The 66,434-nt window shown below is 34.7% G+C and overlaps 6 protein-coding genes across 10 annotated transcripts; 2 read left to right on the top strand and 4 right to left on the bottom strand.

Moving 5' to 3' along the window:
• Positions 1-8,172: 8,172 nt before the first annotated feature.
• LOC105159903 (nudix hydrolase 16, mitochondrial) lies at positions 8,173-12,989 on the bottom strand. Of its 2 annotated transcripts, XM_011077118.3 has the most exons (5): positions 12,600-12,989; positions 11,151-11,265; positions 10,046-10,129; positions 8,743-8,977; positions 8,173-8,371 (listed from the first exon to the last, which is right to left on the bottom strand). In XM_011077118.3, the coding sequence occupies exons 1-5, from the start codon at positions 12,668-12,670 to the stop codon at positions 8,361-8,363; spliced, it is 516 nt and encodes a 171-aa protein (XP_011075420.1). In that variant the 5' UTR covers positions 12,671-12,989; the 3' UTR covers positions 8,173-8,360. The 2 variants fall into 2 exon arrangements, with proteins under 2 accessions (XP_011075420.1, XP_011075417.1); XM_011077115.3 differs by lacking the exon at positions 8,173-8,371 and having other exon boundaries at positions 8,425-8,977.
• Positions 12,990-16,358: 3,369 nt separating this feature from the next.
• LOC105160055 (amino acid transporter AVT1A) lies at positions 16,359-19,606 on the bottom strand. Its single transcript, XM_088879627.1, is given in 11 exon segments — positions 16,359-16,644; positions 17,173-17,216; positions 17,876-18,006; positions 18,009-18,095; positions 18,177-18,357; positions 18,449-18,472; positions 18,667-18,881; positions 18,979-19,176; positions 19,179-19,217; positions 19,220-19,248; positions 19,470-19,606. Coding segments are annotated over 10 exon segments (1,050 nt in total). The 3' UTR covers positions 16,359-16,644; positions 17,173-17,207.
• Positions 19,607-20,023: 417 nt separating this feature from the next.
• LOC105160054 (Pentatricopeptide repeat (PPR) superfamily protein) lies at positions 20,024-25,403 on the bottom strand. 4 transcript variants are annotated; one of them, XM_088879953.1, is made up of 5 exons: positions 25,190-25,403; positions 23,135-25,097; positions 22,859-23,018; positions 20,747-20,912; positions 20,024-20,606 (listed from the first exon to the last, which is right to left on the bottom strand). In XM_088879953.1, exon 2 carries the CDS (start codon positions 24,954-24,956, stop codon positions 23,247-23,249), a length of 1,710 nt encoding a protein of 569 aa, XP_088736079.1. In that variant the 5' UTR covers positions 24,957-25,097; positions 25,190-25,403; the 3' UTR covers positions 20,024-20,606; positions 20,747-20,912; positions 22,859-23,018; positions 23,135-23,246. The 4 variants fall into 4 exon arrangements, with proteins under 4 accessions (XP_088736079.1, XP_011075621.1, XP_020548816.1 ...); XM_011077319.3 differs by having other exon boundaries at positions 23,135-25,403; XM_020693157.2 differs by having other exon boundaries at positions 22,859-23,015; positions 23,135-25,403.
• Positions 25,404-26,041: 638 nt separating this feature from the next.
• On the top strand, positions 26,042-30,315 carry LOC105159902 (phosphatidylinositol 4-phosphate 5-kinase 4). Its single transcript, XM_011077114.3, has 8 exons — positions 26,042-27,894; positions 28,239-28,406; positions 28,490-28,655; positions 28,750-28,857; positions 28,930-29,123; positions 29,285-29,412; positions 29,537-29,615; positions 29,721-30,315. The coding sequence occupies exons 1-8, from the start codon at positions 26,735-26,737 to the stop codon at positions 30,007-30,009; spliced, it is 2,292 nt and encodes a 763-aa protein (XP_011075416.2). The 5' UTR covers positions 26,042-26,734; the 3' UTR covers positions 30,010-30,315.
• A 612-nt stretch (positions 30,316-30,927) lies between these two features.
• LOC105159901 (nonsense-mediated mRNA decay factor SMG7) lies at positions 30,928-37,813 on the bottom strand. The gene is made up of 8 exons (XM_088879514.1): positions 37,485-37,813; positions 36,366-36,513; positions 35,539-36,150; positions 35,296-35,418; positions 34,739-34,971; positions 32,736-34,660; positions 32,434-32,502; positions 30,928-31,465 (listed from the first exon to the last, which is right to left on the bottom strand). Exons 2-6 carry the CDS (start codon positions 36,432-36,434, stop codon positions 32,764-32,766), a joined length of 2,934 nt encoding a protein of 977 aa, XP_088735640.1. The 5' UTR covers positions 36,435-36,513; positions 37,485-37,813; the 3' UTR covers positions 30,928-31,465; positions 32,434-32,502; positions 32,736-32,763.
• Positions 37,814-45,051: 7,238 nt separating this feature from the next.
• Positions 45,052-64,679, top strand: LOC105159899 (ferredoxin-dependent glutamate synthase, chloroplastic). Its single transcript, XM_011077112.3, has 33 exons — positions 45,052-45,676; positions 48,446-48,758; positions 50,091-50,533; positions 50,610-50,741; positions 51,111-51,209; positions 51,462-51,532; positions 51,947-52,043; positions 52,992-53,084; positions 53,652-53,797; positions 54,699-54,858; positions 55,172-55,282; positions 55,401-55,616; positions 56,086-56,243; positions 56,870-56,999; positions 57,489-57,547; positions 57,690-57,795; positions 58,644-58,740; positions 58,891-59,006; positions 59,249-59,446; positions 59,818-59,928; positions 60,039-60,278; positions 60,365-60,463; positions 60,828-60,923; positions 61,060-61,257; positions 61,342-61,416; positions 62,159-62,287; positions 62,372-62,470; positions 62,677-62,819; positions 62,928-63,021; positions 63,376-63,614; positions 63,706-63,784; positions 63,936-64,019; positions 64,088-64,679. The coding sequence occupies exons 1-33, from the start codon at positions 45,368-45,370 to the stop codon at positions 64,247-64,249; spliced, it is 4,902 nt and encodes a 1,633-aa protein (XP_011075414.1). The 5' UTR covers positions 45,052-45,367; the 3' UTR covers positions 64,250-64,679.
• The last annotated feature ends 1,755 nt before the right edge of the window (positions 64,680-66,434 follow it).

Genomic DNA, 66,434 nt, shown 5'->3' with positions numbered 1-66,434 from the left:
TCTTGTCAAGCTAGAAGCGACGCGAGGCGGATGACGTAACTGCTCCCACCCCTCATGACGTCAGCTCGATTCTTCCATTGACGCTAGCGCCACGTCGCTAGATACATATTGTGAAACCACTCTTGTAATGCCTACGCTAAACTTCAGCGCGTGGGCAGCACACTGCACACTCGTGCCAATTTTTTAAATTTTGTGGTTAAAATAAATCATTAACAAAATATATAAATTTAGTTGTATATATATATTATATTTACTCCCATACAAATATAAAAATATTACAAAAACACATCGAATGAGGGGTGAAACTAAAAATTTATGCATTTTTCTAACGACGCTAATATTTTTCCTCCAAATCCTAATAGAAGAGAATTGGCGCAACTGATGAGTTTTTGAAGATAAAATTTTATAAATACACTTTATGAAATAAATTACATCGACACCCTTTATTTAGGGGTAAAAAATTCAGTACGTGTAAATATAATTTTACTCTATTCTCAATATTTTCTCAATCATACAAGAAGGCTTCACGAAAAACTCATTGAAAATTTAAGATCACGGACTAAAGATATAATTAAATTAATTAATTTCAAATTTTAGAGAGAATAATAAAAATGAATTGCATAAGTTATACTATATAAAAAGAAAATATATTTTTCTCTCACAAACGACGATTATGACACCACAATACCAATTTTATTATTGTATCGATAATACTCCTAAGTTGATTTTCTTTTTTTATTTGTTCTTTTCTTTCTTTCTTTTTAGAAATATAATATGTTGGTTTATATATATTTTTTTCCTATTCATAATATATTTTAAAACTTAAAATATTATTTATTATATGCACGTAGGAACGACGTGCCACGACGGCTAACGTCCAAATTAATTTATCTGTATTCGTATTATATAAAAAAGAAAACTCTTTTTTTCACTCACAAGTAGCGTTTACTTACACCGCGACACTAATTTAAATTACCAAAAATATCCTTATGTATTTTTAATCACCCTACTCAGATTCTTTTCCTCATCTATATGATTTATACTATCTATTTATACTAATATAAAAATTTAACTCGCACCCTTTTTTTTTTGTGTGTGTAGATAATAACCCTAAATTAGTTTTATTTTATTTATTAAATGTGATGTGTCGGTTAATAATCTTATTTTTATTTATAATATATTTTAAAGTGTCAATAATTATTTATTATATACACCCAAAAATGACTTGCCATAAGGGGTAAATTGTTGTTTCAATTATTTTAGTACCCCAATTTTAATATTTAATAAATTATTTTTTAATTTTTCCACTCACCATAATCTTACACAATCACCTTTTGGTAGTTTGTTCTTTTCTCACTCCAAAAAAAATAATAATATAATCTTAAAAAAATATATTTTATAATATTTTTTAAAATTATGCACATATATAAAATTTTACCGAATTTCTTAGTATATAATTAATATTGGACAGGAGAGATAAGAGGGAATATGCAGATATTTTACGAAACCAACTTGACGTGGTGCCCTCCATTCTGCACAAACATTTAGATATTTTTCAAAAAAAGAGAAATAAAATAACCACCAAAAATATATATGTCTAAATATAAAGTTAAAAAGTCTGCATAATAAATTATTATATTTTTAATTTTCTTTTTTTTTTTTGGGTGGGGGTGGGGGGTGGGGATGATGATGACAAGAGGAGAAAAGGTTTTATGTGTATTTATTATACTATTCATAGTTCAGTTTGAAACAAGAACTTTTATAGAAAATTTGAATGTTAGATGCATTCATGTATATATATAGATATTATACACTGCAGCTGTCGCTTTTTAGATCGGATTTTTTTTTTGTATTTTTTATTTTATTTTAATTTATATATATATAATGTGTGTATAAAGATTATGTCATTAATTTTATATTTAATTATTTTTTTTATATATGTATGTCGTGTACAGGACAAAATACTTTTTTAGTTTCATAAAATAAGTATAAAATATTTTTTGATACTACAATTATAACAAATGTTATTTTTAGTCTCATAAAACTTACAATCATGTATTTTTAGTCCCATAAAATCATATGTATTGTGGTTTTGAGAATAAAAATACGTGATTTTGTTATGCAGCTAAAAACGTCATTTGTCATAATTGTGGTACTAAAAGAAATTTTATTTTTATTTTATAAAACTAAAAATATATTTATGGATAGTGTACGTGACAAATGAAATATGAATTATAATAGAAAATCGAATGGGTCACTTTCTGCTTCCATTGATTGGTTCATTAAGTCTCTAATCTCTTACCCATTATCAACAATCAAATCTCACTTCTCTATATTTTAGATCCATCCATTTTCCATTTCCTCTCACACTCTCTCTCTTTCTTTCTCTCTCTTGAGGTTGGGCAGAAAGGATGGACAGATCTCTCCAGAAAAGGGGAAGCAAACAGGCCAAGAGCAGGAAAAAGCAGCAGCAGCAGCAGCCGCTCAAAGTCGTCTACATAACAAACCCTATCAAGTTCAAGACCAGCGCATCGGAGTTTAGGGCACTGGTGCAGGAACTCACCGGACAGGACGCCGATATCCCGGTGGCGAAAGCGGCGGCGGCGGTGGTGGAGGAGGAAATTATTAATAATAGTAATAATGTTGATGCAGCTGTAGAGGAAGTGATGACAAAAGTAGTAGGGCAGACGACGACGACGACGACCACTTGTGATGGTGATCAATATCATCAAGTGGTGGGGAACGGGTCGGATCCATCGACGACATTCGGGTCGTACTTCCATGATGATGATGATGGTGATGATTATGGGTTTTATAATCCACAGATGTGGCATGAAGATGAAGCTGCAAATTCTCATCATTTTCATGATGCACTCATGTAAATTAATTAGGTATGCTTATCAATAATTATTATTAGTGTTTTAATTTTCAACTGAATTATTTGGTTTTTTTTTTTTTTTAATTTTGGAAATTATATTAACTTGTAGTAATATTGCCTCAATTTCTAATTAATACATAGTAAAAAAGGGGGGGAAAATAGAAAGAAAAAATAATTGATTCTTGGAAAAACAGCTAATTAGTCTGTGCTCATTAATTTAATTAACTGTTGAAGAACTATTTCAAATAGTAAGCTATTCATTTTCCACATTAATTTTATGAGTAAAGATCGATGAAGATATTTAAAATTAATATGTTAATGGTAAGGATTTTTTAGTTAATTTAATGCTTAATTTTTTTAGTTAAGTTTATAAGCTTTTGAAATTCGTCTGGCAAAAAATTTCTTAAAGACCTTATAAAATAATGTTTTGGATCTTATAATTAAGTTCTTTAAACTTCATCCATCTTTTTCTAAAACATTTTGTAAGTTCTTTAATCTAAATATTCAATCAATCAAAACATATTCATAATTTTGTTAGTATTTTACTTCAACATTCGTATATAATTAATGTATTTTCCCCTAAAATGAAATTATCTTTTTATATATATTACTTAAAAATTTAATTGTTTGATGGCTTTTTTGGTGATTTATTAGTACTATATGAAGAGTTTATTATGCAAAATATTTTAACATTTTGTATATAATCAGCTTTGATATTTTATTTATCAAAATATTTTTAACACGCTTTCAAAATATCTTATAAAATGTGAGAATTTATAAAATATTTTAAATAAACTTAGCCAAATACCCCCTAAATTGACAAGATATGTAAAATATTTGGGACATCTATTGCTAGGGTTCAAGAAGAGAATATTTATAATCAAGAAATACAGCAAAAATGACAGAGAATATATATATATATATTTAAAGTGATACATATACAGTCACGAACTTGTTAAAATCCAATATCGACAATATGATTGTTTAGGTTTTATGATTTAGTGACCTTCGGTTCCATCTCTCCAATTGAAATATTTCAGCCTCTCTGGAACTGAATTTGACTCAAGAATATATTACCCAATAGCTATGAAAAAATATTATTAATGATACCTAATTCAATTGGTAAAGTTAAGCCCTATAACTTTTAGATAATGGGTTCAAATCCTGCTAACGTGTGAGGATGTTGTTCGACTAATAGAAGTGATTGTTTCATTTTAATAGTAGGTGCCGTTCTGCTTTAATAATATAATTGTTAATTAGATATAGTAAAATGATATTGATTATTAGTTTATGATTATTTTAGTTGCCGATTATTGTTGGACGAAGATATTTGATATTAATAATTGTAATCGATTTATTTAATAAATAATAATTCATCGCTTTCATTTATAAAAAAAAAAAAAAAAAAGCTACGAAAAACATGATTTGATTTTAAGATCAACGTCGAGCTTATTGCAAATAAAATTCTTACTAATTTGTTGCTAATCTACATTAATTACAAGGAATATATATCGTTGCTATTAGCGTTATTTCTTGTAGTGTTAACTTTTTGAAATTATATATATATATATATATATATATTTCTTGTTAGTTGCTCTAATTTTTCCTCAGCTGCATATATATAAATCAGGAATATACATACATAAAAATACACCCAGAGCGAGAGAGAGAGAGAGAGTTAGGGCATTTACGGTAAGCCCTAAACATCATGATGCTTGAGAAATTACTCTTCTGACCCTTTCATAAAAGCTTCCCAAAAGCGATTTTGGGGGTATTATTAGGATTGAGTGAGAGCAGCAGCAACAGGAGGAGGTTAAATGTAGATGGTCATGGGGGAAAATTTTTATCCAAATTAAATTTGGTCGAACCAAACTAATTATATAATAAGTGTATTATACTTGTCATGCAATTGGTCATTTTATTTGAACTATTCACTAATCACACAATAAATATATTATATTATACAATTGACTGATCCGATCTGACCAAACATAACTGGGGTTACAATTTCCCAATGTAGGCAGCTGCTATACTTCTTTCTTCTCAAAATTAAAGCACCATTGCTCCTTAGTCCTTAGAGCTTCTCTGTTACTTGTGTAAGATAAAGGACATGTTTGCAATTGCTTGAAATAACTAGCTACCATTTATCAGTTTATTATTAAAAATAAATTAAAAAGATTATTTATTTTTAATTTATAGTGTTGCCTTTTCGATTGCTTATAATTATATAGACTTGATTTAATCAAAAAGATATAAGCGCTTTAATATTTCCAACTTCTATAACTTAATTATTGTGAAGATTTATAAGGACATAAATAATTACCATGTCTTTGCAACCACTTGAAATAAACACTGTTTATCAGCTTATTATAAAAAATACTACGTTGTTTCCGCCAACGTAAATTATATATATATATATATATACTAATATAAAAGAAAATGACTCTCTATATTCATAAACGGTAATTAATAATACTACCGTATTTTTTTTTTAATATGATAGTTATATCCCTAATTAGATAATTATAAAGGTCAATCTAATTACTTTTTTTTTTTTTTGATACAAAAGTAACTCCATATCATTTTATTATCACTTCATCAGTTTTTTTGTTGTGTCGATAATAACTTAAGTTGATTTATTTATTTATTTTTCAAATATAATTTCTTGTATATTTTATTTTATTTATAATATATTTTAAAAAATAAAAAGATATTTATTATATATACATAGACATTGTGTGCCACCAAGAATAGTATAAAATAAACAAACTCACGTGCTTGTTACAAGGTGAAGTACTCTCTCAAGAGAAGTCGCATTTATTCTTATTTAGAAGGAAAGAGCTATCAAATTTAAGAGGTGGGGAATTATTGGACTTGATATTTAACAATATGTTGATGTATACAGAGATAATTATGTTTATGCCTCTTTATCTATGATTTATTTATATTGTCACTGTTCTTTTATGTAATTACAAAAACCACTTCTTACAGTAAAAGAATAAGAGTAGTAGTTTGTGTGATGATGTTGATATTTTTAGAGACATATGTTTAATTTTTTTAAAAAATATGGATGATTTACGTAAATAATATTGACTTTTTTTATGGGTGCATATTCTATATTTTTTTAAAAATAAAAGTGATTTGTATAAATAAATCATAAATTAAGAGGTAAAAATGCAATTATCTCACGTATATATATAAATGAATGATTAGGGGAGTGGGGGTTAGGGTAGTGATAGTAGGTAGATAGGTAGCATCTTTTGAGTTGATAATATGTTGGATGAGATATTAATTTAGGGAAGGACAAAGGACTTTGGCAGTCAAGTAGCCAACTTGACATGCAATTAATGTTGTGTGATGTGACCTTAAAAACTACTCCATCTTTTGTTTTTAAATTGTCATTTATGTATATATCTACACATATTATATTCTTCTTTCTTTAAATTTTGTATAATTCCACGTAAATCGTCTATAATTTGAGAAATTACATTTAGTATTCATAACGTTTGTTTTTGTCTAATAATTACATACTTTTATTAATTAAAATTTACTGAAATTATTAATATTAGTAAAAAAGAAAAATAAGTTTAGTCAAACACGCTGTTAGTATAATAATTAATGATTAGTTTTCATTGGAATCTCCTCTAAATTTTAATAATAAAAAAGAAAAAAATATAAACCATTTTGGTTATGTATTTCTACTTTTTGACTTTGTCGTACTATATTTCTTTAAAGCATTGTCGGAAACCTAGTACATATGTTGGTAAAAAAAATTTCACCAATGCTGCCTAGTTGAGTAATATGAAAAGATCAAGATGTGCAGTGGATCGAATTAGATTAGCCTAGCTCAGGACTAGATTGAGCCAATAAAAAAATTGGCTGGACCCAAGTCTGTTTGGGACTGGTCACAGCTATTGAAATTTAGATCAATTCAGTACAGTGGCCCAAAATCACCAGATCCTCTGTCAGGCTTAGACTGGACTTGCCGGATATTTTTTTTTAATAAAAATAATGCATGACTAATAAATTTTTATTTTAATCTCATAAACTAATTATTCTAGCAGTTTTTTTTTCATACTTTTAAAATTCTAAAATTTATTATTTTTTATGTTCTACTTCTAAAATTTCAATATTTTAATTTGTTAATACTCATTTAAAAAAATGTCATTCTCACCTATAATGGAACACGTCGAATATTGAGCTTCAGAAATTTAATAATTAAAAAGAACCCAAAACGATAAGTCCATTAATTTCCTGAGTATCATATATTTTCGTTTGGATTAGATAGTTTAAAAAACGGGAATGGAAATAAAATATCAAAAGTTGGGAATATGCAAAGAAAATATAGGACTCTAAAATCGTGATATTATGATGGGATTTGTTGTCCATTTTCTTGAGAATATGCCAATAAAGCTATTTTTTAACATTATTATAAATATATATTTGTTTACAAAAAAGATAAATATTCTGTATGCCAATATACATTTCCATAAATTAACCAATATATAATATTATATATGTTATATTGTATATAATTATGTATGTATATAAAAATAGCAATTTATGTATATTGAGAATAATTTCTGTAAACATAATATATATATATCTCTTTCTTTATATATATATATATATACTAAACCATCGTGGCACGTCGTCTCTACTTGGATATAATAAATAATATTTTTATATTTTAAAATATATTATGAATAAGGAAAAATATATATAAACCAACACATTATATTTCATAAGAGGAAAATAAAAAAAAAAAGAAAAGAAAGAAAGCAATAAAGGAAAAAAAATTTACTTAAAGGTATTATTGGCATAATAATAAAATAGGTGTTGCGGTGTCAAATCACCGTTTTTGAGAGAAAAAAAGTCTTTTCTTTCTATATAGTATAGATTAACAGTTGTAATATGTTGTTTTTGTGTGTATTTAATAAATAATTTTTAACTCTTTAAAATATATTATAAATAAAAATATAATATATAAAATAATATATTATGTTAAAAAATAGAATGGAAAAAAATTAATTTATTAGTTAATAAAAAATTTGAAAAGTTGAATAAGTTAATTATCTTATTAATTGAAGGACACTTTTCTCTTAAAAATTTTTGGTATTGTATTGTCATTAACCGCTATTTATGAGTATGAATTAATATGTATATATATATATATATATATATATATTCCATCCCTTTGTCTTATGCAGCACGCCAAAAAAATTTCTAAGAAGTTTGATTGATTTATCTATTAAATACCCTGTTCTATCCAAACATCTGCAATGAATAAAATGTTTAGAAATCAAAATCCCTTCAATTTTATTTCGAATATCATATTTCATTCCCGGCAAACAAACAGGAAAAGAATTGCACCTTGTCCTAAAAATTGACATTCATCATCTCAGCAACCTCATCTTGACACTTACGTCATACCATTTCAAACACAGTTCAATCCCAAGTCTCCCACATCTGTATGGCATAGTCAAAACTGAACTGCAGAGAGAAAATGTACACCCAATCAATGTATTTCAGATTCCACAACAAAATTGACAATTAATAATGATGTGATGAATAATGACAATTTTTCCAATGCATCCTTCCAATTCTTTTGAATAGCTTGTTTCGCAAGAGGGCTGGCAGTTTAAAATACCAAAAAAGAGGTCTTTCGAACAATTTAAACGCCTAAAACGACAACTATTTGCATCTTACTCTGAATTCCTAGTCATATGAGGACTAATAAAACAAACCGGTACCAAGAATGGCTTGGGAAATGATACCAATGCTAGGAAGTTGGGGGGAGAAATCTTAAAGCTGATCTGATGATGAATTGGGAAAATCCTTTTTCGGCAAAGTGCTGATCATACCATCGGCATACCACTTGGAGAATCCTTTTTCCAGAGCCTCTCTCATCCAAACATGTCTGCAGCATTCGATGGCTTCAGGGATTGTCAGCCAACTTCTTTCTCGGCGGCTCTTTTCAGGCCAGGAGTCGAGTTCCTCCTTCACATGCAAAGCGTACATGGCAGCTTTGCATAAACCCTCTGGACTATACTCATCTTGGAGTGTTTTGCTCTTGAATGGATAGCATCCCAGAAAATGCTGCAAAAAATGGGGAAAGAGAAAAGATAAAAGCATTGAAGGGTTAAATGGATAGCAGTATTTGCAAACAGTACCAGGAACACAGAATAAAAAAAGCTTGGGTTTGTTCCTATGCCAATTGAAGGTCTGCATTGTCAGATTCCATGTTCTTTTGGTCACAGAATCTCTGAAGTAGATGCTTCTATACAAATTTGATGGTTGTAGCACAAAAGAAGTAAATATATGAATTAATACGACACCCTCCTCTTTTAGTTTCTGAATTAAAAATACTACCTCTGACTATCCGAATTTAATTAAATCTAATAGGAATCATGCAAAGACAAGTTATCCTTGCTAAGGTCAATAACTCAGGAGGAAATTATAATATTTTGTATTATGAAAGGAAGTGAAACAAGGACTAAAAGCCGAACTTACTTCTTAAACAAGAAGTATGATGCTTTTAATTGAAGTGGTTTGATATGATTTTGTTTTTCAGAAAAAAGTTTCAAATATTTCCCCTTGTATGCTACAACAAAAAATAAGTGAAGGAATATTAGTTTTTTAACTTTACCAATTAACTATTTCCTTTCAATATGGTAAATAAAATCAAGAACAAGGTATCTCTGTCTTATGAGCCTTATATTTCCAGTTTTCCACCCAAACACAAAACTTTTTCTCATAACCCCTGGTGCTTTCTTTCTCCATACACATTTATGTGCACTCCAACAAACAAAATCAAATATTTTGAATAAGGAAAAGAAGAAAAAAAAAAAAAGAAGAGAATGATGCAACGAAGTGCCTGTCAAGCACGAATAGAGTATTGTTTTACCATCCCCGAAATTTGACTTCCCTTCTTTTCTAGTTTTAGGATCCAGAAATCCACATGAACACGTTCTTATGGCACTCCAACTTAATGCACACTGTTGGTGTTGCATTCATTTAAGATTATTACTACATTAACTTACCAGCATCGTCAATGCAATGCCTCCATGAAGCAAAGGCACTAACAATATGAGCATACAAGAACAAAAGATTGAAGAATAAATTGTAATCCAACCAAAAGGAATAGAAGTAAACATTAGATCTTACCACTAAATCCCCTCGAACTCCAGCTTCTTCCATGGCTTCCCTTTCTGCTGCCTCCTCAGCTGTTTCATCATTCTCCCATCCACCCTGCATGAATTCTCTTGATATCAATATATTGCGCATTTATCTAATGTGAAAATTATTTGACAAAATTACAACCAAGCTATCTTAATCCATTAATATCATGGGCTTAATAGCACTGAATGCAGAAGTATTCAAGAACCTCAGATTCATCAGGTTGTTCTATCTAACCAATCGACCTTTTTGTTTCAGGGATGACAGAGATATATCATTTTATTTGCACCTTCTTCCTTCTCTGAGAACTTTTAGCAGCACTATCGCATGCTTAAAATGTAGAATGTTATAATAAAGTGTCATAGAAAGCCACTTAATATTACTTGGTGGAGAAAATGTTTCTTTGATGGGAATAAAATGTTTTAGTCAAAAATACTCTGGGATAGAGAGGATACAGGGGGTTCTCTGAAAGGAAAGGTCATAGTAAAAAGTACAAACCAAATGTGCAACCACAGTAAAGTAACGTATAGGTTGAAGTTGAACAAGGAAGACGCAAAACCCGAGGAAAGAAAGCAACTATAACCCTCCACCCCCCCCCCCCCCACACACACACACCTGTAAGAAGCCCTTTCCATCATTCTTGTTCGTTTTTCAGAATTTAATGCTAAATGCCCTGTACATATCTTCACACAATCTTGGAACCCAATTTAAGTGCATATGGAGGATCAAAACAATCATTCTCTCATGTCAACTGAGTTCATATAACAAGGCAATTTTATGCCAACAACAGAACAAGTACATAACAATCTGAAAATACCTAACAAAAAACACCATACAAGGATAAGTACTTTCTCTTAATATCTTTTCTTCATCCCCCACACCATTTATAGGACACAAGTCACAAGAGACAATCAGATGCAATTGTCGAGTTCAAGGGCTTGTAAGGATGTTCCAACAGAATGGTAAGAAATCCACCATATATAAATCTTATCAGCAACAACAGAACATTTTAAAACACATAAACGGATCATTGAACTAAAAATTCTTTACCATCAATTTCCCAAGATCATAAGACGCAGGGTCTAAGTCTCACCTTTGGAAACAGAAGACCAGGTCCACTAGTTGAATTGATCATTAGTACTTCTACTATCTGCTCAGTTGCTTCATCACCATTTTCTTCAACGTTCCTATATTTGAAGGGGATACACCTGGGAAATAACTTTATCGGTTAGAACCGAGGAAATATGATGCAGGCTTATAAAACAAAGTTCTCAGAATCTATGAAGCAAAAGAGAAGTATATTAGGAAAATCAAGAATTTTTCGCCTTCTTGTCCGATTTCAATCCACATGCGTGATGTCAGTCCAAGGAACACATGCGTGATCCGACAAACCTTTATGGAGGTCCTTACTCCCACAATGGCTTAGAGAGAAAGTGTAACCAGCACATAAAGATGAATGAAAACATTGCCAGTTGTACCAAAGAAACTGAAGAAAGAGCATGACGATGTCAAACTTAAACTAAGCTGATACAGAAAGTGGTTCTAAGTAACAGTCAGCAACACATTTTTGACATGTAGATCTCCATTCATGCAGAGAGTCAATCCTCCCGATAGCTCGCGAACAGCCCATCCGTACAATTACCCTTCTTGCATTGGATATTACTGTTCTTTTTCAAAGAATAAGATTATTTGAAAAGAAAGCAACCAAACCATGGAAGTGTGGAAGGGGTTACGAATATGAAGGGGTGGGGAGAGGGGCTAGTTCCTCTCACCCTTGCAGATTTCCAGCGTTGAATTAACTGAAGTATTCCTTTCTTTCCACAATTTATCCTATTAATCACCCAGGACAAGATAATTCTACAGATTTATTGGGCTGGTTGTCCGGGATGAAAAGGCAGATTGTATTACAGCAAAAATTAAACTTCCATCATCCTTTTGTGTAAAAATTCCCTGTATCTTTACAGCATCTCCACTCCCAACTCCAACTCCAACACCCAACCAAAACAAAACCCTAACAGAAAGATGCCCGAAGTAATCCAAATCAAAGTGTGAGCCATGGAAATGCATTCATCAGGATAAATCTTAATGTGGTGCTGACATGACAAGATATCATGAATGCTAACAAGACAATAAAAGTCATTAAACTCATTGCAGAAACACCAGAATAAATGAAAAATAAAGGAATCTCAGATTCCAATCCCAATAACAATCCCTGCCCACTTGAACAAACTTGCACCATCTTAATCCATAGAAAATTCCGTCAAAAAGTTCCTAATTTGTTCTCCCAATTAACCAAAACCCAGTTGCCAGAAATAGCTACACATTCAAATGAACCCGAATTTTCATACTTAATTCATCAAACAAAAACCCAATTAAAATCCAACCCAGAAAAAACAATTTAAATAAAACAAAAAACCGACTCCAATTTCCCCACATTCTCCCAATTGAAACACCAGAACTAAATTTCTCAAGCAACGAAAACACACATCAACAGATATCCATGCATGTAAACGCAAAAAACCAAAAAGAAACAAAGAAATACCCAGCAATGAGGCGGTAACCATCCTCGTAGCGTTGCTGATGCCGGCCAGTTCGAGCCACCAACTCAGACATTTAATCCAAAAATCAAATAAAAATTATATATCTATATATATTTATCTCTAGTATATATACGAATCAGAGGACGCCCTTTTGATTAACGAAAACAAAGCAAAAAACCATTTCTAACAACTCAATCTCTACTCCAATTTCTCCAGAAAAGGGCTGATTTTTTCCACATAATTTTCATGAAGGAGCAAAAGAAAAATTAAAATGTTTTGATGGTGGGAGGGCAGCGTAATAATCGGAGCATGTTTTTGGGGAAAACAATTGGAGTCCGCAGTCAATTTTGGTGCGTCTGAATTGAAAGGTCGGTTACACACCATGACTCCTATACGTTCATACAATATATATATATATATACTAGTTGTCGTCTCATGCTCTACTTTTGGACGTCTAATAAATTATTTTATATATCTTAATATATATTATAAATAAAATAAAATATACTAATTATAAGTTAAATTAATTAAAAAATTAAATCAATTAATTATTTTATTAATTAAAAATATTTTTAAAATTAATACAGTAGTGTCAAAATCGTCATTTTATATATATAACATTTTTTATAACAATATATATATCAGCAAATGAAGCACACTCGATATATTTTGTAATTTATATTTATTAATTGAATATTAAATTATAATTTAATAAATTAATGCGAAAAAAGAATGTTAAATAAGGGTGTTTGAAAATATCTAAATTTATCATACGTAAGCTTTTACAAAAGAAGTTTGTTGTCTGATAATACATCAAATTATTATTTTTTAATTAATAAACTATTTTTATTCGTTAATATTTTTATAAAGGGGTCTGTTGTATTTAATTTTTGTTCTTTTTTTCAATTTTAATATTTATTTCACATATATTCAATCACATTTTTGCCCTTGAATTTTTTGGCAATTGTGAGGGTTATGGATATTAAAAAAAGGGTAACTTTGTAATTTCCCAAAGGTGGTACCCATAGCCCACAATTTTAGAAAAAGTGGTGTGCCACGTCATTCAAGCTTGGACTACTTTTATCTTGGGAGGTAAAAAAAAATAAAAAATATATATATCCTCTTTGATTTATTTTTCTTTTTTTCCCTTTGTAACTTAAGTTTTAAATAGGAGGGAAGTCACCTTCCAACATTGGTAATATCATATTAAAATTAAAATGTGTACATTAATTTGTGTAATAGAAGATATTATATAATTATGCAGAGTACGGTTTAAAATAAATAATTTTAGTTGGAAAAATCAGTGCGACAAAAATTGTAAAATCGTAAGAATTTCATAAAACAAGATACATCGATCAGCTAATTTGGGCCGTCGAGTAAATTTTTTTAATATATTTGGGGAAACTTTTTTCCCCCTATCCTTGAAGTCGAGTAAACAAATTGAAATAATATTTAAGCAAATGTAATGGGAATGAAAAACTCTAATAAAATAGCGTCGTCAGATGTCAGTCGATAATAGTAATTTATTATTTAATTATTGTAATATTATGATTAAGTAATATATGTTCGGATGTAATGATGTATTTAATTAATTTATTTAAAAAATTAATTAGCTCATTACATGCTTTTGGTAGTTGGTGTATAAATTAATAAAGTTGCTTGGATGAGAAATTTGTGGTTGTGTAAAATAATTAGGGATAATTTTATTTATGTCCTCATATTTATGACCTGTTTATAAAAATTATTTCTATTTTTGGAGTAATTATATATACACCCTCTAAAAACGTCAACGTCATTTCCACAAACCATCCTTATTTGTTAGAATATTACATATACACCCCCAAGAATGTTAATTTTATCATACAAGCTACCCAGACCTTTTTACTATCATGAATGGTTCCTGTAATTATGTAAAAAATACGAGTAATTTGTATAAATAAACTATAAATCAGGGTGTAAATATGTTAATCCCCAAATAATTATATTATGACTGTGAATATTCTACATGCATTCAACATGCCTCTCTATTACATTTTTCATGCCTTTATGCAGCCTAATAACATTGACATAGATTTATTAAAACACACTAAAACAAAATTTATGTTTCAAACAAAAAATGTTTTTTTCTATGGTATATATAAATCATATTCAATAAATACCTGCGTTGAAAAGTTATTAGCAATGCCGCGGAGGACACACATTTAGAACTTTTAATTTTCGTCAATATTTTTTTTTTTTTGGTCACAGATTCAAGTTCTCGGGATTTGGGAATTAAATATAATTTATTTTTTTTAAAAAAAATAAGCTATACAATGCATTCAATTAAAAAAAAAATCTATTATACTAGACAAAGTACCACATAACTCGATTACATTCTAACTTGAATTTCCTAATGCAGAGCTGTTGAAAAAAAAAAAAGACGATTTTCCAAGAAAAGTAATTCATAACTAAATAAAATGATCCAAGAAAAAATATATTTGAGGCATCTACATAATAAATAATATATCTTGAAAGTATACTTTAGTACTGACTTGAGATCTCTGATTTTGACGAATACGTCCCAAAAACTACACTTACAATACCAGTACAATTGTGCTTATGCTGATAATCATCTATTTAAAAAAAAAATTAAAAGTAACTGAAATTAAGAAGGTTGCATAAGTAGAAATTTCATATTGTTTAGCATATAGAATTTTGCAACTCCTACATATAAATATTTATATTTTTACTTTTTTTAGTCAGAGAACAAATGAAACAGGCGTTTTGAAATTATTCAACCTCTAGAGAGTGGGAATTTTTCTTATAAAAATCAAGTATGAGATGTCAAAATGTGTGTATCACGCCATATTATCAATGGGAGTTACATCGTACTGATTAGCATGATCTACACTATTTGGTATTTCCACACTCAATTCATATAACTAAAAAACCAAAAAAGGGAGGAAAAAAAAAAAGCCCACTTAAATTGTAATAAAATTAACTGATTTACAACAGTTTCGACAATTACATAAAGCCAAAAAAATAAATAAACAAGCAAAATATAATTATCGTAACCTGTGTTCTTATAATTTTTTTCTCCGAAATCCTTATAAAACATAAAATGGACACTATAACCGCCTGAAAAGAAACATATCATGCATTATTTCACAAATCATGTCTGGACATATACCTTTCAACAAAAAGTATGAATATATAAATAAGTAGCAAAAGTAAGGGTTGGGAATCATAAGGGGATACCAATAGGTTTATGCACTCCAAATATACATTCTAATAAAAGGACAGGCCAAGTCAAAGGTGCACATCATTACCTAAACAGACCAAACATTGTAAATATTGCAGAATCTCTTTTAAGACCTACATGAGTTAGTGCAGGTAGTCTAGGTTGTTTTTTGCTGATGAACAAAAGTTGCTTGGTGTCCTAAAAGTTTTAGTTTGTGGATGCAACTTAAAGGTGAAAACAATCCTTTCTTTTGTGATTTGTTAATGAGTTTCTTCCTACTATTTTGTGCTTGCTCGACCAAAAGCATCGTTGGAGTATTTGCGAAAGTTTTTAAAAGTATTTTTTTATTTTTAGTTTTAGGGATAGTTATATTTACACTCTCTGATTTATGGTTTATTTACGTACGAAAATCATTCATTTTTTAAAACACCCATTAAAAACATGAACACACTCACATAAACTACTCCTACTTTTTTAAAAATTACACATACAACCCCCAAAGCATCAAAATATTTACAAGCTACCCTTACTTTTTGACTACTATGGGTGATTTATGTAATTACCCAATGGATGATTTATGTAAATAATTTGACGAGGGTATTATCCTATTTATATAAAAAGATAGAAAAACCCCTCATTTAGGGTAAAATAGTTTAAAAGCTGGCAGGATCCACACGCCAACGCACGGGGTGGGTCCTTGGAGCCCCAACCCGCTCCAAAACCCGAAAAGCTACTCGATTGGAAGACTTGATGCTCCACCGTGTGATTAAAAGCAATGGAGCGCTGAGATAGAGACACGTGGCCTAGTCCATCTGTACACTTGGGCCCTGTAAATACTTCAAATATGAGCCATTTTAAAGTAAGTTGCATTTATTGCTTTCAACTATAAATCTTCAGATCACATATTTCTTTCTCGGCCCGAACTAACTCGACCGTCGGAACATCCCCAACTAACCTAACGTACATGTTTTAATTCTCATGACCCATAAACGATTTGGGGCAAATACATGGCAAGCTCGAATCAATCAAGGAGGTCACATATGATTACTTAATTTTAAGAAAGCGGTTTTATGGTGTTTGACATATCAGTTTCTGCATGTGAAATGTATAAAAAAAAATAAGCACTATTGAGCCAAAAGTTAGAAGTAATACCTTGAGGGGATGTTTTCAGTAATTTTTATTTTTTTTATAAAAAAAAATCAACTTTATTTTTAATGACCTTATCCTCGTTATAAAAATGTGAGTTCAGATATACTATTCTCAATTTATTCTTCAAATTTACACATATAGAATTGATATTAAACTTTTCAAATAATTTCAACAATTTAACACTATTAAAATGAGCTAATGCTCACCACAAGCATACTCAGAAGAGAGCCAAGCAAAGACATCACAAGACCTGCGAAAGAGGAAATCATGCATTAACACCTTTTATTCTCAAATTAGATATTATTTTGGATTTATTTTTATTTTTATTTTTTTGTAAAAGTCAATATTTTTTAAACTAAATTATCTTGAGATTTGATTATATACTCTTTGATTTTAATAAATATATATAAGTTTGAACCATTGAGATACTAGATGTAATTTCTCAAACCACAGGCAATCTATGTCTAATAACACCAAAATTATCCCAAGAAGAAATGAAAAAAACTATGGATGTTAATTTACAGTTGTCCATAATGCAACTTTTGGAACAACTGAATCAGGTGGCATGTTGAAAGTTATCTGGGATAGTGTCCTCTGCCCAGACATGAGAAAGCCCAGCATTGCAACTCCTCCATTATCAGTTCTAAGTGAAAATACATGTGATATTGTAATAATCTGGAAATGTTGTTGCTGTGTGGAAGCTGATCCAACCATACACTTTTGGCATAAACACTTTGTTTGATGCTAGGAATATGTTGGTGATTTTCACAGTGTTCTAAGGACATCCTAGTTATGTACAGTTGACGGGTGGTCGTGTATTGCAGTTCTGTTAGTTTTTACTTTTTCGTTTTTGCAAATGTTCCGCCAATCTGTTTTGCAATGTCTCGAGAATCATAAAAGCCCGCTTACCATGCTAAAAAGTGCTTTGGTGAACTTTGTTTTATCGACCATCGACTGATATATATTCAGCAACACAGGATGCCCACCATAGCAGAACCCATACACACCAATTGCAAGAGGAACTCCATGTCACTTCAGAATTCACCTCTCTGACGGAAGCCAACACCGTCAACCGTCCCGATCAAAATCAAGCAGACAACCGTAACTAAAGTTGCAAGAATGTCACCAGCTGAAAAACAAAATGAAGATCAACCTATCAATGTTTAGTTAAAAGAAATGCTTAAAAGAGATCAGCATATATTTTTAGCACCTGAAAGATATGATATCAATCAAAGATTCCTCAACCAAAAGGTTGGTAGTATTACGAGAGCTGCAACGATGACGAAGAAGTGGAGGGAATCGAGCTCAATGCCCGCCCAATTCAAAAGTGCTCCAGGGAAAATCCCGGTGAGATTGTCCCCCTCCGAAATGATAAGCTCCACACAGTATGACTGGGGTGATGGGAAAAAAAGTTTTTAAGTGTTTGAGAACTCAAACATGAATAGCTGAACCTGGATATCTGAAGTAGAGTGTTCCACTTACATATAACTCTACATACAAAATGATCTGCACCAAGAGCAGCAGAACATCAGTATCAACTAGTTGTAGGATTCTCAAGTAAAACGACGACACATCAATCATCATGCGATCCCCATTCAAATGAAATTAAGTACTAAAAGCCATTAACATTTCATTAAATATCCAAAAGTAAACAGTCATATAAATCTTGTCTTTTCAGCTACATTAAATGTGTGAAGTACCGATATGAGAAGGCGTCCGTATCTCCCAAATGCAGCTTCTCCAAGGTCCGGGTATGTTATGATGCTTTCCCTGCTTTCAAAGCAGCATTTCATAAGATAAGCTGTGTAAAAGCAGATAAGTGTAAAGAGAATAAGAACAGCCAAGCTACTCCAGCCAGCTTCTTGCATTGTATACAGCATTGAAAGGAGTCCAACTCCAACCATCAAGTTCACACCTGTACCATATAACATGACTATAATTTCATCACATGATTATCGCAAAATGTTAAAAGTGTTTTAACTCGAATCTTGGTAGAATATGAGCTTGTTTACCATTGAATACTGTCTGAGAAAAGCTACATCCATGTCCAACTGGGAGTTCTTCGGTTAGTTGCTTGTGCAACGACGAATTCCTTATCCGGGGTAGTGTTACTCTAGAGATACGGTCCGAGTCGTCTTTCTCCTCGTTCGTGAGCAAACTTGTTTTTGCATGACTGCAATTAACATTGCTGTTTGCTTCATAGAACGAAATCTAGCACTGGAATGACGTCTCAAGATTCCAAATTCTGGTCAGCAGAAATAGCATAAGAGTCAGCTGTCTCCCTGCTCCAAAACGAAAAGGGTAAATCACATCCATATCCCTGATGTTCATCAGCAATTTTTTATCGTTGTATGAATGCAAAAGAGCGGTGGAAGAATTCCATTTATTAAAGCAATTTTCTCTTTCCTTTTTCCCTTTTTGGGGAAATATAGAAGAAAACAGAGCCAATATTAGCAAAAATGTAATTTAAGACAGGGAAAAAAATAGCCTGGAAAAACTTTACTTGCAACTCTGAGGCCAGAATGGAGGGTGTTGAGCAGCATCACCCTCTCCATTGCCAATCCTTTTCGCATCCTCTTCAACATCATCATCAGAGTTTTCCAACATGAATACTGATGACTCTTTAGGAATATGTGCCATCAATGTGTGTGTATTTCTGCCGCCCACAAATTCAAGAAAGTTTATGTTCTTTTATAGAGAGAGAGGAGCACCACTATTTTTGTATGAAAAAAAAGGTTAGTGAGTTCATCTGTTTGGAAAATACATGCATCTGTGTGGGGCTCCGTAAGTATATGAGTTTAATATCTATTCATCAACCTCATACATTAATTAATGAATGTGTGGAAAAATGTGAACAATCCAAATGAAGAAAATACATCCCAGAATCATTAGTTTTTTCTTTGTTTTCAATCCAGAACGATATAAATGTTATTAGTTCTAATCACCAACTGAAATAGTGAGACAATCAAGTCCAAGTCTTTTGCCTATGAAATTAACTGCTGGAGTCATGTAAAGCTGGTTCTTTGTTGGCTATCCGTAACAGTCTAAAGATATAAATTTATTAATGGTGAAATAATAAGATCGAAAATACTTAGGGAATAAGGAAAAAGCTCATAAACCAACTAGTGAACTTCTGCAGAGATGGTAGAGCTCACCCGTGCAGTTCCAACATATGGTTAGTCTCAGCAATCTAAAATAATCCAAATTTTTACACTCGAAAAAAAGAAAAAAAAACCTGAGAAACATTTGCAGGACACATGTGGATGAGGTTCTAGCCTAACAGAACTACACACAAAGGTAAGAAGCTCCGGCCACATTATATCCTACTTCTCGACTCATACAGCAACATGTATAAGTCTCCTATCAAGAGATGGGTGCTCAGCCAAATTTTCAAAGTGCCATTAGGCCTTATTACAGGTTCGTGTGACTCATGCACGGGGGCTTGCACCATTATCTGGACTCTAGAGATTAAACGCTGATGGAGAGGCAAATGATTAAAGAAGCCTCCATCGTAACGGACCATCACGACCTCGTGGTCGATGTCAAGAGTTACATTGTATCAGTGCTGAGAAACGTTGGTCGATACATATGAATGTGAATACAACTCAGGCTCATCAGCAGATTCTCTCTTCCAGGACACCTGCCATAAATACATATCAGACTATTGTTATATTCAAAGATTTAGAAGGTTAAGTTGATCATTTTTCAGAAGTTTTCATTTCACAGGTGGCTACATGCTGTTTAATTGCATTTGACAGGAGGGTAACATGCTATCTTTACCCAATTTCCAGGAGGAGTCATCTTCGCATGTGGGAACAGTCAGGCTACAACTCTATAGCAGCAGAAACCAGCCCAAAACCCACAGAGGCTTGGTTTAACTTGGAAGGATGAAAGTCCTCCACATTTTCCACGAGCACTGGGAGTTGTCCTACTCCTACCAACTTACCTGTGGAAACCCAATAATGATATCATCATTAATCATCCTGACGGACCCTTTCCCATCTGTCTATAGTTGCATATCACATTAATTATAGTTATCATGGACATGCGCTGGATGAAAACGCTAAATCATGGAAAATCCATGTCCTCACAAGAATTTTAGAAAAGGATGAAATTCTCCAAAGAATCATCTCTTGCATATTGGACATGGACATGGTACTGACACGCTCTAGAACACACTGGTCACGAGGATGAAATTCTCCCAAAAATCATCTCTTGCACATTGGACATGGACATGGTACTGACACAACTCTAGACCGTGTCAGTCACGAAAAGCGTATTCAGGAACTAAACAAAAAAGAACAAGTTCAGGACAATATGTCTAACAAGAATAAGCTGATAGTGTGCTGCAGCGTTTTGGAAATCGAAGCTTTCTTTTTATATTTACAAATAAGAGTTATCAAATTTAAAGAATTTCTAAACTTAATTGAAAAAATAGTATTATGTCATCTAAATTCATTCACATTTTCTTTTTACATTTCTTTCTTTCGAAGGTTATCTGTACTTCTTTTCTCTTTCAGCAATATCATAGTTTACGAATCACATTCACTTATATCCAATGCTATAATTGAAATGACAGTCCTCATTAATTGTATCATATTTCTGTGAATTATTTTACCAATTGCCCACACACAGTACAATTATAATTATTGTCTATAAAATTTATAGGACACCTATGCCCGAGCTGATCTCTGTCCTAAAATATTTGAATGCTACATGTCCTGTTTCCATGTCGTGGTATCCATGTGCATTATAGCTGAAGACCAACCCAATTTTTATACTAATAGACATGTCCAGGGTCTTATTGTGTTTCTGCTTCCCCAAAAGACATACAATAACATACACCATTAGGCAAGAAGTAAAGTTCTATAAGAAAGGTACTAACTTAATAGAAACTGGAAAGGACCTTGTGACTTGGTTTTACCATGCAAACATAGTTCATTCCTAACTACATCATATTAGGTTTGGTTTGTGAGCTTGACCTCTCAACCAAAAACCTGATAAAGTTGTAATATATTCAAGGTACCTCATTTTCCCTCTAATTTCAAAAGGGCAAAGAGACTTTCCAGTAAAAAGAGTTCCAAACCAGCAACTAACATCTGAAATTCAATGCTCAGAAGTTGTCTCCGAGCTGAGATTATTTGTGTATTTTGGGGGGAATAGAAACCGAACTGCCATGATTAATGTATGGATACTTTGGCAATCACAATTTCCCAGACACTCAAGCATAATCAACACCACAAATATGCTTTTAGGCTTAAGGTCCTCTTAAAGCTACTAGGTCCTCAACAGAATTGATCTTGAAGCCAATGACTGCCCAGGCTCTGGTGCTACTCAGCTATCCAGAACTCCAAGTTTGTTACACCCAGTCCAAAGAAAGATTGTTTCCCCCACTAATCCCTAGAAGGCATATCTTCTCAATTCCAAACCTGGATTTTGTAGGTATATATCTAAAATTTTCCAGTTTGAGATTTGGCGATGAAGGATCCACAAACCTTCTTCTGACATTTCAACAGCTCAGTTTATGATTCTTCATTGAGATTATCTTATCTTAAAGATCTCACCAAGAGTGTCTTAAGGATCTCATCAAGAGTGTCTTAAGGATCATTATAAAGACATCAACAGCTTTTTTCTCCAGAGTTTAGAGTATGTTTTCTTAAACAACAGTAATCCCTCGATTTTGTGCACCAAAACGATCAGGCAACAAGGACATGAACATTTTCCAGACAAAGCATGTCTTGATCAAGGCATTTTCCAGATTGTAGATGGTACTCATGGTATGCATTTGTTCATTAGTAAACATCATCTGTCCATTATTAATCAAGACACCGGAACTTATAAATCTTGGACACTGATGCAGGAAGCTCTCCGTAAGAGATCAGAGCAAGGTACCTTTCTCAAGTAGACAACACGAGCAACTCTGATATTATCTCTTTATATGCACCCAGCAATCAAGGTGGTAGAACCTCGAATTAGTAGATTGTTTTCTCCCTTGAAATGGTAAATTGGGATGAACACACCTTCTTAATGTTGTCGGTTGATATATCGTCTACTGAAGCAGAAAAAGGGATATAGTAAATTAATCCAGGAATAACTGAAGAATATAATAGAAAAGTAACATGTAAAATTAACCAAAAAATACTGATTTTTTTCAAACTTGATGCTAACCTTTGTTCTAACAGCATGAGATTTCATTTATGATAAAGTGAAACCCATATTTTGGGATCTCAAGCCTATGAATCCATGGGATACAAATTCATTAGCCAGTCAACATGAAATTTTAGAAACAACTCTCCATGGCATCTACCATATATCCACGCTCCCGTAAACATGCGGTTAGTGAATCTAAGCCATCATAGAGGAAATGTTCTTCAGGATGACTGCGATCACCATTAAGAAACGCATGCATACCATCACTAAGTTCAATCCAGCTGCAACCAGGTGACTTCTTTACATCTTGTTGCCTCATCGTATGTCTCAACTCTGCCACCTGCTCATATCTTCCAGCTGCTCCATAAATATTAGACATCAAAACATAATTTCCACAATGCTCTGGTTCAAGCTCAAGCACCCGCTGTGCAGCAATCTCAGCCAGGTCAGCATTCTCATGGAGTCGACATGCAGCCAAGAGCGCCCTCCAGACAACTTGATTAGGCTCGATTGACATATTTGAAATCAACTCAAAGGCTTCCTCAAGTTTTCCAGCTCGACCAAGCAAGTCGATCACACATGCATAATGTTCAATAGCTGGAGTAACACCATATAGTGGCTGCATTTCTGCAAGAAGTTCTCGCCCTTGGCTTACCAAGCCTGCATGGCTGCAGGCTGCTAATACTCCAACAAAGGAAACCTCATCAGGCTTTAATCCACTCTCGCACATGCAAGAAAATAGATCCACTGACTCTTTGCCAAACCCATGCATACCATATCCCATTACCATAATGTTCCATGATGCAACATCCTTAATTTTCATCTTTTCAAAAACCAAACGGGCCTCCCTCATGCTCCCACATTTGGTATACATATCCATAATTGCATTATCAGTGTATGTATTACCTGCCTTGTCCAACCCATTGATGATCATATAGCCATGAATCTCTCTACCAAGCATCAATGCTGCCAAAGATGAGCAAGCAGGAAGTGCGGCAGTAACAGTCACTAAATCAGGCTGAAACCCAGAACTTACCATCACCTTCAAAAGTCCCAGTGTTCTGTCATGATCACCGCATTGTTCGTGAACACTTATAATTGAGTTCCATGAATACATGTCCTTATCTATCATGTTCTCAAAAACCACTAATGCATCTGCAAGTTGCCGACATTTGCCATACATATCAATTAGTGCATTCAAAACTGCAACCCCTGTGTCATAACCCATTTTTATTGCAAAAGCATGAACTAGCATGCCATCGTGAATCTCTCCAGCCAATGCTAAAGCTGATAATACCCCAGTAACAGTGAACCTGTTAGGAATGAGCCCATTGTCAGCCATCCTCCTAAAAATGACTAAGGCTTTATCAAACCCACCAATCTGAACATATCCATTAATCATAGCATTCCAAAGCACAACATCATCTTTCGAAGGCAATCCCTCAAACACTTCTAGGGCATCACCCATCAACTCAAACTCTAAGTAAGAATGCAACAATGCACTACCTATAAACAAATCAGAATCGAGCCCAAGTTTAAACAACAACCCATGAGTGTTTTTCAAATCCACAATATTCGAACAAGCCTTAATCACACATGGGAAAGTAAACTTATCAGGAGCTACACCAAACAACCGCATTTTACAGTAGAACTCAAAAGCTTCATTTGGCAAGCCATTAACGGTTAAACCAGCTATAAGAGAATTATAAACAAACACATTGTGAACATTGCTTGACAAACGAAAAACAGATACAGCATCAGAAATGGAGTTGCACTTGGAGTACATATTGATAAGGCTAGTAGCGGAAGGAGGAGAACCAAGATGACCACTAACGAGCATCCGCGAGTGGATTTTTCGGCCTTTCCCTAGTTCTTGATTTTGCGCGCATGACTGAAGTAAAGCGATGCAAGTTTGGAGATTAAGATCTTCAGTTGGCTTGGAAGATAATTTGCGGGAGAACTGGACATGGGTTTTGCGTAGCTGTGTAGCCAAGAACATTCTTTTATTCATTCAAACGAAGATTTTCAACAAGTAGAATCGATTAAGAATGCTGGAATAGGTGGCGGAAGCACCTGAAATTGGTGGCCCCGCCGTCTACGGCGAGGGGGCAGAGAGAGAGAGAGAGATGTGAACTGATAACTAATCAATCATAAGCTAGCTGATAATATTCAGTTCCCTCAATCTTTCTGTTCTTGGTTTCTGTTAATTTACTGCTGATAGAACAATGGGATGTCCCTATCTGCAAAATCATGTCCCTATCGTCATGAACACTTGACATTTGATTTTGAGTTTCCCTATATATATTGATTATGACCTTTTCAAGAATTCATGTAAATATTAGGATAATTATATCCTTCGTTAGGATTTGTCTAACAAATAAGTTTTTTTATTAGTCAAAATTTACTGAATTTATTGATGTTAATATAAAATTGAATGAAAATTGATATTTACCCTCGATTGTCTTATTAATGATTATTGCAGGTCAAATATTTTTTTTCAAATGAAACTACCCTTATAACGTTGAAAATATACCTATTTACACACATTATGAGGATAATTTGACTATAAAAATTTATTTGATCTATTATAAGTCAGTAATAAATTAATTTAAAAAATTATATCTAAAACTACTGAATCTTATTTTGATCTAATAAATAAGTTCTTATATTAATAAAAGTTTATTAAATTTATTGATATTAAAAAAATTATATTTATTAGACGTAAGCAAATTTCAAAAGTATTAAAAGTAATTTTCAAATCAGAGAAGGAGTGTAGTTATACCAAATTTTAATTTCAATGTCATGAAGAACTGTGTTTGTGTTGGGGGGGGGAGAGAAATATGATATTCCCGTATGAGAAATGGAAACGAAAAGTTGTTAATAATTATATATACATATATGTCTGTGTGTGTGGTGGGGGGGGGGTGTTGGCAGTGCTATATCTATACATACATAGATCTTAATTCCGGTTACCTCGACAAATGTCAGAGAACTAGCTCATCTCTAGACCGGTTTTAGCGGTGGATGAACTGGTCTTTCTTACAATTTTTTTGGGCATTGCATGCATGACATCTCAATGCTGTTGCTGTGAGAAAACCAATCATTGTCTGAAAATAGAGCAGTGGGATTTTCTCTGTCCCATTTTGACCATTACATTCCCAACATATGTCATCATGAGAAAAATGATGATTGGGTGGTCTTTGTGGATTTTTTACATCACATCATCCAAGAAATGTAGGATTGGATCATGGGGTGGAACAAAGACAATTATGTAAAAGATTTGTTGGGTAAGGAAAATTTTCTTCTTATTGTTTGGTTTAGGTTGTCTGCCTCCTCTTTTCCATTTTCATCACACGTAGGGAGGAGAGAGAGGGCGAGGTAGGAAGTGGGGCATGAGAGAGAGAGAAGGGAGAAGGAAAAAAGAGAGTGAAAAAGATTGATCTTTTCTTTCCATTTTACATGTTTGATGATTTGCATGGCTGAGCTATGCAAACACCATAAAGAAAAACCATTGAGATGATAAACGCAGATTGTCATGTACATTGATTTGGATAGGAAGAAGGTAGAAGAATAGAAGAAAGGTTGTCCTTAGGAGATCTATAAATATTTGCCTTAGCCATGAAAGCCTGGGAGGCGACCGTCCGTAAAACACAGGCTGCAGCCAAGAAACGTGCCAACACAATTTTCGGCACATCTTATGCAGTAGAAAATGTGGATGAAGAAATTGAAGATCAAGAAGAAGAACATGCCAGTGGGGAAGTTTATCAAGCAGAGAGATTTCTCCCCAATGGAGACTATTACACCGGTTTTTGGGCCGACAATTTCCCTCATGGACAAGGGAAGTATTGGTGGACTGATGGATGTATGTATGTGGGAGAATGGTTCAGAGGCAGAACAATGGGGAGAGGAGTGTTTAGTTGGCCATCGGGTGCGATATACGAGGGGACTTTCAAGAGCGGTTTCATGGATGGAGAGGGCACGTTTACGGGGGCTAATGGGGGTGTTTATAAAGGTGCTTGGGTGATGAATTTGAGGCACGGTCATGGCGTGAAGGAGTTTGCAAATGGTGATAGTTACGAGGGCGAATGGAGCCGTGGATCACAGGAAGGACAGGGCAAGTACCAGTGGAAAAATGGGAATTGTTATGTTGGTGAATGGAAAAATGGCAAGATTTGTGGGAAAGGCAAAATGGTTTGGACTAATGGGAACTCGTATGATGGGAACTGGGACGATGGAATGCCTAAGGGACCCGGGACGTTCAAATGGGCGGATGGGAGTTTCTATGTGGGGAATTGGAGTAGTGATCCAGCAGAGCAGAATGGGACTTATTATCCCTCAGGATCATTAGAGGGAAATCTTGAATGGGATCCTCAAGAAGTCTTTACCAATGACTTGAAAGATTGCAAGGTTTGTGCGACTGAGAAGGTCCCAATATGGCCTTCACAGAAAAAGCTCGCCGTGTGGAGGTCTACCAAGGGATCTGATGCTGGCGTCAGACAAAGAAGAATGTCGGTTGATGGTAGACTGGATGCAGGTATAGACAAAGATTTGGGAGGCATGCGTTTGTCTGATGGTGCCGCCCCATCTCCTTGGACTGCTGGTGCTGTTGACAGGATTGGATCAGCTGGAATCGATGGGGACGATAACTTTGTTGGTTTACCTGGTGATGGTAGAGGAACTCCGATCAGGATACCAAAGACGGTGAAAAGACAAGGAGAGACAATTTCAAAAGGGCACAGGAATTATGAGCTAATGCTGAATTTGCAGTTGGGAATTAGGTAACAAAACCTGTCATTTTATTTGTGAATTATTCAACATGCAAGTTATTTATTGTTATGATTCACACACCATTCTTGTTTTGCTTTTCCGGACTCAAAAGATTGGCATAGATTTAGCGTAGTAGGAACAAGAAACTGCACCGGCTAAGCTACAAAATTCTGTTTTTCCGTTTGTTCAAACTCCAGTTTTCATCAGTCATGAATTCCTGTCGAAATGGGCAATATTGTCTGTTCTTTTCCAAACACACTCGCTAGCTTCTTTCTTTCTTAACCTCCCAATGATGTTTGAAAAGTGAATTCTACTTTTCTGTCAACTGTGATCTTTGTTGTGGCCAACTGCATAGGCACTCAGTTGGAAGACCTGGACCTCCTCCATCACTCGACCTGAAGCCATCAGCTTTTGACCCCAAGGAGAAGTATTGGACCAAATTTCCACCGGAGGGATCCAAATATACTCCACCGCACAATTCCTGTGAATTTAAATGGAAAGATTACTGCCCCAAAGTATTCAGGTGAGCCCTTGTACTACAACGACTTCAATTAGTGCATATGATTCTTCTATTCCAAATTCAAGAAAATCCTAATTTTGATGCAGAACTCTGAGGATGTTGTTTAAGGTGGATCCAGCAGATTACATGTTATCCATCTGTGGGAATGATGCATTACGAGAACTTTCCTCCCCTGGAAAAAGTGGGAGCTTCTTTTACTTGACCAACGATGATCGTTACATGATAAAGACAATGAAGAAAGCAGAAGTAAAGGTGAGATCTCACTGTTTCTAATTACCAATGTATAGAGATTCTAGTGAAATCATCACCTAAAAGAAGTCCTCATTTTTTTTCATCTGATTGTTAGGTGCTTCTACGGATGCTAAACGCATATTACAATCATGTTCGAGCATTTGAGAACACTCTGGTGACTAAATATTATGGCCTCCACTGTGTTAAGTTGAATGGACAGAAGGTAGCATCAAATGATGGATTAAGTTATAGCATGCTTCGTTTTCTTGAATGATTAATGTGGTTTGTGGTTTAGGTGCGGTTCATCATCATGGGAAATCTGTTCTGTTCAGAGTACACAATCCATAGAAGATATGACTTGAAAGGATCCACTTTTGGTAGATTGACTGATAAACCAGAAACAGAGATTGATGCAAATACAACGCTCAAGGATCTTGATCTCAACTTCATCTTTCGACTGCAAAAGACATGGTTTCAAGAATTCCGAAGGTAATTCCCTACTTACACCATCTTCACCCAATTTTTGCTTCAAGGCTCCACTTTAAATCTTGTTTGAGGTTACTGAAAATGAACAAGATGAGCCCTTTTTCCTTCTCGTTCTTCTATTTCACATTCATTTTCACAGATGATTAGAAATATTTTCTCTACAGACAAGTTGACAGGGACTGTGAGTTACTTGAACAAGAGAGAATTATGGACTACAGCCTTCTGGTTGGTCTTCACTTCACAGAAGCCTCACATGATGACGTTACTCCCTCTGGTGCTCAAACACCTGTTGGTAATTACTGAACTTGTTCTCTTCTTGCCATTAAGTTCTATCATCCAAGCTGATATACATTGATTCAATTACCTCCAAGATTGATTGAGAAGTGAAAGCTTATTTCATTTTCCTCTTTGTTCAGACAATGGTGGCTCAGAGACTGATTCTATCCCGCGTTTATCCAGAGCAGACGTAGATCAGTTGCTACTGGATCCTGCAGGGTAAGAAAGACATGGATGTCTTCTACTCTATGCTTCTTATTTTTCATAACAACATAAAAGTCGCAATCGACAGCTAAACTTTCTCCAAAACGTGCTCGTCTCCAGGTGGGCTAGCATAAGACTGGGAATTAACATGCCTGCAAGAGTGGAAAGAACCGAGAGAAAAGAGGATCCTGAACTCCAGTTAGTAGGAGAACCAACAGGTGAATACTATGATGTGATAATGTTCTTCGGCATCATAGACATTCTTCAAGATTACGACATTACAAAGAAACTCGAACATGCATACAAGTCTATTCAGTACGACCCCAACTCCATTTCAGCTGTGGATCCAAAACAATATTCAAGGCGGTTTCGTGACTACATATTCAAAGCTTTTGCAGAAGACACATGAAATATATTCGGTTCCAAGATTTTTAGCTTTCTGGCTTCGGCTTCTGAGGATTTGATTGCATCAGATATATGATGGCAGAGGCTAACTGAGAATCTAGTCTTCCTCCTGTGAATTCTTTTCATTCTTTTTGCATATAATTCTTTATTCTTTATGTAATATCCAATCCAGTTTGAGCTGGGAGAAGGTATGTTTTGCTTCTATTTGCCACACAGCAATGTAGTCGTTTTGATCAATTTTTTTGTTTGTATAAAACTTGCACTTTTAGATGAATAAACTTTCAAAATTCAAGTAGAGAGATTTGTCGAATGCGATATTTATAAGATGATGCACTTGGCAAAATTTGATCTTTTTGTCCGTCTTTGACACAGTAAGGTGCATTGCTTGTCGCCTGTATTTTGAGATCACATCTGTTTAAAGGCTAGGGATCTAGTGGAACAACCCGTATAAATCCACTCGAGCTTACTCACCCAAATCTCTTAAGAGATATTCAGGATGCTGAAGAAACGAAGATCTGGACTCCATTTAGCTGAGACAATTTCAACTGGCTTTCATATACACTTCTTGGAGCCAATAAAATTCCAAGTTTAAAATGGACAGCCAAATTTTGTACAGAGCAGCTAGTAGCAAACCATCCTTCGAACCATCTAGAACTCATAAAGCCAACTCGATCCATAATCATAATGCTATAGAATTGACCATAATTGCCCCCCACATAATCATGTGCAGAGTCCCTTTCATCAGTTCTTAGAATTCTGATTAACATTACCATCAATGGAACAGCTATGCGAAATCCTTCACTTGAGTCATTGTTGCTTCCATATATCTCAGCTTTACATGTTGATCGAAATCAGATATGCATGGGCAATAAGCAAACTCCGAATTCATAGATCAAGAGAGTAACACATATACTACATAGTCTTAACTGAAAAAAACAACTTTGCTGGATCACCATTCAAATCCGAATAACAAATAATAACATCATAATGCATTTGACAACAGACACAATTCACTCCCAATTTGATGTGCTGCTTTCACGAACAGAAACGTAAATCACAAAAGTTGAAATACCTTAATGCGTTTAGAACTGCCTACTTATTTAAATCTAACATCCATGGCACATTCCCTGTATGGAAGAAAATTCCATTTCAGAACTTAGGCAGACTTGACAACTGGGTGAAATACACCACTGGGTATTGGCTTTTGAAACTTCCATCATGCCATTATAGCAGAGGCCGACAAATATTTCAGATTAAACGGCCTCCACCAGCCACCGGAATTGCTAGCACTTCTTTTGATTCCAACCAGATGCTCCCCATTGTCCACCACAATCCGCTATCCCTGAAGGCTTACCCCAAATGATCCACCAGACAAGGCAATCAAGCTTGCAAAATATCCAAGAACTTCACCTATTGACGTCATAAGCTCCACTGAACCAATCTGGAAAGCTCGACACAAGCTGCACAAAGGATAAACAAGACATTAGCAGATAAAGCTTTGCTCTAACATAACACATAAAAGAACTTCACTCTAATATTTAAATAATGCTATTCAAAGCATGCGTAAATCTTTTTCTTGAGATAGATGTGCACATCTAGAGCATAGAATAAGATGTTCACCAAGCTTGACTTTACAAGGATTGTTGCAGAAGTTCAAATTTGCTGACAGATAACGACTGACTCTAGTATCTTCACTAACTTCCTTTTTCAATCGGTTATGAGGGAGAGAACTACCACTGTTTTCACTAAACATGCATGTATAAAATTTTAGGAGAGGTAAACAACCTCCAAAAATAGCTGCTAAAAGGCCAAATCAGATCTAGATAAAATTCTTCAAAATATCACTTTTCCTCGCATAATCACAACCATTTCCAACTGTTTTACAATTTATTTTGGATAACCATTTATGGAATAGGATGTTGTCCAGAGTTAAGGATTGCCACAGAAACAAATACCCACATACAACTTCAATGAAACATCCTTTATTCTTCTATATACAAGTGAGAAAAACATATAATGGAAGTTATCAGAACACATACAAGCATGTGCTCGAAGTGCAAAGGAATAAACTCTTAAAGGCAAATTAAGGGGCAATCTGTAACTGGCAACAAAACTTACTTTTCATCAAATATTTCATGTTCCATAGAAGACAATGACAACAAGTTTAGACCATATTAAATCATGACAGGTTTAGCATACATGTGACGTTGGATGCTGGCCAATCATAACTAAGGCCCAAGAAGAATGGCATTGAAGAACTCGCGGAGATAACCGAGACAACACAAAAATTCAATTAAGCAAGCAAAAGGAACTAAACGTAAAAAACTAATTGAGTGAACTAAAAACTGATATATGATCAATATGTCAAAACCACTACCAGAAACATACAACTAAGAGAACATCCACAAGCATAGAGGAAGAAAGAAACCTGTTGAATAGCATGTGCCCGCAACACTACCTGACCATGCTCCAAAAGAACTTGATTATATTGGCCATTCTGCAAAGTCAGAGTATGAAATAATAGCTCTAGGCAACAGATATTTGAAGCAGTAAATTGGTCATAACTTAATACACAAGAAGTTATTGGACAGATAGATACTTAAGTGAGAACCCCAGCTGACAGGCCAATTACTTGATTCCATGACATCAGCAACTCGACCAAAACCAGCCAACCCCATGCCCAGCTTACGAAGACTAAGAATAAAAGTACAGAGAACAGGAGGAAAATACCTTTATGGATATATGCCCCTCAATCATCTCACACAAAGAAACGACCCTCCCAGAGAGACTGTCCTTGATACTGCATTGGAGGCCCACCAGGTTGTTGATTCACTTTCTGAAATTGCTGCTGATGCTCCCCATCAGATAATTGATAGTCCTGCCAGCCTTTCTGGTTTTCACTCTGAACTTGCAGTGATGCAACTTGCTTCCCAGGGAAAGGGAAGCTTGCTAACCCCATTGAGCCATTGTTCTTGTTCAAAGAATGGAATGCAGGGCCCACTTGATTATAGGAATCACCAAAACCAACACTCTGATTTAATGATGACAGTGGATATCCATCTAGCCAGCTGTAATCATCCATCAGTGGAACTGAAGCATTATCATTTTTCAAGTCCACCTTCAATGGTTCATCCATTACTTTGGAAGGAACTGAACTAAAACCAGGTGGTGGACCAAAGTGTCTGACAGGTCGACTCACTGGGTTCTTCTTTAAGCCTGGTAATATCATTGATGACGGTTTCACGGGCAAGGCATCAACAGCTGCTCCAGAGGACATAACAGACTCAAACCTTGGTTGCACGACAGCTTGAGGATTTTGAATGGAATAATTATGGCCAACACTGGTATTGACAAATTGTGGGTATGGCACGGAAAGAGCAGTAGGCTGAGAAACTTTGAAGGGGTCTTTCAGCTCTGATTTCAGAGCAGAACCATTTTCCATCAAATTCAAGTCAGCCAAGCCATTCACAATTGGACTCTGTTCCACTGGCCAATTTGACATGCTGGGTTGGACTGGCAGCAGAAACTGAGAAGTAGCATTAGCAACAGTTGCTGACGGTCTCATGCTAGCATTTAATGCATTCTCAAAGAGGAAAGTATCATGTCCAACAGAGAAGGACCCATTTTCTTTCCCAATATCAGTATTGCCAGCTCCACTGACAGAAGGAAGAAGCACTTTGGAATTTAAGTTTGAAGAGAATTCATCCATATGCTTCTCATTTATGGAAGGCCTAAAAACGATCACCTCGTCCTCCTCCTCAGCTTCCACACCTATCTCTGAATTTGGTTCATGACCCAAAGCCATCTCAACGCCTGCTGAAATATTTTCTATGTTAGCATTTAAATTCAGCTCCAACGGACTGGTGAGCAAGTAATCATCAGAAATCTGAGGTCCAATAACAAATTTCTTCAACTTTGTGTCAAAGTATACACCCTCCTGGCCTATCCGGACAATGTTGGCAAGAGCCTTTCCTGCCGCAATAATCCTCTGTACACGGGCAATTTTTTCTTTGCTGCCTCCATCACCACCAAATGAACGCTTCCTTGAAAAATCAAGGATGAGCTGGGCAGGAAGAAGGGGAAGAAAACCTCTCAACTCGAAGTCCTCAAACAATGCAAGGCGATTAGCAGTCTCACTCTCATCGTACTTGCTCATATTAGAGAAGCATGTCTCCTCTTCATGCTCATTCACAAAAATATATCTCTTTGACAACAACTTATTTAGGAAGGCGATATATTTGTTCCAGAAAAAAGACCTCGCATTCACTTGTTTCTCTTCCAGTTCACTGCCAACTGCAACATCAGGACAACAGGCCAACCACTCTACAAAAACCATAATCCCAGGCAATAAATAGCTCGATGAGGGATCATTTAACTGGTTACACCTTTCAAGCATGCAGCCCATAAACTCAAAGGTAGCAGTAAAAGCATTCTGAAGTAGGACTGAACGCTGTAGAATGTCGGCATATGATTGGTTTTCATTTTCCTTATTCACATTATGGACTGTAAATATTAGAATGGCAATCATCCTGACAATTGCAAGTCTACACTCAGCAGCATCTGAACCAAAGTTTAAGTCCTCATCTGGCCCAGAAGAGAGAAGTTCTAGTAGATCACTTTTGACCATTGAGAACACTTCAACAAAAGTTTCCAAGCTGGGATCACAGGAAAGAAAGAAGTATCAGTAATTGCATTCATAGTCCAGTGCATACTCTTGAGAGTTCAGAACTAACCTTGTGCGTGTGAACAGGATGCCGTTCAGCCTAACAAATCGCGTAATAAAGGCTTTGAAGAGCTCAAGGTTATTTGGAACTTTTTCCTTAACTGCAGTAGCTTCCGTTTTAATGTCCTTCAAAGAAGACCTTGTTCCACCTTTGCCTCTTCCTTTTCCAGACATCCTTGAAGATGCAGTCTTAACTGTAGTAGCTTTACCATCACCAACTAGTTGGGTATAATTCTGACGATTCTGAAAATGAAAGTAAAACTCTGATAAGAGATTTCTGGAGCTGTTGAAAATGGACAGACATCATAGTTTTGCATCTATATCCTACATTATGTTTGGTATGACTTGCACACTTGCAGGTAATAAGCTGACTACCTTCCAGATTGTATATAACAGATATAAAGCTCATGTTTTTATGCTAAATCCTTCACAGATCTATCACCCAACCAAGGATTGCTCTTTTGATTATGACCAACCAGGACCAGTAAAATATGCTGCAAACATCAAATAACAATACAAGCAGACTGAACTTTATGTTGTTGAGCCTGTTCATATACTTAATCCTACCTTCTCAAATGCAATTATCAAGTTGTCTCTCGCAGTAACGAAAGGGTTATCAACCGCTAGACTCCGAAAATAGCGATAAATGGAGACCAGTTCATCATTTGAATATCCAGCCAGTATAGCAAGCTGAAAAGGAGAAAGCATGATTTCAAATTGGGCAAGCAATCAACAAAGACACGCTTCTAGTAAGAGGTATATTAGGGAACCAAAATCTCAAAAAATCAGAACAAAAAATTGATAGTTCACCTGATGATGTGGATTGCCATTTGACGGACAAAGTGAGGAAGCTTGCATATAGTAACTTGATGCTGCAGCAAAATCCCGCGCTTTAGAATCCCCTTCCCCGTACAAGCCTTTGTAACGAGCAAGATCTCCCAAATAAATCAAACAACGATGACAGGATATCAGGCCTTTTTTCACCTCAGAGGATTTATTTCCATCTTTTGACATGGGAATCTGGTTATCTGGATCATCAGAAAAATATCCTAACGGTAGACCGTATTTAGCTCTTATCTTCAACATCAAATCATGATAAAATCCAGTTGCCTCGGAAAGAAAATTCTTAAACTGGGAGCGGATCTTTGTAAGTCGATCAGGTCCAGAACGAACAGAACCTTTCCCATTTTGGGATGCAGCTGATCCTGCTGAAGCTACGGCTGCATTGAAGAGTGCCCTTAGCTCCTCAATCCTCCTGTAATGCAATTGCCAGAGAGCATATTCTATGTCATGTTGTTCAGAAAAGGCATGGTCTTCAAGAATAATTGCTTCATAGTTTTCACGCATCTGTTGCCATGTATTAGGATCTGACGGGATTCTCAACTGTGCCGCTTTCCTTCGTTTATTCTCCAACTCAACATTCTACAGTGAAATCAAGAAGTTATACATCAGAAAACATGTTGACTGAGAAGGATGTAAAACTTGGGTTCTTCTAAAAACCAAGAAACTATGTTATAAGCAATTCTTAAGACAATTTTCCAACAAACGAAGCCTCTTGTGAAATTCTGGAATGTAAAAATTCAGATGCACAATCCGAAAAGAATCTGTGACTTCTCTAGGAGTACAGCGCAGCATACCTTATTGAAGAGGCGCTGAACAAGCTCTCTTGAGGAACTTTCTTTGTTGTTTTCCATTGGAATGGTCATCAACCATTAAACAAATGATCGGAAAAATCAATGATTTGCAACTTCGGTAGAAACTAAATCCTCAAACCCACACAACTGCCTGTTGAGTAAAAGTTAAATTAGACATTGAGAGAGATGAATGAGCAAAACTCTTTAAAATGGTTTGCAGAAACACCTATCATTTCGAGCCCCACCTCAAGAATGCACAAATTTTAATTGGAAATTGGATTGTGAAGAGAACAACCCAAAATTCTTAGTTGTCACTAGGTGAAATTACCTTGTTTTGTATGATCGTACACAAGAAGCCAAAACAACTATGGATTCCGAATCATAAAAAACCCACGTTTTAAATGCTCATCACTGTTTATCTAGCAAAAAAGCTTGTAGCTTGAGTTTCTTTATAAAATTCATAAAATGGACACACTAATAACAGGACCAAAAAATTTAGAATCTCTGTCCATGTGGCGGAATCGGTAACCAATTCCCTCTTCAATAATTTGCAATAAATTGAATAAAAACAAGTGAGTCGCACAAAAGAACACAGTTAAAATTACCAAATCAGCTTCGTGTGTTCACCTTGACAGAAACCAAGACTAAAGTTGACGCTTATTCAAAATCAATGGTTTTCATGAACTCATACATAGAAACCATCCTAACTTTATATGTATGTGTATACATATACAAACACACACGCATACACATATATATAGTGAGGGAAAGAGAGAACGAGAAAGAAACTTCACAAAACAAGTGACTGACACGCCAGGCAATTCAAAACCCTAAAAATTGACCAATTAGTACATCTCCGGAAAACTATTCAACCCCAAAAGAAAAAAGACAATCCAAACAACTTATGGCTTCCAACTGAAAAATAAAAACCTAAAAAAATTGAACCCCAGTCAATCAGTTGAGAACCCCAAAATCAACAAACTTCATACATTCGACAAACATCGACAAAAAGCATAAAAACGAAAACCTAATTTCCAAAAATTACAGCAAAATTCCAGGCCCAACCTTCAAGAACATAAAAATAACCAAAAACTAACTATGAAATCACAAATAAGAACTCACCTCAACAGAAAACAGCACCAGATCTGCAAAGATCCCACAGCACAGCTTTGATTCCCCGAATTCAACAAGTCCCTATATAAGTAGTTATATACAGAGAGAGATAGCTAAGGCTAGGGGTGAGTGTTCCCAATAGTAGAAGGAATTCGTGGGGTTTCTTGGGATGAGAAATCAAGAAGGGTTTTCTGGTGGGATGAGATTTTGAGAAAGAAAAAAGAAGAGGTGAATGAAAGAAAGGAAGAAAGAGGAAGAAGAGGAGATGACCTTTTGTTTTTGTTTTTTGTTTTTTCCCAAATTCATCGCTACCACCAACGACTTCTATTTTTCTTGGACTTGTGTAGCTGTAGATATAGGCGGCTGCAATTACCATTACAATTACAATTCTCCTCTCTATACAATACTACATGATATGAAATTATGTTATAAAAATTAAACATTTATAAACCAATTTATTATAGGAAAAATTTATTTATTATTTAATATAAAATTTAAATAATTAAATAAGATAGTTATTTTATCAATTAAACAAAAATTAAATTATCAACCATCAATTCTCAGCGCGGAAGTATTTTCCTTTTTGTATTAATATAGATAATACTAGCCAGTGTGACATGTCATTCTTGCGTGTAGATAAAAGTAAAATGCATTTTATTTAGTATAAATGCGTCATTAATCACCTTTTGTGATGAATGAAGGTTTTTTTTTTTATATTAACCACCAATTCTCAGTGCGGAAGAATTTTCCTTTTTGTATTAATATAGATAATACTAGCCGGTATGAGATGTCGTTCCTGCGTATAGACAAAAGTAAAATGCATTTTTTACTCCACAAAAATTTAATATAAATACGCCACTAACCACCTTGTGAGGATTGAAGTTTTTTGCTCTTTTAAATAATTGACAAAGTGTGTTTTTTTTAGTAATTTATTATAATTTATAATAGTATCCGTGCCAATACACGAAAATATTATATATATTTCTATAAAGATCAATAAATAAAATTATAAATCACTTTATTTAAAATTTAAATATATAAAAACAAATAGATTGTCAATAATCTAAAAATAAATTTAAAGTTTTTGATAAGTATAGAACACTACTTAACATAAAAATAAATGTATATTATTTTTCTAACTAAAATTATTTTAAAAAATGAGTTAATTTTTTGGATAAAATAATCTATGGTATACTTATCTGAATTTAATAAAATGGATATAAATTTTTAAATGTTATTGTATATGAAATAAGATTTAAATTATAACAGATACACAATAGTACAATTATTTAAATTTTAATAAAAAAATATTTTATTACATAGCAAGAATAAATAAATAAAGAGACTACCCAAGTATGCATTATTTGAGTAGCCCACAATAATAATATTTGACATGTTACCAGTATAATTATAGATTGAACTACAACATTGATATATAAACATGTATTTAAACATAAACTAATAAATTATTATTATTATTTTAAATGAAATTATAGCACTGTACAATAAAAAAAAATACTAATAAAATATTTTATTATTGACACACAGATTGGTCCGTGGGCCCACTAAAATTTTCATGAATTATTGGGCCATGAAAGATAAAACATGAACACAATTTGGGCCGAGTGCTTCGTTGCACTATTCATTCATCAAAATAGGCCCATTTAATTAGCAGCCCACTAAGCGGCCTTTTTATGCGCGTACAGAACAAGCCTAATTGGGTATGACCACAGCAATGTTTGCAGCAACTTCTTGCGGTTATAAGTTGGAAGTTGGCTAGGGAATGTGGTTTGCAACTTACAATTTTTTATTTCTTTGTGTTATTGTGTGTATATAATAAAAACTAATAATTACACTTTGTAGTTACACACAATAAGTTGCATAGTACTCCTCGTGTTTGGTTTTTTAACAAATAAGTCTTTTCGTTAGTCAAAACTTAGTAATTTAGATAATACTAAAAAAAATGATAAAAATTTGTATTTACCATATATTGACTTATTACTGATTGATTATTGATCAAATAATTACCCTTATACATCTTCACATATTAATGCATGTGATGAGGTGCATTTTTTTGTTATAAAAATAGTTTCGTCATAAAAAAATTTATTTGGCCTGTAATAAGTCAGCAATAAGTTCATCGAAGATAAATACCGATTTTCATTCAATTTTTGTATGTTAATATCAACTGATTTAGTAAAAATTTTGACTAACCAATGGACCGATTTATTGTACAGAAGCAAATCTCATGGGTATCAGATGTAACCTTTCAAACCACAAGGGGTCTATATGTAATTAAGCTAAACCTCAAGGGAGAGCAGTGTAATTATCTCTATACTAAACAATCTCTCACATTTAAAACTGTATTATAAATATGAATACAATATATAAACTACCACATCACATTTCACACAAAAATAAAAATAAAAAACAAGAAAAAATAGAACTAAATTAGAAGTATTATCAACAAAATAAAAAAAAAAAAGTTGGTATTGTGATCGTTAGTGAAAAATATATTACTTTTTTATATTAGTATAGATAAATTTTAAATATTTTATTACTTTTTTACCTTTTTATTATATTTTCTAGATTGCTAAAATACCATACAATTATACCAATATGCCAATTTTTTCAGCAAACAATTTCATATTAGTTTTTTCTACTCATAATTAATATTTTCAAACATTCCGATTTTTACAATCACTTTTGTAGCCGTTTACTTTGGAGAATGGGATTAAGTTGTGATGAAATAATAATAGATAAAATATGGTATTGGATTAAATTGTCACACAATATACTTTATTTATTTGTATTTTGATAAAATTTTGAACCAAACTAAATTCGGAAAACAAGTTAAAGAAATAAATCATGTAATTTTGTATGTATTTGAAAATTTCAGACGATTTTGACCAAATATTATTATATTAACAGATAAATGTATAAAATCACATACAACTTCTTTTAATCGATCTGATGGAATAATAAATCCCACCAAACTGAATAAAATGTAAATCATTGTATTATTATTATTATTATTATTATTATTATTATTATTATTATTATTATTATCTATGGGACCGATGCAATGATTGATTGTGGGCTGATTAGAATCACAATTCAGACCAACACACCCGAATTGGACTTAAATTATTCTTCCAAATGTCTTCTAAATTTTGTGGAATTAGACCCCTCTGTCCTTGCAAATTTAAAAAATGATCCAAAAACCCACTATACATTAATTACATGTTAGACACATTTTTAACCAATTAAATGTGGATTTTAGCCTATCTTTGAGTTGGGGTGTAAGTTGGAGCATTTTGTTTTATTTTATTATGAGTAATTTTGAAAATTCATAAAATTTGTCCAAATTTTATACCATGAGGTAATGTTTATTATGGGATAATGTCCATTTAAATTACATTGTGATCATCTCGGTGACTTGGTAGAATATGATTTATCGATTTATTTACTTTTTGCTAATTTATTTGGTACGATATTGTTGACTGTTATAGTTTTATGTTTATTTGCAAATGTAACACAAGTGATTAAAACGTATTTTTATGTATTTATTCTTTAAAATATAAAATTACTTGTTAAATGTTAATTTTTTCTTCTTCCTTTTTTTCTAGCAAAAGAATTCTATATTTTGAGTAATTTTGTACGATATCTTAGGTCTTGTTCCATTTTTTAATTTAGTTTCTTAGAAAAATAAAAGATAAAAGATAGAAATCCAACTCTCCAAGTCGTCTTCTTCAACAAAGTAGATGACCACCTCGGGCCTAAACTCGACTGCTGACCGCCACCACCATATTCGATCAAGCAATGGCAGCTCGTCGCCGCGCCCTTGCTACGCCTCTTTCCAATTAGTCGTCTACTCTCCCCATTGTGCAACCTGACACTCTTATTGCATCTTCTTCAGACTCCACTTGGCACCACTCCAATGTCGCGCCACGGTCAACCACCCTAACATGTGCATTAAAAAGAGAACAAATGAAATTCGGCACAAAAAGGAAAGAGAGGCATCGATTTTCTTTAGTAAAAAAAAATAAAGGCGTTGCAACTGACTTTTTGATAGTTGTCCAATGTTTTGCATGATATTTTATATTTTGATATGTTTTGTTCTTGTCAAAGATGTATAACTTCCCATAATACAGAACATTAAGTTAAGACAATGAAATCTTTGATTATATTAAAAAAAACAAAAAAAAAGGTTAGTGCATTAATTGCACATGACTAGGTTGTTGAGTATTTGGTGAACTTGAATGACATATTGATATTGCAAGAGAAGGTTTGAGGAGAAACAAGGCAAATGGTGAAGAAAAGAGTCCAACACATAGCCTCTTTCCAATTCCAATCAGCACCCTTTTGTGCTTATTAAAACCACCAATTTTTCCTCCATAGTACATCACCAACAACAAGGTCAACTTCGACAAAAATTCTAACTCAACTACTGTACATTTATGAGTTTTGAATTCTTAAATAATACAATTAGATTTATAAAAAAATAAATTACTTACAGAGGGTTAAATAATAAAAAAATGCAGTAAAATAAATATATAGGCTCAGGGAGTCAAAGATCCGGAGGGGACAAATAACACGAACACAAGAAGGCCGGTAACCCAACACTCATGGTTGCTCTGTTTTTCACAAATAGAAACACCACAAGTTCACTCAAAACCAGCCACAAAGGATTAAACCAACCACTAAGGTATTTTTATGCTATTGTTTTCGAAATTTTATCGATAGAAAAGGGGGAGTATTTATGCTCATAAAGAAGACGATAGAAGGGGGAGAATGGCGGTGGAGGATATTAACACCCTTAGAAAGATTCTATTGAATAACTAGAGGAGGAGGAAAATACTAAGAGGTGAGAGGAGAGGAGAGAGGGGGCGGACGGTTGCTGAAAAAAGAGAGGAGAGAAATGAGTAGTGAATAATTTAGGATTAGTTTTGAGGGGTTAAAAGCTAACTGGGTTGGGTTATGGGCATGGGTTGGCGGGTTATGGACTGAGTGAGTAAGTTGGGCTTGGTGAAAGAGATAGCACCATCCAATAAGTGTCTTTGGGCCTCCCTCAATTGGTCATGGGCTAAAATTACTTCATAATTATACGTAATTTTCATGTGATTTGAAAAATTACATCTAACACCTCTGAAGTTTTACTCTATCTAACAAATAAGCCATTTCGTCAGTCAAAATTCAGCAAATTTGCTGATATTAACAAAAAAAATCGCAAAAACAAATCTATATTGATTCTGAATTAACTTATTCTTGACTTATTGTATGCCAAATAAAATTTTTAATGTTCACATTACCCTCATACGTTTTCATACGTTAATGCATGTGAAGAGATATATTTTCACTATTATACGAACAGATTAGTCTGTAAAAAATTATTTAACCTGCAATAAGTCAGTCAATCGAGGATAAATATTAACTTTCATTCATTTTTTTTAATAACAACAAATTCAACGAATTTTGACTAACGAAAGGATTTATTTGTTAGATGAAAGCAAACCTTAAGGGTGCGTAATTTTTCAAACCACTTAAAATTTATGTATAATTACATCAAACCTCATGAAAAATGAGTACAATTATATCCCTTAATTTTATCATATATTAATTTATCCCACCTTAATTCTTACCCCCACGCATTAAATGAGAGAATCTTGACTAGAGCATATAATTACACTATAGTGGGATTGAGAACTCAGTTAACAGGACTTCATTATCACTTATATTTATTACAACTACATAGAGTTAATGTTGTAGTCCTCAAATATTCGAACACACCAAATTATGAGTTCTTTTGTACAACATGATGACCGGGCATCAATGTCAGTGTCATGGACATGCAATAAAATACGCCACATTGTTCAATTCACCGGATCTAAACTTTTCCCTTCTCTCAAATACTGGCTATTGCAGGTCACACCTCTCCTCTTATCACAAATTAATTATTTTTTTATAAAGTTTATCTTAAGGAAACCGGCAATAGCCGGTTGGTCAATGGTTTGATGACAACATGCTGAAATCATACCCCCGGAATCTCATGTGTGGCTATCATGTTAGATAAGCGTAGTCATTCAAAATCTATACACTCCATTAATATTTTATATAATTAAAAATAATTTAAATTTGCAACACCCGCCTCATAATATTTGATTATGTGAAAAATAAATTTAATTCTATAATTATTGTGAAGTTGCATTAACAAGTTGACTAATGTCTTAATCAATTATATACGAAAATATTTCATCAACACTTTAAGACCGTTGATTTAATCAATAATAACACATAATTTTTAGTTGAATGATCGTGGGTTCGATTTTTTTTATCGGTATAAAACCTGTATTAGTGAATAATCCATAACAACCCATGTAAGCGACATTTGCTATCAAGGTGATGCTCCGGTTTGTAAATTAGGCCAAAATACATAGATAGGCCCTATATTTTGCAAATTTACAGCTACAGCTCCTGAAGTTATTGTTGTAATTACGGCCGTACCCCCTAAAAAATACTACACTAACATATTTTATGAGTTGCAGCTGTAATTTTATAAAAAAATAAAAAAAATTTATGTATTTTGACCGAACATTAACGGATGTCATATTTATCAAAAATGTCCTTAGAACACACAACAAATTTATAATCATATGGTAGTTTGGTCATATGAAAATTTCAAGTTGCAAAGTATGTCACTAGGAGCTTCTTGATTAAACAAAGTTAATTAGTTGAATTATTTGATTGTTTGGTAGGTTTGGAATTAGATTATATTTTAATGTATGATTAGGAAGTCTCCACATCAACTTCATACAACCTATTTATTACATACTTTAAAGATAATTGTTGTTTTGACTCTTGTTTTTGGTATATAGACATCTCGGAATTATTTAATTCAGTACAACTTAGAAGATTCTGAAATATAAAAGTTTGATTAGTAAAAAAAAAAAAAAGGAATGAATTTTGTTGGATACCACCTAAATTATGATAGTAATGCTGTTCGATTAATTTAATGTCGCAATATTCAAACAACAACATTTATATTAAGTGATTTTCAAATTCGTGATATTTAAATTAAAAATTAGTGACTTAACCATTAGACCATTTTGTTTTATATGAAAAATAATAAAATAACTTGTCAAACAAAAATAGATAACGAATTATCATACATATATATATTTATATTTTTTCTGCGAGCAAACTAGAATATATTTTGTATTCTTTTCAAAATTAATGTATTTTTGTTTTTTCGTTTTTTATTTTGCAACATTAGCGTCCAACATTCCTTTGTAGAAAAGAAAGCTTGAAGCCAGTTTTTACTTAGGGAGACGTCTTTTCATGATAAAATCATGAAACTTATACAAAATTAGAACAGACAATATTCAGGGTTTTGTTGCATGCCGCACGACTCAGTAAGATATTTATACATTAACAAAATGGAAAGATATTTAGAAAAAAAATATGTAAACATAATAAAAATTTCCAAAAACCTGACCTTTGGTCATTGCATAAGGTCAATAGTTTGGTGAACACACATTATGATGATCAAAGAATAGGATTTGGGATTGGGAGGGAGAGAGGCGACACACGGAAAAAAGCAAGAACGAGGACATCATCAGCAGAGTCGAAAAAACAAACGCCAAGAATTAAAATTGGAGGCGGGTGGCTCCCAACGTTCCCTTCTTTTATCTCTAAATCCACATTTTCCCCTTTCCACACATTCCACACACACTCCACAGACACACAACACAAACTTTTTTTCCTCCCTATCCTGGTGCAGCCTACACACACTGATACACTCACCCCTGTAAAGTGATTGAGTGAGTGTGTGTGTATATACATATATACACACATAAAAATTGTGTGGGTGTTTGAGTTGAGGTTGATGAAAGATGTCTCTACACTCGGCGGGCCAAGTGGTGCAGTCTGTGAAACTGTTTGCTGGGAATGGTATTAATGATAACTGTAGAAAGGACTTGGTGTTTGTTGATTTTGTTGGGTTGTGTGGCGGCAAGAACTCGAAGAAGAGTGGGAGTCGTCGGAGATTCGGCGGTGGTGTAAATAGTAGTAACGCTCAGAGGGGTCATTTTCTTGGTTTACCAGCGTCGAAGAAAAACTGGGCCACCTCTATTAAGTCTGTTCTTGATCTTGAACGTGTTAACAATGGCTCTCGACAACACTCTTCTGATCTGAAACCAAAGGTGGGGGTCAACTGAAACTCTGTGCGCGCCAACCAGCGTTCTTGTTGATTTCTTGAAAAGATGAATTTTTTTTTCTGTTTCTTGAAATTCATGAAATGGGAATGTGGAAACGTGTATGCTCCTTGGAAATCTTTTGTTATATTTGATTGTGATGATTATGTGTTTACTTTTAATTTTGCTTGGCTTTTATGTGTTCTTTGCGCGTGTGGGATTAGGTTGACTTGTTTTAATTGATGACGAGCATATCCTATGATTTTTCTTTTTGTGGATATACTCAAAGAATGGTAGTTCTGGCACTGTAATTATTGTCTATCCTCGCTCATGAAAAGTTAAAAGATAAGTGGTATGGGAAGCTCTGCTGTTGGAAATGATTTTCTGATGATGCTCTAGCTCACTCTTGTGGTTTCCATTATAGACATGTATTTTGTGTCATCTGCTGCATGTATGCAAAGGATATAAGGCATCTAACTGATACAAGCTTCTGAAAGAATATAACTTTTTGAACTGATCAGATCATCTTCTTAGATAACCAAAAGGCTAGATAAGATTTGGGTAATAAGATCTATGGCTGGTGGATAAGATGGGTTCTTGAATGCAACTGATAACCGTGAACAGCGAAAATGAAGTTGATAACTGTGACGTGTACCTCAGCAAGAATTAGCAAATGTTCCCGGAGACTATCATATCAGGCATGGTTTTGCATTTGTTTTTGGTTTGGTGTTGCAGTCGAACAATTTTTAGTGTCAGCTTTAGATTATGTAGACTGTTTTTCAACTAAACTGCTTGTATGTCATGGACTAACATTTATATGGTTTAAGGATAAGAATTGGGGATTTTGATAAATGCTGATCCCTGAAGTAAAATGTAAGATGCATATGAGACTTAAGATACACATTTGTGACTAAGGAAAAGTTAATTCATAAAACCCAGCGTAGCGTTAAATGACCATAGTGCCTAGACATTACAGCATGGTTGTTTCTTTGAAAAGACCAAGTGGTTTGGTAGTATATGGAAGTGTAGGAAATTAATTTCTTTTAGAAGTAAATATCCTAGAATAATCTAGTACGCCAATGGGTGTCCCACAAAAGGTTCTTATTAACTTTTGTGGTTTTTGTGACGTAGACAAATTCCAAAGGAGCTTCTCCTGGATATTTTTGAAAGAGGTCATGGAGCCTTGGTCTGCTTTCTTTGGAGGATGTAGGATGTAGGATTTTCAATGTCTCACCTTGCTTGGCCACCTTAGGGTGGTACTCAAGTTATTCCTTTATGATGTGTCCTGTCTCAAAATTTTTGCGGAAGTAGTAGGTAGTTGTGGATGTTGATTTTCGAGGGAACTGGTGAGTTCTGTGACGATCTGTGTACAAGTTGGTCTGAGTCATGTTGCTATTTCACTAAATATTGGTATATCATTAAGCTAGCAGTAGAGGGCCCAATAGCAAATCTTTTGTGGACAAGCAACTTTGTTTTGAGTCTTGTATAGGTGTTTTTGACTAGCGGGTATCTGTTATGGGAAGAAAAACTCTTGCTTTGAGCTTGTCCTCTCTGTGCCAGCGGCATCCTAGCTCATGATATATTGGTTAGTTTATCTGCATGGAGATTCCAAAATATGATCAAAGTGTGCAATGCCAGGTTGTAAAATTGTGCATCTGTATCTTCTAAACTGTGATCTGGGAGTCCTTGGAGGCTATAGATTGTAATGCTCTTCTTTTATATGGTTTCCAATGCTTGATTTAGACTATGTCCTGTAAAACAAGCACGATCAAACAACTATATTGAGTTTCTTTACTATCAAACTAAGCACAATCAAAGTAGAGTAGAAACTTAATTATCAATCTTAAGAGAACTTGAATTGGGAAACGAGAAAGCAAATGAGAAGGTGCTTGGGTTTATTGAAAACAAGTCTAAGATATTGCCGAACAAGAGCACCTTAATGTGTTTATAACTACTAAATTCCAGAAGGAGTGATCATTTGTGAGTTACTGGCTTTATTTGGGGGAGATTTCGTCTAGTGTAAATGTGCAAAATCATGGACGAAATAGATCTAAGCAAATCAAGCATATGATCAGAACTATATAAACGAAATACTAAATATTTGAATAGCTGCCCTTGAGATAGATAAGATAAAATTTGCTTCTCTTTTGTCTTTGGCATGTGAGGAGGCAGGAGGGGAGCGGATGCTTGGCAAGAGGGAAATTTGATTGAACGATATCGAAATTAAAAAACAAAGAACCTAGCATACATATTACTTCAGTTGTAATTTCACATTTTTTTAATATTTATTTTTTATTTTCAAAGGTTAGGCTTTAAGGGGCTGGAATCCAGGACCATGCGAAAGGGTTGGATAGTCGCGGTCCTCGGCAACTGAAGTTGTTTCATTATTAGACTATCTCTTGTGATTACGTTTATCAAATTGTTTTCCTTTAGTTGAACGAAGTGCTGAGTTTCCACCATTTCTGTTTTTCTTGGGGACTCTTCGCTCTGTAAAGCTTATAACAATCAATCCATTAAACGTTTTGTATGCATTAGAAAGTCATATTTGCCTTCTAGATAGTTGCACTTTATTGTATTTGAGCTTTAATTTCCATCCTGCTTGTTAGTCATGTAGTACTCAATAGTCGCAATGTGGAAAGGTTAGTGATGATTTAGATGCACTACTGGTGCTGGCAAATTGTTGGGAGCTTACAATTGTCATTGCTGCTATGCCAAGTGAATGCTTTATATGCCAATCTTCATCTGCATGATGCCTTTTTGTACAACTGTACTTTTCAGGTTGCAAACTTGGAAGATATAATATCTGAAAGAGGGGCATGTGGAGTTGGGTTTATTGCCAATTTGGACAACAAAGCATCACATGGAATTGTTAAGGATGCTCTTACAGCTCTTGGCTGCATGGAACATCGTGGAGGGTGTGGAGCGGATAATGATTCTGGTGATGGTTCTGGAGTGATGACTTCAATCCCTTGGGATCTTTTCAATGACTGGGCCAGTGAACAAGGGATGGGTGCGTTTGATCAGTTGCATACTGGTGCTGGAATGGTCTTTCTTCCAAAGGATGAGGACCTGATGAAACAGGCCCAAGCAGGTCAGTTAATTGGCAGGGTGTATCTCAGTTATACATGGTCCAATCCAGGAACACCCTGTTATTAACAACTTGATTTTTCTTAATTAACCTATATAATGTTGATTTATTTCTTTTTCCTTTGTGGTGCAAATATAATGTTACTTATATATGGATATAACAATGCATTTAGTGAGGGGAAGGGATTAAAAGTTGAATAAGAGTCCACACAAGATAGGCTTAAGTTGATAGCCATTATAAATTAATGAAGAAACCCTTTTCTTTCTTTTGTTTTTAGGATTCATTAGCGAGTTTTTGCTAGTGTGTTGGTTATATTAATTATCTTGGTTTCCATTCGACCAGCTTTTTCTAGTTTCAGCTTAACAATTGATCTCAAATATGAGATCTTTACTCCCTGCCTTGGTCAAGAAAGCAATTATTCTGATTGGTTGTTGTATTTGAGAATAGGATGAGAAGAGCGACAAATGTAATGTCTGGCATACTCCTCCGACCTATCTATCATAGCGTGTTTTGAATGCCAGGAAAAGCTTAACCATCCTTTGTATTCCTATATCCTTTTGCTTAATTCTTTGTTATTTTGGAGAAAATAGACCAGCTTTTTGAGCCCTTTTTAAATTGCTAATACAAAGAAAAGGTATGTGGCACCTGGTTGGCTGGTTCAGTGCTGATATTATTTTGAAATAGAAGTTTCATTACTTTGTGGATCTTTAAATATGTTTAACGGGACAGAGATTTGAGGTTACTTTTCTTCTTCTACCTTCGGTTGATGGGGAACCTGCTTTAAGGAAGGCCACTCTCTGACATGTAAACTTGTTTGCTGCAGTAAAGTGGAAGTTTTTGCTATTGCCCAAGAGGGGGGAGATAATATAGCTTTTATATGCTTTCCTAAATTTAATTTTTTTATTGTTTTCAAATGTACTTATAGCTGTAGTTTGGACACCGAAAAGCATGTCTACTTCTGGCTAAGCCAAACGGTAAAAGACTACAAGGTCAATGTCATATTCCAATCATCGTTGCAAATAATGTTAGAAGAATAAGAAATAACAAGCGCATGTGGTTGGCCGCGATGGTTGTTAGTAAATGGTCTTTTAAAGGTGGAAGGAGCAACTGATATATGACCAGCATGACACAATAACTGTTATGTGCTCATTAATTGTGAATAATTCTTGATTATTTGAAATCAATTTGAGAAACATGAGTTTCTGAGCTCCTGGATCTGGAGATCCATGTCTCTAGTTTGAGTAGTAGGTTCTTTTTGTTCAAATAGTACCTTTGATTTTCAGATTTTTATTGTATTACAGTCAGTTATCTGAATTGAGTTATATGCTTATGCAGCTATCTTGGATATATTTAAAAAAGAAGGTCTTGAAGTGCTAGGCTGGAGGTCAGTTCCAGTGGATATGTCTGTGGTTGGTTACTATGCAAGAGAAACTATGCCAAATATACAGCAGGTCTTTGTTCAAATTGCTAAAGAAGAGAATATTGATGACATTGAAAGAGAACTGTATATCTGCCGAAAGTTGATTGAGAGAGCAGCCAGCTCAGAAACATGGGGAAACGAGGTTTACTTTTGCTCATTGTCCAATCAAACTATAGTTTACAAGGGAATGCTTCGATCGGAGGTTCTTGGCCGGTTTTATTTTGATCTACAAAACGAACTTTATAAGTCCCCTTTTGCCATATATCACCGTAGATACAGTACAAATACTAGTCCTAGATGGCCTCTAGCTCAACCAATGAGGTTTCTTGGTCATAATGGAGAGATCAACACCATACAGGTTATAGTTTTTCCGCTGATATTCTTTGTCATAGATACCAGAATGTTCACTGTCTGAAGATGAAATTATCATGCAGGGGAACTTGAACTGGATGCAGTCACGGGAGACTTCATTGAAGTCCCCTGTTTGGCGTGGTCGTGAAAATGAAATCCGCCCTTTTGGAAACCCAAAAGCATCTGACTCTGCAAATCTTGATAGTGCAGCAGAAGTATGGCGAAATTCTTTTACCTTCCAACTCTTTATACTTCTACTCTGAAATTACAGTGTCACCAATGGTTTATTTATAGAATAACCTGTTAAATTGGCAATACAAATCTAGAAAGGGAAGAGCAAATAGAGACAGTTTTACCAGAAGATGCGATATTTCTTTGCAGACTGTTTGTTACTGTTCATTATATGAAGAAATCAACGATTTTTATTTGGTTCCACGTGATTGACATAAGAGTCTTTCCATTTAAATGATTCACTGCCTGTTGTAGTGCTTGAGTTGCAATTTCTATGATGTTTGAAACTTATTTATTATTGGCACTGGATGCTCCTTTGTGATGTTAATCTTTCTACTCTACATTGTGTACAGTTGTTAATAAGAAGTGGTCGCACTCCTGAGGAAGCCCTGATGCTTCTTGTCCCGGAAGCATACAAGAATCACCCAACTTTAATGATCAAATATCCTGAGGTACTATTTTTCTTTGACATCAGTAAAAATGCTTGAGTTCCGATAGTGGTATTTTCCCTTATGTATCCTTATTTTATAGCTGGACCAGATTTTCTTCCCTCATTTATGAATTGTTGTATAGTTTCATGTTCCAAAATGTTTCTACCTTCAGTTAGCATATTAGACCTTTCCAAGTTCCTTGGATGCGTATTCCAAACTTTTTCATCTTATCCGAAGGCTCTGGTAGATATGACTCTAATGATTTTGCTTCAGATTCTTGACTTTTACGATTACTACAAGGGTCAAATGGAAGCTTGGGATGGACCTGCTTTACTCTTATTCAGGTGACATTTCCAAATGTAGGTTTTATTGGTTGACATTTACCGATGTTTATATATTGCTATTTCAACCCAATCAATTTAAACAAGAAGGGCAATATTAAGCTTGTGAAACCATCATTTTTCTGCAATATCGACCTTCCATGAAAATAAGAACTTTTTGAAAGAATATAACTTTGCAGAGCATATAAAATGGCTGTCGTACATACATTTCGATCATCTGTTTATCAGAGATATTACCCCTTTAATAGGACATCACCTTTCTATTTAGCTTGTGATAGGACCTTAAGGGTAAATATTAACCTTCAAGCACATGTGTGCATGCAGTATTCTTCCTTTGTTGTGACTGGTTCATATCTGATGCAATGCCAAAATATCTTATTTTTAATTTCTTATTTTTGTTGGACGTCATTATGTCAGTGATGGGAAAACAGTTGGAGCTTGTCTTGACCGAAATGGACTTCGTCCTGCTAGATATTGGCGAACAGTGGACAATGTTGTCTATGTTGCATCTGAGGTTTGCTTGCTTTTGTCATCCTTTGTATTTGTTTTCTTTGAAAGATTTAAGTTCATTCTTTGATGGTGAACTCTACCAGTACTTATACTGAGATCTTGAAGACATAAATACACTTATGGTATGATTACGTAGAATTTCATTGCCCAAGGTTTTTCCCACAGTGAAGCCTTGTTATATACTTGATTTTGCTGCAGGCAACTGAGTTAGTGTTGCTTCACAGTCTATTGTCTGATAGCTGGAAAAAAGTTGACTTGTATAGGACTTAACTAGCAGAGAGTTTACTTCTCTTTCTATTAGAGTTACAAGCCATCAAGGCTGTGTGTTCTTATTTTCCCACAAGAGACTAGAGCGACATTCTGTGTTATTAACCATTAACTGTAAAGTTCAAAATTTCAAAAGTCTAGTTGCGGACAATGGTTTCTTTCTGCTTGAAGAAATCTTCTGCTGGCCAATAGGCTTGCTAAAATTTACAAAATCTATCAGCAACTTGTGTTTTTTGATGGTTAATGTGTGTAGATAAGTTAGAGATTATTATGCCAGCTAGTTTAACATGTATTAGATGTTGGATCTTGTATTTTGTTATAGTGGTAGTGATGATTCAATTAACAATTGAAATCTTTCAAAGACTGAAAAGGGTTTGTCGTTTTCAAATCATTTTAACAAATGCTGTCTGACCTAAGATGGGAGAAGTACATCAAATATTATAGCTTTCTGGATTATTTGGTGTTTCTATGAGCCATGCACCGGTATTTTCTTGGAGAAGTATCTATAAATATTAAAAGATATAGGAAGTGATGGGACTTGTAAAGTGTCAAATGATCTTTCTTGAATTGTTTATCTGATTATACTGCTCTCTAAGTTATCACAAGGTTTGCATTTTGTGACTCGTATTAACACAACGGTCACATGATCGCCATGAACTGATACAGTTTCTTTGTAATTTTGTAGGTGGGGGTTCTACCAACAGATGATTCAAAGGTTGTGATGAAAGGCCGTTTAGGTCCTGGAATGATGATAGCAGTCGACCTATCTAGTGGACAGGTATTGATTATATGATCGTTAATTTTGAGGTTCTTTGATTTGATTTTTAGGTTGATTGGTGGGCATTTTCTGCCTATTTATGTTGAACATTTCATTGGTTTCTCAGAGCATTTCCTGTTACAATGTGACACATTTTAGGTCTTTTGGTAATAATAACTGGGAAGCTCCAAGGCCTACAGTTTTTGTGTAGAAGCACCTTGCGCTCTTAATTCTTTTTGTATTTTCCTTTTATTTTAACCAATTCGACTGATATTTGTGCTATTGTCTTTAGCACAATTTTAGAGGTTTTGGTGCATGTAAATTTTACATTAATTGCCTGAATTGCAACTTGCCATGTGCTGTGAAATAGAAAGATAAGATCTGCTGCATGGTCTGCAAGCAAGGATTCCGCTGTCTTTCTTCCTTTCCCTATTTCTTTTGCGAGAAGATGTCTGAAAGTGGCCCTTTATGAGGCGCAATTATGATTTACATGAAATTAAGATTGTTCTAAAACATTCCTACAAAAGCCAGTATAGACAAACAGTTATCTTGTTTGCTAGTTTACTTAATTTTATCTTTTCTGCACAGGTGTTCGAGAATACTGAGGTTAAAAAGCGAGTTGCACTATTGAATCCTTATGGGAAATGGGTGAAAGAGAATCTCCGTTCTTTAAAGGCCACAAGCTTTCTGTCGGCAACTCTCATGGACAATGAAATAATATTAAAGCGTCAACAGTAAGTCTTCTGGAAACTTTCATTTCTTTTCTTTTAGTTCTCAGAGTGAGTGCTTTAGATGCACAGACACTCGTTTGGTAGGCACGTTGGTGACTTGGGCCGTGAAAGTTTTCTCGTGCTAAAGGAAAATTTTATCTCTGTTCCTTTCATTGGGTATTTGGGTTTAAGCAAATGCACATAACAGAACCATGGACTTCAAATTGAAGTACTTGAGTCCATTTAGCATACATCTTGTGGATTGGTAAGGGTGATGGTATGAGTCATGAGGGACTTCAACCAATTACTTCCGCGAGGAACTTCTATCATTCGTACTGATCCTCATTTCTAATTTTCAGCCAATCTAAGAATTTTGAAAGGTTTTGATTTTTGAATTTTCTCTGCATAAAATATTTAATGTAGGAAAACACTGAAAAATGTAACTGAATACTATACGATTGCATACTAAGACTGATTGTATATAAAGGGCCCTTTAGTTTGTATAATTTATGTTTCATGAGAGCTTGAATACAGATCTGGCATACAAGAGTTTCACGCACCATCAAATGATAGATAAAGTTCATATGGTAAAAGACAATCTTGCTGAGAAGACTTTAGACTAGTACTTATAATTGATTCAGAATAAATCTGTATATCGTATAACTTTTGTCTTGGCTTCTTGTCAAGATGCTGAAGCTTTACACTGCAAAGTATTGCTATGATGAAGTATTCGCCCCCCATGTGGTTGTTTGCCTTTAGCTGGACTGAAGGCTATGTGATATGTTTTACAGTTATATGTTGTAGGAATGACACCTCTTAGCAAAAAGAAGCATATGTTCCTTTTTCTTTGGATGGAAGTCAAGCTATGTAGGGCAACCACAATGATCAATTTGATGCTCTATCTCTTGCTTTTTGTTGAAAACAGGGCATATGGATATTCTAGTGAAGATGTTCAAATGGTGATTGAAGCAATGGCTGCTCAAGGGAAGGAACCTACTTTTTGCATGGGGGATGACATTCCTTTGGCAGTATTGTCTAGAAGGCCACATATGCTGTATGATTATTTCAAGCAACGATTTGCTCAGGTTTGCACTATCTTCATGAAATTCCTGGTCAAGTTTAAGCTTTTGTGTATTTCTGATAGATGCATTGGTGTCAGTTTGGCCTGACCGTACGAGTAAGATATTGTAGTGCCATACTTCATTCCAACGGTCCAATGTCTTCTTATGGGGCAATTTCTGTATTCATCAACTATGGTACTGTAGATATTTAGTTCTTCTGGTGCTATTTTAAAAACTAGTATACGGAGATATACCTCTTAAACCGTTGATACTTGAACTTTTAAGCTGATTTTCAACCCAAAAATTGTGTTGTATGATGTATGTGTGTATGAACCAGGTTACAAATCCTGCTATAGATCCTCTAAGAGAAGGATTGGTCATGTCTCTAGAAGTCAACCTTGGGAAGCGAGGCAACATACTAGAAGTTGGTCCAGAGAATGCATCTCAGGTACTTTTGCATTTTATTAATTTTCTTGTGGAATAAAAGGTCTTCAGTTATTTTAAAGATATTATTCTCAATGTAACTTCAAAGTCTCTCTACATTTCTTCTCTTTTTCATTAATTAGGTGATTTTGTCAAGCCCTGTGCTGAATGAAGGGGAGCTCGATTCTTTATTGAACGATCCTGTCTTGAAACCCCAAGTTTTACCTACATTTTTTGACATAAGGAAAGGAGTTGAAGGTTCACTGGAGAAAACACTGTACAAACTTTGTGAAGCTGCTGATGAAGCTGTTCGAAATGGTTCCCAGCTTCTTGTTCTCTCTGACAGGTCTGATGAGCTGGTAAGATTTTCATTTTTGTGTGCCATTAGTGGTCAATGGTGATGTTTGAATTAAGTGCGACTAAGGGATCCAAGTTTTGAATGAACTTTTCACTAGTGATCTGGGAGAAGATTATGTGGTTAGCAGAGCGAGGGACTACATACTTCCTGAAGTGAAATCAAACTCGACTTTGTTTGACCTACTTTTGTTGATTTTCAGTAATGTAACTTCATTGATTATAGTTATGGGTACCATGTCTTAACACTAAATTGTTGTAAATATGTTGATGCTCATGTCTCTTTGTATTTTCTTTAATTTCTTTTAGTTTTATTAATGCTCATGTCATGAAATGCAGATATTGCTTTTGCATTTCCAGCAATAGCCTATCTAGTCCGCAAATTTGGTTTTTTTGTCTTTTGTGTTTTTGGTTCCAGTGATTTTATTCTAATTTTGGGGTATGCCTCCTGATAACTGTTTGTATTTCCATCAGGAGGCAACTCGGCCTGCCATACCAATACTTCTAGCTGTGGGTGCTGTTCACCAGCATCTAATTCAGAATGGACTGCGGATGCAAGCTTCCATTGTTGCTGATACGGCTCAGTGCTTCAGCACTCATCAGTTTGCTTGTTTGATTGGATATGGTGCAAGGTCTCTATTTTCTTCTTTTTGCTCTCTGGATTTATGTGATTCAACTGGACGTATCACACACCCGGTGTTTTCTGGATGCAGATAATATTACGCCATTTATCTATTCTACTGAAGCTTATTTAATGATTGTTCTTTTCTTCTCTTATGTTTTCGGGGCAATGCTCTTGACGTATAGGATAAAGTGGAAAGGTTTTGTCCACCATCTTCATAAAGTTTTATAGCATTTGAAATATGCTCTTTTGATTAGTTAAAAATATCCACATTTACATCCAATTGTAATGATTATTATTGAAATATTCTGAAACGTTAGTGGTTTTTCCTATTCCTGGCAAGTTACATTTACTATTTTCATCTAGCTAGATAAGTTTTGAGGATTACAACAATGTACATTTTAGTAGGATGACTGAACTAGGTTCTGACTAGATTTATTGGTTAGAAAATTTCTGATTCCTTTTTGTGCCCCTTAATGTAAGGGAAGCATATGAGAGCTTCACCAGCATGTGATACACTCTCTTCCTATATGAAAAACAACACAAACACTGGCTTCTGCCTTTTCTGATTGGCTTAATCTGCAGCATCCTTTACATTATCAATCCACATATAACTCTTTAGATGCATCTTTTCAGTGCTATATGCCCATACTTGGCCTTGGAGACGTGTCGTCAGTGGCGTTTGAGCACTAAAACTGTGAACCTGATGAGGAATGGAAAAATGCCCACTGTTACTGTTGAACAGGCTCAGAAGAACTTTTGCAAGGTTTGCGATCTCTTTTTGTTTCCTGGATTTAATTTGAGAATGCATGTTGATGAGTTACTTCAGGGGAAACAGACAAATTATACTGTATTGGGGGAAGGTGATACATCGTCTTCAATAAAGTTTGTTGAACAAATGAACAGTTGTGAAGTACTCCTATATGTCAGTATATTTGAGATTCAGTGTTTAAAAGCAGTACACCAGTTTGGTTGAGAAGAAGAATGGATGACATTGACCTTGATACCAGATAAAACTATCTGCAAAATGTATAGTTTATGTTTTGTAATATTTAGGATGTTAACCAAGTTTTTTGTTAATTATTTCCTTGAAGCTCTTGTTACTAAATGTTGTTGATTTTATACCAACTTTTATTTCTATCTCTGGTTGCTGGGTTCTTCTGATTTTAGTGCTTGAAGGTTTTTCTTTAGTTGTTTTGACGACGATGTTGGGTTGAAATTGCTGATTGGTAAGTGTTTATAATATTTATTTCAGGCGGTTAGATCTGGCCTTTTGAAAATTCTCTCGAAAATGGGCATCTCATTGCTCTCCAGGTATATTACCATTTTGTAGTTACCTTTTAACTTGTGGTTTACAAACTTCCTCCGTGTGGCGACCTACAAGTCTTTGTTTTATTTATTGTTAACTTATCCAGTTTCAACGTAAAAAGTCTTAATGGGAAATACTTGCCTTCAGTTATTGTGGTGCACAGATATTTGAAATTTATGGACTTGGCAAAGATGTAATCGATATTGCTTTTTGTGGGAGTACGTCAAGCATTGGGGGATTAACCTTGGATGAGGTAACGAACCTAGTTGGAATGAAGCATCTGGTTAAGTTCTTGTTGCTTTTGCTTTATTCATAAATAGATTTTTAAAATTTTGTATTATTGAAAAGTCATATTGAAACTTGACGATGAAAGAGTAGAGTATTTATTATTCACAACTCTGATAGGTAGGCGTTTTCTCAAACACAGAATGTTATTTATCACCAACTTTATTTTACGGTACTATGTTGCTACTTGGAAGATGTATTCTCAGATTAAATTCTTAGTGTTAAATTTATGCTATTGCAATATGTTTTGGTGATTTACTTCCAGAGACCTCTTTCCATTGGTAGCTATTGCATTTGTGCATGAATCCTCTTGGAGTATAGATGTCAATGCTTCAGTAACTTGAAAAGCTACTTATTTGTTTAAGATGTATCTTGATCCTGCATATTTCAATTGTACAGTAGACAGTTCACTTATTTAGTAATTACGTGGTATTATTCTTGAAGCTTCTCTTGGTTATAGAACTGTATGTTACTTTAAGACTTTGATAACAATAAGCTGCTATAATTCACCAAGTTGGTAAAGTTTGCAATATTCTTATGGTGAACAACTACGACTGGATTTTCTGATGCATTTTTTGTCCATGCAGAATTTATCTCTTGTTTGCTCAAGTAGAAGCCCTTGCATTTAATTATTGTCAACCTTGTTTTCTTCCACCACCTCTGTTTTTAGGCAACATTCTTTTTATTTCTATTTTACTGCATATGTAAACTTACATTCATGCGATACTTTTTGTGCTTTATGTATCTCTTTTATTGAAATATTGAGTTGGCTTTGCTCGACTTCTTTACATAAAGAAATAATTCAACTTTTTGCAGTTGGCTAGGGAGACTTTATCGTTTTGGATTAAAGCTTTCTCAGAAGATACTGCTAAAAGACTTGAAAATTTTGGGTTCATTCAATTTAGGCCAGGAGGTAAACATGTTCGAAAGTCTGTAAATACATTTCATTCAGACCAGAATCCTCAAGTTTCACGGACTCGACATTCTTTTGGTTGAAATTTGGTCAGTTCAGTCTCTTAGCACAATATAGTGCTAACCCCTCTTTCTTTTTCCTAAATGAAAGGTGAATATCATGGAAACAATCCAGAGATGTCAAAACTGCTCCACAAAGCCGTGCGGCAAAAGAGTGAAACTGCATATTTGGTTTACCAGCAGCATTTGGCTAACCGGCCTGTGAATGTGAGTTGCCTTTATGCAATCCCCTCATATCTTTTCCAGTCAGATCTTTGCTTTGAGGAGCCATCCTCATGAAGTGGTGGAGGATGACTATTGAGTTATTTCAAATTTAATGTTGATTTTGAAGGATTTGGATGATATCAAGTTGCACATAATTAGTACATACACTCCTTCATATTGAGCATTTTTATTGTTAAGAGTAGACGATACAATTATTAAATAGAATGCATGATTACTGACTGCAGGTTCTCAGGGATCTTCTTGAGTTGAAGAGTGATCGTTCCCCCATCCCAGTTGGAAGGGTTGAGCCTGCTTCTTCTATTGTTGAGCGATTTTGTACTGGTGGCATGTCGCTTGGTGCTATTTCCCGGGAAACTCATGAAGCAATTGCCATAGCAATGAATAGATTAGGCGGGAAATCTAATTCAGGAGAAGGGGGTGAGGTAAGCAACTTCTCAATTGTGCATAATCAGATTTGCTGCAACCAGGGTATCCACAACCTAAGTGGGAGTAAACTTGGAATGGAAGAGTGTAATGTTGAATTTCTTCAAATCTGATTGTATGCAATACTATTAGAACCTCGGTCGACTCCAGTGTAAATTCAATGGGCTCGAATCACATGAGAACTTTTAAGAATGAATTGGCCTAAATGAATTGAGTTTATGTGGACTTAAAATCAATTTTCATGAATTATCGGCCTTTCAAATAGTCTTTTGACTGTAAGGTGAATGCTGATGGTAGCAAAGATAAGTTTCACCACCTGTGTGATGTTTTCTTTTTGACTTTGTGATGCTAAGGTTTCATCTTCATCTAGGATCCAATTCGGTGGAGTCCACTTACTGATGTTGTTGATGGGTACTCTCCGACGCTGCCACACCTTAAAGGTCTTCAAAATGGTGATATTGCTACAAGTGCCATTAAGCAGGTTTAAATGCATTTGCATTTTACTGTTTTCCTGCACTTGCAAACGTTCATTGACGTCTACATATTGTAGTCTTATGTGTTATAATAACAGATATTAATTTAATCTTTCAGGTGGCTTCAGGGCGTTTTGGTGTTACTCCAACATTCTTGGCTAATGCTGATCAACTAGAAATTAAAATTGCTCAAGGAGCAAAACCAGGTGAAGGTGGTCAATTGCCAGGGAAAAAAGTTAGTGCGTATATTGCGAGGTTAAGGAATTCAAAACCTGGTGTTCCTCTTATATCGCCACCTCCACATCATGACATTTATTCTATTGAGGATCTTGCTCAATTGATTTATGACCTTCACCAGGTGAGGTGCCCAATATACATTTTGCTTGTACTAGTAAAAATTGTTGTAATCCTGCAACTTTGTTTCACAACATAGTGAATGAGCAGGTCAATCCCAAGGCCAAAGTATCGGTAAAGCTAGTAGCAGAAGCTGGCATTGGTACAGTTGCTTCTGGAGTTGCTAAGGGTAACGCTGATATTATACAGGTATGCATGATAACCTAGACAATTGAGTATTTGCTGTTCTGGATTTCAAAGCAGTAACTTGATCTACTCTGAGCAGTATGGCAATTGACTTAAAAGGAATCTTTCTCTTCCAATTCAAGTAAAGGCCTATCTTTCTTTCTTTGTTTCTGTATTTGACCTCTTTTTGCTGCCTGGTAAACATACTTCTTTAACTATGCACCATATTCTAAGTATGGAGTTTATAATTGTCATGTACCTGGCATGGCTGGATTTAAAATTTTTGCATGGGAACTGTTGTTACTGTAATAAAGACTTTAAATCTTTTGCTATAGGTTTTGCAATAAGATTGAATAAAACTCAACCATATGCTTCACCTGTTTTATAGATTTCAGGACATGATGGTGGAACTGGAGCTAGCCCTGTAAGTTCCATCAAGCATGCTGGTGGTCCTTGGGAACTTGGGCTTACGGAGACACATCAGGTTTATTTCACTTTTTCCAGACATGAAATCTCCTATTTCTTATGATGTTTGTATAAGTCGATTAACTTTTTTTGTTCTTTTCCCTTCTATTTGGTGGGGCTGATGGTGGGGTTCTGCTATATGAAATCTTGTGCAGACACTCATTGCAAATGGGCTTAGGGAAAGGGTCATTCTGAGAGTTGATGGTGGGTTCAAGAGTGGATTTGATGTTATCATGGCTGCGCTGATGGGGGCTGACGAATATGGATTTGGTTCTGTTGCCATGATTGCCACTGGCTGTGTCATGGCTCGTATATGCCACACCAACAATTGTCCTGTTGGTGTTGCTAGTCAGGTAATGAAGATCCTTCAACAATGCTGTCTTCCAATATGACCTTTTTCTTCAAAACATCTTGATTGCTTCAACTGATTTCTGCAGAGAGAAGAGCTAAGAGCGCGTTTTCCCGGTGTGCCTGGTGACCTTGTAAATTACTTCTTATATGTTGCAGAAGAGGTGATTGCCTGCTTTCTTAATTAAATTGATTCTAGGATGCTTCTATCTTATTATTTTTCAGGTTTTTAGAGTTGCATTGCCTTTGAATTCATCCTTAGGTCAGCATGGTTATCCATATGGATAATTACATATGTTTTCCATTTCCCTAGAGATTAAAATCATAGGTCAGCGGGCACCATCATCCATATACAGTTAATTTATTCTTGAACAGTTGGATCTGGTCTCCCACTTAATTCAATCATCGAAATATGTACTCCCTAATTGATGGAAATTGCTGAATGCAATATTTTTCAATATACTCTTTCTTCTGTCGAGAAGTAGCTTCTTCTTTAACAAGTGGATGGAGCTGATTGGTTCTCAAAGAGTGCTGTAAAGAACCACTTCATGTATTTTTTATCTCATTAGAATGTCTGGCAATTTGTGAAAATTATAAGTCCGCAAATAAAGTAGTAAAATAATTAAGGCCACCAGAGGTTGGGGTGAAACTGAATAAAAAACATCGTAATTTTCTCATGGAAGACTTTCCTTGATTTAGTTCACTGTCTTTTAAGGTGCTACTTTTCATAAATGTTCAACCTTGGGAAGTTGCATACTATTGTTTCTCTGTGTTCGTAGAGGCGGGGAATTACACTACATTGCATATGATATCCAGCATCTCTGTGATTGGTTTTCGGTCTTGGTTCCTTGAGTATTTTCATGACTCTCTTTTCAAGGCTGATGCTTTATGCTGATCTTTTGCCAGGTGCGAGGCATGTTGGCCCAACTGGGCTATGAGAAACTTGATGATGTAATTGGCCACACAGATCTACTAAAACGTCGAGATATTTCATTAGTGAAGACTCAGCATCTTGATCTTAGTTATATTCTCTCTGTAAGTAAACGATATATTATTCCAATCCATCATCAGAAGAGTGCTGGTGATTTTGCTTGTACACTAATGTACACTTCATTCTAGAGTGTTGGATTACCAAAATGGAGCAGCAGTACAATAAGGAAGCAGGAAGTTCATAGTAATGGTCCTGTTCTGGATGATACGTTGCTTGCAGATCCAGAGGTAACATTACTTATTTAAAATGGACACTCTTTTGGTAGGAAAGGAACAAAATTCATGATCATGCTTAGTGCTTGTATATGGTTTGCTTTATTCTTAAAACATCTCCAAAATACTTATTTTCTCGTTCTTTCTGAATTGTTTGACATTTGTTATACATACAACTATGTATTTGCCTTCTTGATAATCTTCTTTTTCTCCCCATACAGATAGTGAAGGCTATCGACAATGAGACGGTCGTGAATAAATCTGTAAGCATATATAACGTGGACAGGGCAGTTTGTGGGCGTATTGCTGGTGTGATTGCAAAGAGATATGGGGACACTGGCTTTGCTGGACAGCTGAATATAACGTAAAACAGTTTCAGTTTGGAAAAAATAACAATCTTGAAGTGTTGCTATTTTACTACATCGGGGTCTTGTTATGGGACTTATTGCGCGTCTGTTTCTATTGTTTACAGATTCTTGGGAAGTGCCGGTCAGTCATTTGCTTGTTTCTTGACACCTGGGATGAACATCCGGCTTGTCGGAGAAGCTAATGACTATGTCGGGAAGGTGAGTTGATCAAATCTTCACATGTGGAGCTTACAATTTGGCACTTGTTTCTGTGTGTCGATGTGTTTTGCTTCTTGTTCTACTTAATTATATCCTATATTGCTACTTTCTATATTCTGAGATTTCTGACATAGTTTTTGCTCATTTAACATGTAAATGTTCTTGTGTTAAGAGTTACCAGTGTTTGACTGACCCCAGCATGTATGAACTAACGGTGCTCACGTGACTTTGAAACCTACCATCGATAATAAAATATTTCCAAGCCATAGTAATGCCGTCATATGTGACCCTTCTACTGTATAGGAATTCAATCATATGTCGATTTTAGCTTCTAACATGCAAGTATAATTTAAGGGTATGGCCGGAGGTGAACTGGTGGTGACTCCCGTTGAAAAAACTGGATTCACTCCTGAGGATGCCACCATTGTCGGAAACACGTGCTTGTATGGAGCAACCGGTGGCCAGGTCTTTGTTAGAGGGAAAGCTGGTGAGCGTTTCGCTGTGAGAAACTCGCTTGCTGAAGCAGTGGTGGAAGGCACTGGAGATCACTGCTGTGAGTACATGACTGGGGGTTGTGTTGTTATCCTCGGAAAGTGAGTCTCACTTCTATTACAGCCTATGGCACGTGGCAAAATATCCTGGAGAACTCTCGAGGGTCTCAAGTTATTATCTTGCTTTTGACAGGGTTGGGAGAAACGTGGCAGCCGGTATGACTGGAGGTTTGGCTTATATTCTTGATGAGGATGACACCCTTATTCCTAAGGTTTGTCTCAAAGAATGTATTCCCCATTGAAGAAAAACATATATCATCACGACGAAAAGCTGTTTTCCTTTTTTCACTTTCAAGGATGTCTCTTTCATGCCAGTTTATGATCCTTAGCTTTTTCGACTATACTATGTAATGTTGTCAACAGGTGAACAAGGAAATTGTGAAGATCCAGAGAGTTGTTGCTCCGGTTGGGCAAATGCAGCTCAAGAACCTCATTCAAGCCCATGTTGTAAGTAAATGATGTCAACTTGTCTTGATTAATTACGACTTTTCTTGAACACATGTACTTTGTTTTAGGAAAAAACGGGTAGCAGCAAAGGTGCCGAGATTCTTAAAGAGTGGGACAAATATTTGCCGCTCTTCTGGCAGCTGGTGCCCCCCAGTGAAGAAGACACTCCAGAGGCGTGCGCGGACTATGAGCAGACAACCTCCGGGCAGGTGACCTTTCAGTCAGCATAAGAAACACCATAGCCCCCCACAAAACCAACAACACATGATTCGGACACATGCATCCAAGGTTAGTTTGGATGGAACATTTGTCTCAAACATCTGAACATGGTAAATTTGGTGATGGTGTTAAACACCAAGGTTTGCTGCTGCTGCTATTCCTGGTTGTCTGAAAAAGCCACCATTCTCTCACAGCAGTGTCGCTGCAGAAAATTTAGATGTTATTTAGGATGTCGGAACTAGGTTTCTGTTTCGGGATCTTGATCCTTCGCTTCTACCTATTCGAACTAGAGAATATAAGAAGCGGATGTGAAACAAGAGTCCTAAAAAAGAGAACGGGAAACGCCCCGTGCGCTATAATACTGTCTAACAATACATTCTTGCAATGTCCATAATTGTATATGCTGTTTCTCTTTTATAGTATATATTTGTCTTAGATGTATTTTTGTTTGAGCAGATAACATGGACTAAGTTCACTGAAAAAAGCTGTCCTGGACACAATGTTTAATGTCTCTGATTTTCCATAGGTTGAGTTCATTGTTCTCTTTCGCCTGATATTATGCATCATTCATTCAACGAACCAAATGATCCCATATGAATACTGCCAAAGTCTTAGGTCTACTGAAGTTGGTTCTTGATTCTTGAGTATCACAGTTATATGGTTATGTTGTCTTGAAACTCGTGTGCAGGTTCACTTTTAGAAGAAAAAAAAATGAAAATTAAGTTATGGGTGCCCAATTAATTTTATTTCACTTGACTATTATTGTTTTATAATATATTTATATAAAATAACAAACTCTACGGCGCTCCAATTTGAACTCGTAATGTGTCCTCTAGAGAATCTTTTAATGGTTTGGAGTTTAACATTTCATTCTAGAGTGATATTGAGTTTAAAATTTATTGAAAGCGTGTGCGAATGTATGCGTGTGCGGGTTAAAAAAAAAAAAGAAAATTCAAACTCATAATGTAAAAATAAAAAATCCAAACACGCAAACCAAACGAGAAAATGGTCACTCCAACTTTGACCCCCATAGACATAGGAATTGGCAAGCTAGTAAAAAAGGTGGGCAAACGTACACATGCATCGTTGTCGGAATTCAAGCACCCGTACAGGTGGTATCTACCTATTCCTCCCTTTGAATCTTTTTTTCTAATATAATATACTTAGCTCATGTTGCACACTATTTTCCCATTAAAATAAATAAAGATAAAAAAACTAACTCACAAAATTAACGTAAAATTTCAAAGAAATTAAATAAATTAGTCATTTTATTAATTTTGGAATTGTAAAAATTGATGCGGCAAATTGCATCTCAAATATATATATTTTTTAATATAATAGTATAGGTATTCCAGCAAGTAGTAGTCCACTAAGTTTGTTGTATATGGGGAAGCGCCGCCGGCAAAAGCACATGATCCGCCGCAAACCACCGCAGGGGAAAGGGAAGCGGCGAGCAGTCCAAATACAGATGCATCTGTAGCCCACAGCAACTCCAATTCCACCCACGCCATTTTTTTCTATTTAAACTTTCTTTATTTCGGGAAAACCCCACCACGTGCACAATTACTAATATCTGTATGGAAATATTTTTTTCTCATCATATAAATACTTTTATTTAAATTAATTCTTTTTAAAAAACCATAATTTTGAGTAAATATTTTTCACATAATACGCTGCGAATAGTCTAAACGGCCTTTTTCATAATATAAAAATAAATAAAACTATCCGACATCTTACAAAATAAATCATATAAAACATTCATTTGAACTGTATTCACATCATACTCCAATAAGATGTTTTGTTCAGTATGCTTTTAGCACAACTCAAACTCGATTTAGTTCGTTGAAAAATAATGAAATATGCATGTAGATACCAAAATACTCGAATTAAGCTAATGTTCAATCAATTAAAACTCATTTAAGCTTTACGATTTTTGAAACTCGATAACAATTTATTTAAATTTGAATAGTAACGTGTGTTTCAGCTCAACTAATTTTTATTTACAACACTACATGATTTTTATTTACAACGCTACATGATTCGTCAATTACCAAAATAATGTTTTATTCTTGGAGACACATCAAGAGTTCCAAGAGTGGATTATCATCCATTCTAGATTTAATTAATTTACTTGTTAGAATTGCAGCATATTATTTTCGAGAAAATTGCTAAAATTTTCATAAACATCTTAGGAAT

The sequence above is a fragment of the Sesamum indicum genome, linkage group LG4 (assembly GCF_026168435.1).
Source record: "Sesamum indicum cultivar Baizhima isolate 11 linkage group LG4, ASM2616843v1, whole genome shotgun sequence".
Taxonomy (NCBI): domain Eukaryota; kingdom Viridiplantae; phylum Streptophyta; class Magnoliopsida; order Lamiales; family Pedaliaceae; genus Sesamum; species Sesamum indicum.
Note: the sequence above shows the minus strand (reverse complement) of the source record. Positions and strands in the feature narration are given on the sequence as shown.

Coding starts and splice junctions, on each gene's coding strand:
- LOC105159903 (XM_011077115.3), bottom strand. CDS start 12,670: ATGTCTGAGTTGGTGGCTCGAACTGGCCGGCATCAGCAACGCTACGAG. Junction 11,266..12,599: donor GGTTACCGCCTCATTGCTGG/GTATTTCTTTGT, acceptor GTTATTTCCCAG/GTGTATCCCCTTCAAATATA. Junction 10,130..11,150: donor CTGGTCTTCTGTTTCCAAAG/GTGAGACTTAGA, acceptor GAATTCATGCAG/GGTGGATGGGAGAATGATGA.
- LOC105160054 (XM_011077319.3), bottom strand. CDS start 25,127: ATGAATAAAAGAATGTTCTTGGCTACACAGCTACGCAAAACCCATGTC.
- LOC105159902 (XM_011077114.3), top strand. CDS start 26,735: ATGAAAGCCTGGGAGGCGACCGTCCGTAAAACACAGGCTGCAGCCAAG. Junction 27,895..28,238: donor AATTTGCAGTTGGGAATTAG/GTAACAAAACCT, acceptor CCAACTGCATAG/GCACTCAGTTGGAAGACCTG. Junction 29,124..29,284: donor TGGTTTCAAGAATTCCGAAG/GTAATTCCCTAC, acceptor TTTTCTCTACAG/ACAAGTTGACAGGGACTGTG.
- LOC105159901 (XM_088879514.1), bottom strand. CDS start 36,434: ATGACCATTCCAATGGAAAACAACAAAGAAAGTTCCTCAAGAGAGCTT. Junction 35,419..35,538: donor ATGGCAATCCACATCATCAG/GTGAACTATCAA, acceptor TCTCCTTTTCAG/CTTGCTATACTGGCTGGATA. Junction 34,661..34,738: donor ATCCTGTTCACACGCACAAG/GTTAGTTCTGAA, acceptor CTGTGATCCCAG/CTTGGAAACTTTTGTTGAAG.
- LOC105159899 (XM_011077112.3), top strand. CDS start 45,368: ATGTCTCTACACTCGGCGGGCCAAGTGGTGCAGTCTGTGAAACTGTTT. Junction 50,534..50,609: donor GAGAGATCAACACCATACAG/GTTATAGTTTTT, acceptor ATTATCATGCAG/GGGAACTTGAACTGGATGCA. Junction 62,471..62,676: donor CGTTGCTTGCAGATCCAGAG/GTAACATTACTT, acceptor CTCCCCATACAG/ATAGTGAAGGCTATCGACAA.